This window comes from Pomacea canaliculata, linkage group LG1 (genome assembly GCF_003073045.1).
Source record: "Pomacea canaliculata isolate SZHN2017 linkage group LG1, ASM307304v1, whole genome shotgun sequence".
Lineage (NCBI taxonomy): Eukaryota > Metazoa > Mollusca > Gastropoda > Architaenioglossa > Ampullariidae > Pomacea > Pomacea canaliculata.
Window position 1 is genome coordinate 38,079,946 of NC_037590.1, and position 53,988 is coordinate 38,133,933.

The 53,988-nt window shown below is 41.4% G+C and overlaps 1 protein-coding gene across 4 annotated transcripts; it reads right to left on the reverse strand.

Annotated features, from left to right (window-relative positions):
• Positions 1-46,347: 46,347 nt before the first annotated feature.
• LOC112566603 (cyclic AMP-dependent transcription factor ATF-3-like) lies at positions 46,348-53,665 on the reverse strand. Of its 4 annotated transcripts, none has more exons than XR_003099670.1 (6): positions 53,517-53,665; positions 51,798-51,982; positions 50,988-51,116; positions 50,364-50,471; positions 49,285-49,912; positions 46,348-48,871 (listed from the first exon to the last, which is right to left on the reverse strand). XR_003099670.1 is itself a non-coding variant. In XM_025242875.1 (6 exons), the coding sequence occupies exons 3-6, from the start codon at positions 51,870-51,872 to the stop codon at positions 49,778-49,780; spliced, it is 447 nt and encodes a 148-aa protein (XP_025098660.1). In that variant the 5' UTR covers positions 51,873-51,982; positions 53,224-53,255; positions 53,517-53,637; the 3' UTR covers positions 46,348-49,777. The 4 variants fall into 4 exon arrangements, 3 of the variants coding, with proteins under 3 accessions (XP_025098660.1, XP_025098650.1, XP_025098664.1); XM_025242875.1 differs by adding an exon at positions 53,224-53,255 and having other exon boundaries at positions 46,348-49,912; positions 53,517-53,637; XM_025242865.1 differs by having other exon boundaries at positions 46,348-49,912.
• Positions 53,666-53,988: the final 323 nt, after the last annotated feature.

Genomic DNA, 53,988 nt, shown 5'->3' on the forward strand with positions numbered 1-53,988 from the left:
GCGTTTATTATCTCACAAATTACTAGAAGATTTACAGATCGGAAAACATCAAAGAGTTCAACCGTGATCAAGAAACTTCAGGCTCATTTCTCTCGGTATTGATTACCATGTGTAGTAATAATAGACAAAGGCACACAGTTCACCTTGTGAAACTTCGAGAACCTCGCACTCTCCTTGGACTTCGAACACAGAAAGTCAAGAACAGATAACATCTGATAAAATTCAAATATTTACTCCTAGTTTGAGAATAAAGTTGGTTCACGACTTACCCATCACCTGGACATGACTGCTGAGGTCTGTGGTGTCAAGTTTACAAGTACAGTGAACACATGGTGAGTTCACGGTAATATTTCTCTTCTTGGTATTATGCACGTGCGCTGTTTGAGTTCAAGTGAACTGACTACTTTGATGGTGAATGATGGAGAGAGGCTTAGACCATGGGAAATAATACATAATGTCTGACTCGCAGGTACAGCTGCAACTTTATTTACTCACATGCACGGAGTTACAATAAAAGGTGGATGGATGATGATACGCCGTGAGCTCAAGTTACTAGAGACAATTTCAGCCCCAAACATGTACACAGAAATAGTCTTGTATCTGAAGGACTGTTACAGAACTAATTATCATTGTAGAAATGATTATTTATCAACAGTATTTCCCCGTGTAGAGGAGAACAAAAGATCATAAACGAACCGACAGTCGAGTGTACAACAAGAAAAACTAAGTTCATCGATAAAGAATGGAGGAGTTAGGGTGAGAGGAAAATTACTTTTGATGGAGTAAGATGAGTTTTGATGCCGGGTTTAAAGGCTTCAAATGTACACACAGTTCAACAAGAAAGTACACAGAGAGGAGGGGAACACAAGCAGACAAAGAGACCGACTCGGGTGGCATGGGGTCAGTAGTTCAGACAGGGTGGGGCAAGGCCTTGCCGACAATGATACACAGTGCTGGCATGTTGTAATCAATGTGAGCTCGGACTGACTAGTGGAGGAGGAGTGTAGCATGGTCCACTTTCCACCCAATGAAGACAACACAGGAGAGGCTATTTTAAGCTCTTTGAAGTTTGTCTCGCAGACAGAAAGAAAAATAGAGAATTGAGCTAATCTAGTCCGGACAGCACAAAAGCAGGCAGGAGCTTGTTTGGTGGCAAACAACTGATATGAGCTATTGATGTGATGTGACTGATCATGTGAAGCTCAAGGAAGATGAAATTACAGCCGACAGAGCATAATGTTGATTGAGGACGGTCTGGAAAAGAGAGAAATTCAAACACCAACGAAAGTAAAGGTAGTAGATAATGACTTACTTTCAAATTTATTTGTAGAGTCTGTTGACTCAGTTTTGTGTTCATTTGTGAAAGATTTGTATTTGTTCCAAAACGTGAATTACCTTTATGTGCGAAACTTTTTTGTAAAATATTCTTTGATGTACGCTCACGATTGTTAAAAAACAGTTCATACTTTTTTTTCTAATGATGTGCTGAGCACATTAAAACTTACTCGTACTCAGCACGATCGCTGGAAACATTAACATAAAACATGTAATTTCTGTAGACACTAACAAGATGACGACCTCTACTTGGGGTTCTCACCACCTGCTGTGTGGAAATCGTGTGATGTCGCAAAATCAATGTTCTCAAGATTGTAGCATTCTGGACTTGATATGAGAGAGTTCAGTGATGAGAATCGTCAAGAGCAGCTTCGGTTATCGATCGATGAAACACGTGGTCGATCGGAAATGAGGTATTAATATCAGGATGTGTATGAGTTTGTGTCGATGAGGTGTAATGTTGTATGATGTCTTGCGATTTGGTGTGATTTGCATATTATAATGTTATGTGATGTAATATCTATGTGTTACTGTTTTCTATGTTTGTTGAATTTCAGAAGTCTTCTGGAAGGTATTGTCAAAGAAGAGTTTATTAAGTGTTTGTTACATGCCTTTAAGTTTACAATCGCTCATGTAGTAGCATCTTTTGGCATGCCACTTCTCTACATCTCTCGCCTCCTTTTGCCCCCAGATGTGCACCTTTCCCACTCCAACCACCAAGGACACCTGAACGACAAGTCCCGGTGACCGGCACCATAAAACCGTTAGCTGGTGGGCAAGCACTCCACGGTGGTCCTCCAGTCCGCCAACCTGTGTGCCACCTAAAGGAGCCGACCCCGAGTAATCTCTCTTTGTCGACACTCGACCACACAGGCTAACACTCCATACCTTTGCTACCAGCTGCGTCTGAGGGCCGTGGCTCCCATCACAGGTTGGTGCTTTATGAGGCTGTATGTAAAGAAAAGAAAAAAACCCAAAGTTCTTGACCCATTGACAGTTGGTGCATTACCAAGGTGAGTAATCGCCCCTAGTTAACTCTTTTTGCTTTGTTAACTTTTCGTTCTCGCGTCTATGCTTATCAGACGATTTTGCAAGTGCGACCATGACCTGTAGGTGTGTGTGTGAGAGAGAGAGAGCGTGTGTGCGTGTGATTGGATGCCAGGATTAGTGGGTACAGTTGTTTTATGTGTGAAGCGACCACGCATGCAACCAGAAAGTTCATCACGTGCGAGCATGCGCAGTGATTCAAGCAGCCATATATTCCTCGCACGCCCACTGACTGGCTGATTTACAGGCTAAACAATCTCAGGGGACAGTACAAATCAAGATCAACAAAATTAGAGGTTCTGATATTCAGTTTCCTATCAGCTGCAGTGAATGTCTAAATTTAAAAGCGCAAGAAGATAAGGTGAAGCGTCACGTGGTCCAAAAACAAATGTTGATTGTTTACAAAAACTACTTGGTGAATGCTTAGCTATATACTCTATAAGGTTGCAGGATTAAATAGAAACATATAAGCATGTCTATATACAATGCTGACGTCAGTGCTGTTGACCTTTCTGCGTGGTAACCTTTGTAGATGTGCATCTTGAGAACGGAAGTAGGTGGGTATTCATAGAGATGAAGGTAATAGTATCTTGCACTAAGCAACAACCAATTATTTGAAAAAAGAATTGCACTGCAGACGTCCTCTAAAAATATTTGTTGTTCAGTGAAATATCATTGATTAGTTATAACACGAACAGAGTGCTCCCGTCACTCCATCTCTGCATTCATAAGACTCGCAGTTATTTTGAAACAATCGATGGATGCAGGGCTTCAGCAGGAGTTTGTCAATAAAAAGCAATGAAACAATGGCCTCCAGCTCCAGGTTAATGGGAGCTCTCTAGTCTAAAAAGAACTGAATTTATGGACCGTACGCTGTAACAGGCACGAACTCATGACTCTAGCTGCTCACGCATGCGCGCACGTGCACACGTAGGTCAGAACTGGAAAAGAGATGGAAGAAAAAAACCTCAACATTTCATTACGATTATTTTCCACGACATGAGTTTAAAATGTCATTTCAGAGCTCATCTCCAGAAACAAAAGCCTCATCAAGTTCAAAAGTTTGTTTGTTTGTTTGTTTGTTTGTTTTGTTGTTTGTTTGTTTTTTGTTGTTGTTGTTTTTTGTTTTTTTGTTTTTTTAAGGCTGCTACTGAAAGATCAGACTTTTACTTGTCCGACCTGCATGCTCCACTCAGGTAACTCACCTGTTCTTTCCGTTCTTAAGTCCGGTAAGAAAGACTGCATATACTACTTTTCAGTTTTTATATTGTTAAATGTTTATATATACATAATGTTTATGACAATGGCTCGTTTTCCTCAGAAAATAACTCTGGACATAAAAATAAATTATTTTCTATAAACTATTTTTCTATCAATTTATTCTTCACGAATTTGCTTCGACATTTTTTCCTTCCTTACTCCAAAGAAAAAGGAAGTGACTTTTTCCTTTTATATCTTTACTTAAGTGATTTTAAAGCTAGATTTAGACTACTGTTTTATTCCGGGATTTTTATAAACATTTTGTTCAAGGATGTTAAGAAAAGAAGTGCGCGTGCGAAGTATTATTGAATGGTGTGGATGTGAATTGTCACACTCAGTGCGCGTGAGAGTTATTGCCGAGTGGTGGTGGCTGATTAAATTGATCATTTTGTTAGACACATAACCAGAAATAAAACACATTAGCCATCAGTTCTCATTAGCAATAAATAATTCAGTAATTCTAATTTTAAAGGTCGGTAAATGACAATTGACCGCCATGCAACAAGTCCTCTCAGCTGTGAGATTTCATCAAACGCTTTGACTGGCAGACGACAATTTTTCCAACAGACGTCTGGCACTTGACCCCTTAGAGTCGCACAAACCTCGCCCAAGAGCAAAACATGCAATTTTGGAGACATGCACCTGGGTACAGACGTTGACTCCATGTCTCCACATCATCGCTACTCCATGTCTCCACATCATCGCTACTCCATGTCTCCACATCATCGCTACTCCATGCTTCCACATCAGTACTTCTCCATGCCTCTACAATCTACATCATTGGCACTCCATGTCTCCACATCATAGGCCTCTACATCATTGCTACATAAGAGTACAAACGACCGATCGAGCAGACGACAAAAACTACAGAGGACTCAGCTCTACAGATGACCCCCGGGACCCCAACATACAGAGAGCAATCTGTCAGGACCGGAGACAGAGCTAAAGGTCAAGAAAAATAAAGAGTCGAGGGTAGGAGAGCAGTGTCAAGTGAAGTGCACTTGGTCAAAACAAGCCAATCAACCCATTTTACTCGATAGTTTATTAGCCAAGCCAGAAATGTGGCCGAGGTCAACGGGTGCAATCTGGATCTTATGTACCAGAGTTTTATTTTCTCCTGACCAGTTTTAGACATTTATAAATAATAAATGCGGAATGGCACGCAAGCTCTATAGACTCATATAACCACGAGAAAAGGAAATAACTTGTTTTATTGTAAATTTATTTCTGTCTATACGTTTGTTTGCGTGCGTCAGCATACGATACCGACAAAAATCGACTGTTATAATTATTAGAAACGCTCCTTATCACAATTTTGTGATCCCGCCCCTTATGACAATTATTTGAAATGCTTTTTATTGTAATTCTACCAAATGTTTATAGTCTTTTTTGTACAATTTTTGTTCGCGGTTAGAATTGGAGAAAGCAAGTTCTGGTGATTTAGATGATTGTTTCCAATGTCATCGATTTGATGAACTACTGTCCTTTTTTTTTTGTTTAATTTCACAAAACTGTTTTCTAAAACTAAACACTTAAGTTTGCTCAAAACATTATCAGACATCTTCAGGACAGTCGGACATGATCACTCACTCAGTCACTTGTTCTAACTAAGCTTATGAAAGATTTAATTTGCTTACACAGTCCACACATACCACTGATGATAGCTGTGGCGGGTGCATAGTCACCCAATAAGCCTAGGACTACTAAAACATTCCAGCTGCGTTATCGTGCATCCGACCCCTGGTAAACACTAGTGTGTAGGAATTAATTTAGAAATTAAGGTAAGATACGATGTTATTTATCCCAGAGGGCAAGCAGCTCAACATCACTTATCAACAACACCATCCCACATTCATACCATCCTATACAATCACAATTCACATATGATTTCAGTTTATTTTCACACATCAATACAGGAGAGCACGCACCAGACGGGGTGAAGTGGAAACTAGGAGACACTGATGATGAAGGGTTGATGGCGGAACGTATAGACAAATCGACTTAACGAACAAAGCAGACAAAAAAGTAGAGAAAAATGTTGTATGACTGAAAAAATTGTACAATCAATGTGTATTTATAGCACTGCCACACTCCCCGAAATGTACAGCTGGGGTTGTATACGATCAGGGTCAGAGAAGACGAGTGCTACCTTACTGATCCATGTTGTGGATGTATGAGACCTTGTTTTATAATGAAACATATATTATTTATATGAATTTATTGAAGTATTCAACGTCACAATACTGACATTATTTCCCAATGAAATCCTGTTACCATACTAATCGTTTTATTGCTATGTACTTCGTACATCAATAAATTTCCACACCTCACGTCCATCTTGCGGTACATCTGTATCACCCAGTGCTGTTCCTGTCTGTAGAATATTCTACTCCTGTTCACTGTTTTAAAACGATGTTACCATGTCGATCAATGAGAGATAGAAAGACGATCTGCATGACAACACTGGTTTATTTCTGTAAGAAAGTTTTTGTGTGAATTGTATTGATTGCAGTTACAGAAGCAGAAGATATTCATTCCATTAGTGAGCAAGCCAGCGGTGGTGGAGTGTCATTGATGTCCTGTCTCCTCCACACCTGCCAGTTCCAGCAGCAGACTGGCTGAGTCATGAGCTGGCATTTCGAGACAGAATTGTAAATATTTGTTTCTCTTCCCTCCGTCAACTATTTGCAGAAACGTCGCTCACTCGTTCGGTAAACAGATTTCAGACATTTTTTAATGTCGCCGTGGACTTGCAATGTGAATGAGACTCAGCGACAAAGACTATTTCGGTGAAGTTGTATCGACTTTAAATACAAGCATACAAATTTTTAAAACATTGCAGATTAAATTAAGTTTAAATTACATTAAGGCTTCTTAACCAAAGTGACCTTAGAAGGACCTCTCATTTTATAATTGTGAAGTATGGATATGAAATTTGAATGTTAACGTTTTATGTAATATTAGTATAACAAGAATATTACGCTTTGTTTACAATGATTATTTAAGATTATTTTTCATCTATTGTTTTTCTTACCTACAATATTTCTTTATTTTTCTAACCTATTTCCTGACAGTCGCTAGTCATTAGAGTTGTGGCGCATGATTGCAGTCTCGATTGTCACTTTAATTCTCGAATTTCCTGGGATTTCGAAAGCTAAGAGCGCTGATATCCTCAAGACAATTTTATTTGCTGGCAGTTTTCAGCTTCGACCTGAACATAAACATTAAGCTCATCATCATCGTCATCGTCGTCGTCGTCTTGATACAACGCATTTCCCTGCACGAAGGGGGGCTAAATGTGGCTTTGCAAGATGTAAAGGGCAGTAAGCAGTGATGCCGTATGACAGTAGTGCACCACAAGAAGACAAACATCCAAACACGCACAGTGAACATTGCTAGGAACATGAAAGAACACAGAAAGGAGAAGGTGAAGAAAAGAATAACATCATCATTCTCATCATCATCACAACCAGCAGCAGCACCAAAAACAAGAACATCAACTTTCGTCCGCACTTTTTACTCCACGGCATCTTTGATTCCCTTGAAGAGTGTGTGTGTGTAGGGGAAGGGTGAGGAAGGCGTGAAATGCGATCGAACAGCAAAAACCTGGGAAGGAGTGAGAAAAAGAATGGATAAGAAAAATGCAGGGACGGTCTCAGAGAAAGATGGGATTGCAGCTCCAATGTAATCATGGGGCTAGAAGCTTGCGAGTGAAGTTTTGCAGCATTTACGATTACATTCACTGCTAATAAGGACAACTGATAATGATGACGATGATGAAAGGCCAGTGTTACTACTCAACATGGATGCCATTAATACGATGCATAAATGATGATTACATTCTGTCAAAGCTGAGCACTACCAGCATATCGATGAATAACATTTCTGGTGGTACCTTTATTCTAGTGATTCTGCAAGAAGTCATGGAAAACTCAGAACAATGGACGAGTCCAATACCAGTGTTTACAACATGAAACAGAATAATGACTTACCCTGTCCTATGGAATGCTTGTGAAACGGGTGCAACGACTCGTCGCCTGTTGTCATGGCTACGTCAGACCTGTCGATGGATTCCTGCACAGTCCGACGATTTCTGCCACTAGGTGCTCGAGTTAAGGAAGTTGGTCAGTCCTTGCTGGACACGTGGAGAGGTCTTGAAGTCCTGTGGTGTGGTGCAAGTGTCCTGCAGTGCCTCTTTCTGACTGCGGTGAAGAATCCAGTTCCAGTCCACACAAAACGCAGGCTTTCACAAATTTATCAACAAAGGGCGCTTGCCAAGTAATCTGGAACAAGTGTGTACCGTCAAATTAATGTCAAATCGAAGAGCCAGGGCTGCCAGGCTACAGCATCAACTCGTAAAAGTCACAATGGTGTATATCAATCTATATTCCACAAACCCAAACACTTCACTCATTCTTGACCTTCTTTCCAGGAAATACGAGTCGCTTGCAAAGGTTTCTGCAAGAACTAGAATGTAGAAATGGGAGAAAGAAGATTGAAGCTCAAATCCATAAAAAAAGCTAACGAGAAACGAGAAAAAAGAAGCAAACAAACACAAGAAAAGGGAGGAACAAAACAAAGAAGTAAAAAAACTCCACGGAATTCCAGGATGATGTGAGCTAAGCTAATTTGTCAAAGGGATGAAAGAACACGCTGATGTCAAATTTATTTAAGAAAAGGAAACAATGAAAAAAAATTTTTTAAGCAAAATCAAAATCAAGGTTAGAAAACAGAGAATAATAAAAGGAAGAAAAGCATGAATTTTCCTACAAGAATACGTGTCTTTCATGCAGATGACCATAGCGATGATAGTTTTTCTTCGCGAGCGTTCGGTCCTTTGACAAAGACGACAAGAAATTATTGAGCAGCCCTCGTGGGTGAAAGATCGTGGTACCCTCACAAATCACCATCGTTCAAGATGAAGATGCGATGAAAAGCCTGGACACAGGGTGAAGAAGGGTGCCTGGAATATCCTGGAATATCCTGGAAAGTAATTCCACCCATCCACGGCCTCGCTCTGAGCTCAAAGCCTGTCAGCAGCCAGGAGACCAAGACAACACTCGTCATCGCCGGCAGACAAAGAAGTGAAGAGAGGATAAAAGCTGCAATCTTGTACAAAGCGCTCCTTTCTGTAGATAGGAACTTGCTTTTATTTCTTATCCTGCTGGGAGCCATGCTGGAGGATCTGACTCCATCGGAGATACTTTCAATTGTTCTGGAGGGCTTAGAGGGGAGAAGGAGGAGTCTCGTTACAGGCTTGGAGTAATCCCTTTTGTCTTGCTGAGACTGACCTCTGCTAAAAGCACTATACTGGAGAAAGTCGGTGAAAAGCCATTTCCCAAATAGCTACTTGCAGAAAATCACGTGTGGGTGTGAGTGTGCGAAAGATATAAAGAGAACAAAAAAAAAAAACCAAATACCTTACAAGCCGAAACCCAATCAGACAACAAATTATTCAATGAATTCAACGAATCATTCAAAGAATTAATAAAATATTCATTACCTTTTAACATGTAGCTAAATGTCAATGGAATTTGTACATTTGTGTTATTTGTTGGTGTTTGTATTTTGATTTCGGTTCCAGTAAACAGCAGAACACGCCGACCAGAGCTTATTTGCTTTTCACAGCTGAAAGAGCCATGGACAGGCTAACCAATCGTCCCACAGTCCTTTTCGACTAATTCTGTGTTTGTTTGTTTGTTTGTTTGTTTGTTTGTTTGCTTGTTTGTTTGTTTCTTTGTGTGTGAGAGCGCATTAGTGAAAGAAAACGCAAAAGAAGATCTGGACTAAAATGTTAAGAAAGAAAGAGTCAGTCTGTGAAGGACAATGTAACAGGTGACAGTGACAAAGAGAAGGGAAATGAGCTAGAAAAAGCAGATCATATTTCTGTAATTTAGAGCGAGTGCGAAGAGAGAGGGAGCTGTTAGTGATTGTGTATGCAAATAATAAATGTGAAAGGCAAAAATAAGAATACCCAGAAAGAAAGAAACAGCGAGGGCCCAGTGTTATCCAGACACGTCTCCCACAACTACAACAAAGTAAATAAACAGACGCCTACACAGTTCCTCCTGCTTTAAATCTGTAAACAACGCTGTTTCCTGTTAGGTCCTTATTGTAAAATATCACCTCACCGATACAGCTCATGAACTCTGGAATCAATAAGTCATTTTTTTAAACATATTCAGCGTGGGAGAATACAACAAAGTATACATGTTCCATAGTTCCCGAGTCTTTGTGTATACACCCTGAACTGCTGGTGACATTACCCAGGAGTCAAGTTCACCTCGTGAAGAACCATAAACAACCTTGTCTACTTTTTTCCAAAAACATTATCCATCAAACACGATTACACACCGTGTAACCATCACCATGGCTACGGCTCACAATGTCCAGTTACTTCTCAGCTTCAGCTTTTTAGCGAACAATTAAAAATTATGATGCGTTGAGCCAATCATATGGAGATCAACCCTTCAGTGACAAAAACGACGGCGTCAACGGTTGCAGCGGTCCTGGTGGTGGACAACATGTTTCCCATCGGCCCCGGCGCTGAGCGTGACGGCCCCTGATGGATGCTGCTGCTAATCTGTTGTAGCGAAACCAGTTTATCAGACCTCACCTCGTGACCTGTCTGACCTGTCTGCCAGCTCCTGCCGCAGGCCTGAAGGATGCGGGGCCACAGTTCCGTCTCTGCGCCCTCTGCAGCGCCACTCGGTTTCGAGTAAAGAGAGATGCCCCCTTTCAGTCAGATGCAAATCGTAAAGATTTTGCTTGGAAAGACAGTAAAATATGATGTCTGATGTTTGATTCATTGGATTCCTGGTGCCCGGGGGTCAGACCAAGAAAATTGTCGGAGACAACATCGTCTTGTATTTCGACAGCAAAGCTTTTAAACTTTGCTCCTTTTTATTTCGAATCGCTGTTAAGAAGAGAGTGGTAGACGAATGTAAATTGTTGAGAGAGGAAAGTATAAAGATATATGTAGCTAGATGTAGATTAAACACATAGAGAAGAAAGAGATGAAAATTGTATATTTTGTTTCTGCTGAGATACTTTGGAGTATTTTTAAATTTCAGAGCAAAGCGGGCTCAAGTAGACTTACTGTCAGGAAATGTTTCACAAATATTTACTCAACATTGCCCAGTGTCTCAGAAAATACAGGCCTTCACTGGTCTTTAAATCAGACTTTACATTCCTGAAGATAATTTGTGCAAGTGGATCAGTAAGAGAAAGTAACCTGCTGAGTGCAAGTTGGTATTAGAGCCCATGACAGCTTCCCAAGTAAGACAACACCTCGCCAAGGTCCACTTGTTGGTTTAGTAAGGTTTCCTCAGAACCAAAGCCATAAAAACAAGATTTTTTTTTCTCCCCAGACTGCGCCTTGGCTACCGACAATCAGAAGAACAAACAGCTCGAGAACACTACCATAGATGCTAAAAATAAAAACAGGAAAATTGACCAATCGTCTCTCTTTCTGAAAAATGACTCCAAAATGAAAGCTAACTCGCCAGAAGGGAAAATCGTTTCCCTCTTAAACAAGTGGAGGCCTGTTATTTACTCCAGGGGCTGATTATTAGGAAGTCGTCTCGGGGCCATTGCACATTTTCTTGATCCTGCGCTGAAAACCATCAGCGGTTGAGCGAGGGTTATTAGGGGAGAAGGCGTGAGGAGCTCGGACATACAGGGCTAACTGGGTTTACCTAAATAACGGGTCCTGAGGCCATCTTTGATGCCCACTTCACCCAGACTATCAACTCTGTCCGTAGCGCCGCCACACTTAGAGGGGCGACTAAATGTGTGGAAAATATGTGTGTGTGAATGTTTGCTGTTGCTGAATGCTCCAAACATCTATTCATTACAATGTGAGTAGAGCGAACACTACAAAAAGGACATGATCGTGTGGCACAGCAACCAGATTAAACTTAAAACTCTTAATTTATTTATTTACCTATCCCATCACTCCCAACCATCACGCTTCCACATTGTTCGCGAATATTGACCCAGGGTGTTGGACTTGTCTGGTTGTCTGGATCAGTCTCTCCAACAGCTGAGGTCAGCAGAAGGGTGTGCCTGTCACAAGCACTGACCTACGATCCTATTCATTTCCATCAGTCCCCCCGCCAGCTGCGGCCTGCAGCAGTGCATGCCTGTCGGGTCTCGCCGCGTGATGAAGTGGTCTTGGCGTCTGGCCGCCACCTTGCGAGAAGCCATCCCAAGGGGGATGCCAACAAAATCAGCGATGCGGACCTAAAGACAGACTGAGAAGGGAAGATGGCTGCTGGCACGATCCCAAGTGACCGAACCATAATGACTGGTTTCCCTGGTGACTAAGGGCTCTCAGGCGTGGTTCTTCTAGACTGGACTACCCCATTCTCCAGAACCATCTTTTCCTCGTTTCGACCAATAGAAACGTTTCGTAAGCTCTGAACATGCATCTTGGACTGTCCCCAAAGCCGCAGGAATGCTATCAAGCTCTGCTCTTGCTGACCTCGTTGTCAGAATACCAAGCCTTTTTAACAGAAAATTGACAGATTAACCTTGGCGTATTCCTCCATTTGCGATATTGTGTTAAAAAGTTACAGATATTCTCGAAAAATGATTTTGTGAATCAGAGGCGGACCGGTTCGATACCCCTGTGGCGCAACGAACTTCTACCAGCCGGAAACAAACACCTGACTTCACAGAGGGTTGGCAAGACAGCGAAAAAAGAAGAAGAAGAAAGGGCATTGCCCTCACCAAAATCTCGCCCCAAGAAAAATAAGGCCTATTGCTGCACTCCTCAAAGACCTATAATTAAGGAATAAAGGAATAAACCAAAAGCTATTACAATTTTTCCATTACTGAGCGGATGTCATATCAACTGGCTGACATGTCAGGAAATTTCCTGCAGACGGTTGCACGAGTCAGCATAATGTATTGCAGCTGTTTGCCAGGCGTCAGCGAGACTGAATGCAGCTGCAGCTGGTTGAGAAACAGCTGCAAGAGTTTTGCTAATCTTATTGCAGTGTGCTGACAGGACTAATCGAATTCTGTGCAGCTAGTTTATGTTAGTGTCTGCGCTTAACTGTTTGAAAACTGAGAGAGGCAGGTGCAATGTGAAAAACAAAAATTAAACAAACGGAAAAACCACGTTTCGGAGGGTAAAATATAAAAACTAAATGACAAACGGGGCATTCAATCGTTCAGACAGCCTCCTAAAGCACTTCGAATTGTTTTGTCAATAGAAACAGCTCGGCTTCCTAAAAAATACAGAACAATTTTATTTTTGCTCATTCGTATGAGCTGTCAGCTTTTATTAATGTCGACATTTACACATGTCTTTTTTTTTAGGAGTTTTTCTATTTACTTTTGCTTTATTATTTAGTAACGGTAATTTTTTATTTTCTCTCGAAGCAAAACATTTCCGCTGGTGACAGTGAATATTTGCTTCAGTGGTCTGACACTGTTTGTCGTGAATAATAGTTTCGAAAGACTGAAGAGTGCAACTGCAGCAATAAATCCGTTCTGTCGAAAAAAAATTGAAAACCCACAATTTATCAGCAAGAAAATTCAGACAGCAAAGATTGCGAGGTTTAAGTGAAGTAGGCAACTATTAATTTCCTGACATCAGATCATCACCCTCACCTGAAAACCAACCCTGACATTCCAGGTGTGCTTAGGATAATATTCCCCGACCTTCTCAGAATGAGAAATGAAATAAGCTTGTCTGTCTCTAACACTACTCTTGAAATCATGACATACGGTGGTTTGTCGGTTATTCTTCGTCAACCATTGTCCAGTTTGTTAGTAAAGAGAGAAGGGTAGAGATGTGTGGGTAGGAAATATTTTGTGACCGAGATAACTAGTTGTCAGTTAGCTCAACTGGATCTCTGAACATAGCACACACTAATTCACTAATACTGAGCCACCTCATCACAAAGATTAAAAAGACTAACGGTTATTAATTGCATCCTGACTTTTTTATCGTTGCTCTTTTCGAGGATTATTCAAAAAAATTAAGTGAAACAATTTTTTGTGTCAAAAATAGGAAAAAATAGGAAAGTAATATATCTTTTCCGCTTTTCTCTCTTTCTCGCGCTCCGAAGAAGTCGATAAAAGTGTGGATCTTCTCAGCTGAAGTAATACCTTGTTCAGTGGAAGGTCATTTGATACCCGATGACAGCTTTGGGAAATTAATTTGAGTGGAAATAGCTAGCGCAGTGCATGCGCGTGTGCAAAATTAACTTTATACTAGGGTATCCATGCTGCATCTAAGCAGACCTTTCCAGATAAATGCTGCACATCCTTCGCCTTCAAATTGTAACAAATTTAAAGATGAACCCCAGTGCAAAAGTATTTTCAATTGGAGTGTCCTCAGATCGTTACAAAATACAAATTTAAAAAATCAGACAAAAATTTTGCTCCGCTCACGAAATTTAAGCCTTTGAACAACGACATTCTCACCTGACTTTTGGAAAGAGGTCAGTCGGCAAGTTTTTCTCAATAAATAAATCGTTGTGCCAGAACCTAACGACAGTGTAGCACGTGTTAATCGTTTACACTTTCCCCGCTTGAGATAGGTTTAGTGTGTAATGGAGGGACAAACGCTTGTGAATGCAGCTCACTACCAATATTGGGTTAATGAGTAATGAGTTTAGCTTTTGACAGGTGTAAACAACCTTAATATGTACAATCCTCCCTAACATTTCTGGACTACATAGTGACTACACAGAGGATCCGTGGGAGTTGCTACATGAAGCTGAGATGGGTGAGCACGCTGCAGATACCCGACCGCCCTCCAGATACCCGACGCACGAAATGTCTGCACGTGCGGAGGATTAGGCAAAGTCCTGTCAACTAATTCTGTAACCAATCGAGTGCTGATCGAGGATTTTACTGAAAATTCAGTCTGCAGCCGAGGTTTGTCTGTGGCTTCCTTAATGAAGTAGTTCCTCTCACACCTGTCCTTCTTCCTCCGCACACAAAACTTCTGATCACCGACAGTAGTCCGACAGAGAGAAAGGGGAACAGACTAACAGACAGACAAAAATCACAGTGACACTGAATAGACTGTTACCACACGTGCAATAGAAGCTAATGTTCAGACTTTCTTTTAGCTTACATTGTTGTTTTTTTATGGAAAAAAGTTAAGGTGTTCCTTTTAAAAAAAAAAAAAAATGTGTCCAGAGAGACAAAACTTTGATGGAAAAAAAACTGAGAAAGAGAGGTAGATCTTAGCAAGGTGAAGAGTCGAATATTTAGGGGATGCACTGACAAAGAAAAACACAGACAAGAAGACATAAAAGGAGTTAAGTGGGCAAGAAAGAGAGACGCAGAGACACAAGAAAAATGAAGAAACCACTTTACATGGCGGCAGGTTTGACACGTTTCCCAGTGGAATGATCAAGCCAGAATACGGTTTGAGCGGAAAAAAACTACCAGCATGGAGGCCCTGGAGTTCTTTCCAAGTGTGTCTGTTTTATTTCATTTTCTGGAATTTTTTAACCCCCCAACGGCTTCGAACCAAGCCAGGCGATGTGAATAATGTTAAATAATCACACAAAGTGGCCTCGATGTGAACAAACACACGGCGCGAGGCTGAGACAGAGGTTCATCACCAAAACCAATGGAAAATAGCTTACAAGGAGAATCTTTGTCCCAGGAAAAATTCCAGATATCATTATCTTATGAATCCAGTAAACAATTAGACTAATAAATACCGGGTTTCCTAAATAATTTTTTTTTTACCAAAATGAGCTGTCAGTGCTGTAATCATTGTTTATTTCTAATTAAGACCAATTAAATCACACATTCGCATGAACGAGTGAGACAAAGGACTAGACTGTTTATCCCTTTCAGAAATAAAAGAGATGAACAACAATTTGAAAGAAAAGAGAGCAGGATGAGGAGTTGACCTCTGCTCTGATTGCACGACGCTGTTTTTCCACCTGTCCAAGCCGTTGCCAGGTGACATGTTGGTCTTCTGCTTACGTCAGAGCGACCTTATTCTGGTGACCCTGCATTGCCCTCTCTCATGCCGCACGCGATGTCACTCCGAGGCACGACCCCGCGGGAGCCTCGCTTTCCTGCGTGACGTCACTCGAACTCTCGACCCACAGGTCACTAAGCGAGACATACTTTAGTGCTCTTCATCGATGCCACGTGACCCAGTTTCACATTCCACTTACGTCTGCGGAAAATTCGAGCGGGTGTCCTAGTTACCTGCGTCTACTAAATGTTGCTTGCTTACAATTTTACAGAAATCGCTGGACTCTTGAAATGGAGACAGACCTAAAGATGGAGTTAATTACTTAATAGCTTTGATTCACCTCTTTGAAACTCGGACTTGTGTCGTTGTTCGTGACACTACCCTCCTAAAAGAACAACAGGAAAAACAACCACAACAACAACAACGCTGGAGGCAAGCTCAAGGTAATGTGTACTTGTACTCGGCTGGTCTTACTTACACAAAGCCTCTTACCTGTTATCTATGTCATGATGTCCTGGCCAGGGATCGAGTAGTCCATTATCTTTTATTTCCTTCGTTCTCACGCATGCCTTCAATTGTTTTGGCAACCCATCTGAAGTCGATCGTATTCTAGTTTATTCGTTCCCAAATGTAAATGTGATAGATAATGCAAGCAGCCACCCCACAGCCTCTCCCCCTCCATACACACAGACTTGTGCCCCTCCTGTTAAAGATAATCTCGCAACATAATTTACTTATTTGCACTTGCTCACGATCTCAGAGGCAGGATTGATGTTTACCGTGTCTCGCATTTTATTGTTATTGCTGTCTGATTACACCTGCTGGGTTGCTAATAGCCTGATGGGGATTCTGATTTTTAAAAATCATAGGAAGGGGCTACATCCATAATAATGGTAATAGAAGTGAAAGATGCTGCGCTATTCTCTGAAGTACAGATACTTATTGACGAAGTCAGTGAAGGTTGCTGTAAAAAGAAACCAGAGCCAAAGGAACCAAAACCCAGCAGACGGGCAGCTAACTGGATTATGTTCAGACAAACAATCGCAACATCCTTGAGAGACAGGAGCGAAAAACATGGGAGGACAAGACTTTCAGTTCTCCTTTTCATACATTGAAATGTCCATGATGATTGTGTAGATACTTTGATGGGAGAGGAGAAAAAAAGACTGATGTAACCAGGCCTATGGTAAGATCTTCTCACTCAGTAAATGTCTTGTCGCTGAAATAACAGAATCCTCTCATTCATCCAAGAATGGTAGAAAAAATAAGGATATAAAAAATGCAGGTCCTGCACGTGAGTCCTGAGCAACCCTGGCTGGAGAAGAACCTGTAACTCAGGTGTTAAGATTGAAGGCACGATAAATTACACTCGACTTTCAAGTTGAAGAATGACTTTAGAAGTTTTTTTTTCTAAATTGATTTATAGAATTGAAAAAGCTGGCTCACTAAGGATCACGATGGATCTCACATACATTATTGTAAAAGACAAAGTTTTCTTCCTGTTTGAATTCTTTGAACTACTTCTTGAGTCCTGTTTCATTATCGTTCATCTGGAAAAAAGGTGGAGCTATCATCGCCATCAGAGAAGGCTAACATGAGATAAAGAACCACATCTGAGCATGAAACTGCAGAGATGAAAGGCCCTCGTTGTCAGCTCCACTCTAGAACTTGTAAGGAGGACGTTTAAATATAGATTATCAATAGTGTTTTTTCGTATTGAATTATTATAACATGAAAATTAGTTGGGTTGACAGTAGATGGCAAATACTACGATTAATTCAGGTCCCACTTTATATACTTTTGGATATATTTCTTCCCTTTATTCATCTGTATCATTTTTCTTTTACAAAGAAACAAACAGGACGCACAGATGTAAAACAGACAATAATAAGAATAATAATCATCATATAAAAACTTTCTATGATCAGCAGGACAGGGCAGGTAAGGTAGCATGGATAAGACAAATTTAGTTGCACTCGGTGACCGGATTACTAAGGTGGCCCAGACGCATTCTAACAATAGGAAGGAATGATAGGGGTGAAACCAGCGGGTCTAAGAGTTTCAACAGAACCATTGATTCACAATAGCCAATACTTTTCATCCTCACAAAGAATCCAGAACAGGAGCTTGGCATTCTCCAGGGGATAAGCATTAGCCCTATAATCACCTTCCTCCTGCTGCCACGACATTACAAAACAGCATCAACAAGGCAAAGATAAGTTCACATCCAGGGTCAAAAATGTCCAGCGACCATTATCTTGTCAGTGAGCCTGAAGTAAACCTGAAGACGAAACACCACTCAAAAAAAAACCTCCGAACTTGCTTTGACTTCAACAAGTTGCTAGATGCAGATGTTGCTGAACTCTTGAACCCCTGTTCATTCATTTCACATCATTCTTCTCTTGAATTTACTAGTTCTAATGCATCCTTACTGCGGAGTACAGTCTGTACAAGTCCTCCATCGCTCAAACAGGGGAAAGTTTCGGTTCTTGTCGTCTGCCTCGTCTACCCAGTGTTCCCCTTAATGACAGATACTAGTCAAAGGGATGAATGACTGACTGAATGAACTATACAAGTCTATAAACGGTTATAGACCGTCCGTCCTGCTCAAATGGAAATACCAAGATGTTGTGGTCAATTCCTTGTGGGTCTGGAAGGTAGTCATCAACATTAAGTCTGTGGTTCTTTGCAAAAATATAGCAGTCTTAGCTAATCCATAGTAAATACAAGCTTACAAAAAATCAAGCATAAAATATTTAATAATATTTTAACATTTTTTTCCAATTGAATACTATCTTCGATACATAGAGAAACAGATGAATAAGCAAAACCCAACATTGTCAAGCCCCTCAGAACTCGTGTAGCTTGCGGCACTAATGCACACGAATGACTATCAGATGAGTGTTGTTAGAAGTGTGATGGAGAATCGAACCTCTTCATCCACCGAGGGCAGGTTTATGCGGACATTTCAGTGCGCGTGTTAGCAGCGGTTGTGCTGCTGGCCTGTAATTAGTGCGCCATTGATTGCCACGGAAGTCGATGGAAAATTTGCGAACCCACAAGATGAAAGCGTGACTTGCAGGCAGCGCAGACATCCTCCTCCATCCTCCGCCTTTGAAGTTTTCCTTTCCCCATTCCAGAAAATATGAGGATGAAATTATTCTAACCTGGCGTTGCAAGTCGGTACGCCAACCTGAATGGTATCAATGTTCTGCGCATGCGTCGCGGCAGGAAATTTGATGGCTTCATCGGTCGTTAACGAAAATGACATTTTCGTGTGAAGGTTGCCGTGGCAAGGTTTTGTGTGTGAAAACCTACGATTTGTGTGAGAGCAAAAAAATAAATAAATAAAGAAAAAACACCTGCATGCATGTGTGATTTTCATCCATTTGCGAGTACTTGCGTGTTTACACATTTCAGTGTGAGCATAGCGAGCACACGTGTGTGTATGTGTGTTTAAGGAATACCCGATCGAACAAACATGCAAATACATTTTTAAAAAACCGTGTTGCACAAACTTTTATGGAAATACAGTGTAAGTTGACACACTCCACCCTCACTGCACATAAAGTGTGAGTAAAAAACTCTTTGCTCTGCAGTTACACAGACGCACGTGCCCTCGCCTACATGCCATTGCCCCGGGTTAATGTCATCGAGCTAACTTCATGGCTCGCTTTATCTGCGAAGACATAAATTCTGTGCCCCCGGTGGGCGAGAATGCAGCAGAGCACACAAACACACCGCCAACAGTGATGTATGGACTGCCCACATCAGCATCTCTCACAACCCTAGTTGGCTGTGTTGGCCTCGCATCCCTGTCCCTTGGCCACCAGCCACCAGCCACCAGCAAGTCTTCCTTTCCTGGCAAAAACTCAACTTCTCGCGACTCTCCCTTTCTGTGCGGAAATGATAATTGAATCAGTGTCTGGCGATATTGTTTTAAGAGTTGATTTTATTCGCCTTCATCCCGAAGTTTCACATAATTTAAGTTGATTTTTTTCTTTTCAGGCACATGAAGTATCCCTAGTTCCTTTTGGTTTTGTTAACTATTAAACTTCCTTTTTTTCTACGATTTTTCTTTCTTTCGGATTGGTTTGACTATATCATTGGTTAGTTTGTTAGTTGTACAAGATATTTGTTATGAACAAAATGGTTACTTAGAAATCGACAGTAATGTTTATTGAGTCCCTTCGATAATTTATGGCTTTTTGCCGAACATAATGGTGTCGGTTTACAATAACAATGGCCGTGCACTAGCTGTTGGTAATATTCTCTTCTAAAATATTTATAGGACGTCAACACTAAACTCAATCGTTGACAGATGGACACGTTTGACAGCTAAAAATAACAAACTCCTATTTGCAGTTTAGTTCATGAGCTTGAAAATGGAATTGCACAGTGTGAAGTAAGCAAACAAAGTCAGACCGGCGTCAGCAGCTAGTTGACGCCCCGCCACGCGTTTCAGCTTCTTGACGCCGGCGTCAGGTTCTACAGGGGCGGCAACTATGCTGTCGCCGGGAACACGCTGAGCTCTATTGGTGTCTTCATTTTGAGCGATGTTTAGGCTTGAACCCATTGGAGAATCATGTCATGTCAAACCTGAAGGAGATCATCCCACGAATATCTATTTTGTTCTGGGGAAAGATCCATTCTTCCGAAATAATGATTTTACCGACTTTGATGAGTCAGCACAGTGAGTAGTCAAGTAATCATAATTTCGTTTGAGTTGGCAGAAGAATGGAGGGTGGGGAGAAAAGGAGGAGGATCACGTGACAAGAGGACTCGGGTAGCGGTCTCTTGTGTGCGAAACACGATGCTCAAACCTGACGCCGACACCTGATGCCAGTATTTACCTCCAACCCTCAGGTACGATTATTAATGATTACTCACTCAGCAAATGAAAATCAGCATCAGACTGGAATTTTAAAATTAAAAGATACATCATGCACACATACATCACGAAAGTAATAACAAGGAATGCTGAACAATAACAAACTGCTTCTTCCATAACCGCTCACTTTCAGCAAGTACATTTGGTTGCTAAGCATCGAAAAGTATACAAACCTAGCAACAAAAGTGTCTGGATTTTTTTCCTGATATAGTAGAGACGGAAATTGCTCCATTTAACCACTCGCCAGGGTTGATGTTGGTGAACCTGCTTATCCAAGGGACTGCTGGCAAAAAGGGAAATTTCTGAGCAAACGTCAGCAAAGCTCTGGGTGCGAGGGCTGATAACAGAGAACTCTGACCCTCGCCACGACTCTCAGATACGTAGCAACGATTTGCAGGCAGACTGGCGCTGGTCACTGGCCAATCACAAAGAACAGAAATTGAATCAACACTCTCTCGAGTGGCGGGACTGCCCACTGATAGGAAAGATATTGCTAGAAAATAGCCTTTGATGGACAGACTAGGACACAGACAGACAGATGAATAGATAGACTGGTTGATTGTCCATGATTGAGTTGCGTATATGTGTGCATGTGTGGGAGAGATATAGAGAGAACGAGTGTCAATAATAAAGGAAAAAATGACATAAAATGACGATTGCACTTAAATAGTGAGAGAGGAAGACAGGTAAGAGAAGTAGACAGGCAAGACAGAGAGGCAGAATAAACGACCAGGTACTAAAATATTTAGGGAGGATAGAGAGACGGGCAGATGGATTGATAAATAAATAATCAATATGAAGGTTAGATATACACGCAGGCATGACAGACAGACAGACAAGCAGGCAGAGATAGACTATAAGGTCAGCAGGATAGATAGAAAGATACACTCAAAATAATGCACAAAGAATCAAAGTAAAATAAATAAATGGGTTTTTTTAATCTAAAAAAAGAAACTTCATTATTTCGTTTCCTATTCATTCCCTATAAAATTTGTTTTCTTCATCTCCCACCCGTGTGCACAGCGCAGTCTGACGTGCATACTGAGATCAATCAGAACGTGGCGCTTCCTCAGACCGGAAACAGGGGGCCATCAGACCTCGTGACTCTCCGCAGCTAGTGACACACCTCGGTAATACAGACAGGCATTACAGACTCACACCTAGCCAGGCTCATCTCCGGGCCAAGTGACAAAAAAGTGAAAAGTGACAAAAATAAAGAAAGAAAGAAAAATGGAAAGAAATTGAAAAAAGTCCTCTATTACCTAAATGATCACATGTAAAAAAATAATTCATGATGACTTCTAAAATATGAGTAAATCAGAATAAACAAGAATTCCTAAAATATGAAATCTTCAAAATCTCACCTAAACTAATTTAACTCTGCTGACAATCAAATCAAAACAAAAATCCAAAACAAATAAACAAACCTGAAAGTTAGGCGCGCGCTTCCGTCGATGGTGGATTATCGCCCGATGAGCAGACTTCCACGCTTTTCCGCTTACAGGTCTACGACTGCTTCCACAATCAACGCCGTGCTAACAGTATTCACATTTAACATCAAACACCAACTGTGGTGATGAGGACTTGCAGTACATTACAGAAACTTGCGCATCAATCTGTCAAAATCAAATCCCACCGGAACCGTGGGTCCCAACTCAAGAAATTCGCTGCAACAACAACAAAAAAAAGTTGACGCAGCTCGCGACCGACAGCAGACGACTGCAGCCAGTGGCGGCGTATTGACAACTACGACGATGATGTCGGCGTGCCACGCGCAGCTGGCGGAATGGATGTCTGCCACACCAACAGCACCACCAGCAGGAGATGCAGCGACAATAACAGCGGTGATGGTGCGGTGTTAACCAGCGCGGGCGGTCATCTAGCCGGCGATGTATTTAAATGTTGACCAAGCGGGATGTCATTTAGCCGGCGATGTTTTGAAATATCTCTATCTTTTTTGTTGATTTTCTCTTTTCTCATTTTTCTTTTTTTTTTCTTCTATTTCTCTCTTTTTTCTTTTTCCTTGTTTTCTTTCCTATTTCTCCCTTTTTTCTCTTTTTTTTATATAGTTTTCTGATTTTTCCTTGTTGTCTTTCTTCCTTTATTCTTTTTTCTTGTTCCCATTATAAAGGAATTTTTATTTCATTTTTTCCACTCATTATTCTTCATTATCTCTCTTTTATACGTCTTGTCTCCCTTTTGCGTGGGAACTTTCTCACAAATAACGCACAGCACGGAACGAGAGACAACAGAGACAGTAGTTAAGGAGAAAAAAGATAACAGAGAAAAAAAAAGGAGATTTAACATCGATTAAAGAGTTACGGAACATTGCAACTGCCTCAGTAAATGTTGTCGCCAAAGCTGGTGGCGCGAGTAAATAGATTGCACACACGTAGCCTGACATTTCACGCAGACTGAATAGATCAAGTGGAGGTAACTCGATGTCTCTTCTTGTCTCCCCTAGTCTGAGCGAGTTCTCTTCTTTCCTCTCTGGCTGGCATCAGGAACGAACCCCACGAGCTGAATGGGAAGTAGAGGCGATCAACGAGTGCATCATAACTCAGAGATGCTCTACAGGCGCCATTTGTCTTCCCTCGCCTTGACATGGATGTTCGTGACCGACATCAGCCACCTCTTTTATCTCAACATTTTCTTTCCCATTTTTTAACAAACCTTTGGGTTCCTGCTCCAAACATCGTAACCGATCTTCATTCTTGCATTGAAGATATGTCTGCTTTTTTATTTTTAAATACGCTGGGACTTTAATTATTTCAAAACATTTCAAGCTACTTGAAGCTAGCAAATAAAAAAACTTCAACAATGTCTCAGAAGAAAGACTTTGAAAGACAATATCACGGAAGCTCACATCAGTGGACCATTAAAAACTGGATCTTAAGCTGAATTTCTCGTCTGACTCAGCAAGACAGTGGTGAGACTAGAAATGTGTTACTCCTTTAGTATAACTGGGTACATCGCTTATCTCGGTGGTAAATTCGGTGAAAGTAGAGAACTGCGCTCCGTCTTTCATAGATACAATGAATCATTTACAGTTCGCCCTCCATGGCCTCGAGACTAAGGATCTTCTTTCCTCTCTGATGAGTATTATGCAAAGAAATGTCTGTGTATATAGAAAAACCACAAAGAAACTTGAAATATGAAGCCGATGCATTACGGTAGTTGAATTATGTATTCGGTCCATCAGTCTGGTCCCAAAGACAACATAAATAAAGCCTCACACGCTACTTCACTACATAAGGCGCCAACCTCCGGACCATGAGAGTCTGTCTTGAGAACAGGACAGATAGATTGTATCACCTATCCCTGGTACCCGATAAACATTGAACACAATCTTCTGGTCGGTCTGGAATTATTTTGTTTTCTTCCCTCCTTCACGTTTTCAATCTGTTGGGGCAAGATTATGTCCAGTGACATGTTTTACAGTTTTATTTCTCCATGATCGACTTTTCGTATTATCGCAGGTTTCTTGACATTTTTGTCAGCAATGGTATCACCTGCAATTATTATTATTATTATTATTATTATTATTATTATTATTATTATTATTATTATTATATATGTAGCCGACATTTTATTGTTTACTAATCACCTGAATCTTCTCCAGTGCCGATAACCATCATTTCCATGTCCACTACATACGTGTAACTCACGTGTGGTATTCACTACACACCTGTAGGTAAAGAAGTCATCAACAAAACAGCCATCATGTCCGACTTTTCTCTCTACCTGTATGGTCCCATGCACACCTGTAGGTATAGTCCCGTGCTCACTATACATGTGTACACTCCACTGTTCGATGTGCCCCGGGTATAAACGCAGCATCATGATGGCTGTCTGCCGATAAAAACATTGTATTTTTCTGACACCTGAGGCCAGGAGTGCGCCGCACAGCTGCATACAGCTGCATCTGGGTGTGGGATCCCGAGAGGAAACGTAACAGGAGCGGAAACGATGTGAGTGAGAGCTGATGGAGCGATAGACAGACGGACAGCACGCGCCCGTGATACAGATGGGGATACAGGGGAGGAGGCCGCTTCATGTTCTCGCATCCTGGGGAAACTCTAACCCGCTGGCCTTCACCTCGGACCGGGGACGAGTAAAGACTGTTGGCTGACGTGGGAGGCGGTGTTGACATGTTGACAACAGCTCATCTGTCCTACTTCCTCCTCCCCAGTGAAGCAGCCCCGAGCATCATGTCGCCTCCTACACGTCATCGGGGCCGGAAGTTGAATGACGTCAGTCAGGAAAGCAACGGTGTATGTGGTGTGGGTGACTGGTGGTGGTGAAGCGCTTATTAGGAGAGGGGTAGTCAGATTCAAGATATGCTGACTATTGGACTATTGTCAATTTTCTATTTGTCGTTCTCTCATTTTGTCCCAAGGTTTTCCATTTGTCGTTCAGCGTTTTCATCTTTCTCATTCCGTCTCATGTTTACTTCTGTTCTTTCGTTGTTTTTCATTTGTTTGAAAGGTGTTTCTGACTCATAATTTCACACTGAGTGAGACGTAAGACAACGACGAAGAACGAGCCAGAGTACTTCGAGAAATCCCTAATGGTCAGCTTTGTGAACAGGTTCATTTCCCGAAAAAAAAATACGTATGCCCGAGACGAGATCCGAACCTGTGATCACACACTCCTCACTGAAGTGGTGATAAGCAAAGTTCTTTATCGATTATATACAGACTCTTTGTCTGTATGACCATGTACCGCCGAGAGACCAGGTCTGAGCTGGGTCAGAGGAAGGGACCTGTCCCAGGACACTCAGGTGCCAAGATCAGATGACTCATCACGTCCAGCTCCTCTGTCGGCCAGTTCAAGGCAAGCTTCCAGGCTAGAGCTGGAACACACTTCACTCTTTAACCGACAAGCCGATACTGAACGTCCCACATGGAGATCAATATGTATAAGCCCTCGTCAAGCGGGGCTACTCGCAAACACATCCATTTTCTGGCATTAGTTGCCAGCCCCGCCGCTCGTTGCCCACTTCGCATCACGGTACATCGCAACAAGCGCATTTCAAAGATATAATTAAGATAAATGGAGCTAAATCTGTTTGCCCGGTCTGTCATTCGGTTCAGCCAATCGATGATACGAGGTCGGAAATGGAAGTGGGACACACCTGCAAGTCTTGTTTAGCTCCGTTATTTAGCTCTGGCTGCTGATGCACTCATTCGCAAGTTTGATTTACAGTTTGTGTACGGACTGACGGCAACACAGAGCTGGCTGCGAGATAAATAATAACAAAATAAACTGAGATTTCTTCTATTAAAACATGAGGCAAGAAAAGAGCTATTTTTCACTTCTCTGAGTTACAGACCTGACAGAGTTTTTTGTTAATTTTTGCTGGACGTATCTCGGAAATGCGCTCTTGTACTAAATGTTTGCTTTCGTGTTACTGATAGGATACCCTTCTATATTATTCAATAATCCCTGGAACACGATCCCCAAAATCATTACTGGAATAATAGACAGATGTATTATATATGTAACACGTGTGCAAGCGGCTGTTGTTGGAGTTTCGCTGACTGAATGAGGATGCAGCTTTTGTCTGATGTGATGGCACGACAGATGGACAAAGTACAATCGTAACATTCCTCTTTTTTGTTGTCATGATTACTATGGCGGGAGAGACGATGACAGAAGCCAGAATCGACCTCCCCTGGACGTTCAAATCCAGGATCAACAAGGCCAGAAGGAGGACATAGCCAACACGCTCGGCGATTGACTTTGTATTAACGAGTGTTGTGAAGCTCAGGATGAAACGCTTCTCAAACCCCACTTCCAGAACTTGTGTGATGTGGAAAGCTGCAAGACCCAACTGTTGCTGAACTCTTCAAGATCAAAGTTGAAGGTGAATTCTCTACACTGATTTATTGGACAGTGATGTAAAACCCTCGCTGGAAACATCAAAGTGGTTCTTCGGTCAACAGCCAAATAGTGTCAGGACATCAGAAGATGAAAAAAACAAACTCGGTCGGGTCATGAATGACATCATAGATGCATGTGTCCAAAGTAAGCCCTTTCAGAGAGAAAGAAAATTCCAACACGAAGCAGCTTCTACAAAGAATTAAATTGTGTCATCAGGAAAGGGATGAAGGAAGCTACGGAGAAGGAAAATGAGGGTCAGTGCCGGATCATAGAGGAGATAATGACAGAAAATAGGCTTTTCAGCTACTGGAGACCGTCACTTAGGTCAACACAAGACGTCAGACATCGAAGACAGGAATGTCTGCCTTCTCACTGAAAGTACTGCTGTACTTAGCCGATGGACTGAACATTGTAAAGACTACTACTTTCAGTTTAACAGACACTCATATCCTTCAAAACAATCAGACTGGAACCAGAGAATCTGCATACCAACCAGGCCCATGGGAAGAGGTCAAAGAGCAGTAAGCAGTATAAAAAGGAAAAATATCACCTTGCGCTGACATCGTCATCCCATTTGAGATGCTCAAGGAGGGTGAGTATGAAAGGCTCACACTGCTCTTGGCCAAAGAGTCTGGGAAAAGCTAAGAATGGGCCAGACAATGGACGGAAGTCACTAGTCGTATCGCTTTCCAAAGAATAGGGAAATAAGAAACATTATTACAACTACATATCAAATAAACCTAATTAGACACCTAAAGAAAGTCATGCTGTAAATTATCCAGAATTACATCATCATCTAAAAAACTTCTAACAGAAGAACACGCTAGCTTTACACCAGTTAGGAACATGTTGAGCAGAGCTTCATCTGTCCCATACTGATACAGTTGCATCTCTTCAGCATTAGCGGGACCTCTGTATCCCAGCTTCTTACACTTTAAAAAGCTGTTGACAAGTCTAACATGGAGGAGGGGGACGATGGCATGTGATGCAAAAATTCAACTTCTCGTCCAAGTCACTGAAGCTGTAAAAGACTTCAACGAGCGCAGTCCTGCTGGGTAACCAGATGGAAGTTTCCCGTCGCCTGTGCTGCTCAACAATTTTTCTCTGAAGAACATCGTGATTTAAACCAAGACCACCACACTTCCATGTTTATGGGATGAAGGCCAATTCACAGCCTAAGACGACATCGATCTGACAGCGATACCTTACCTACAGACTGCCAGAGAGATGGAAGGCATGAGGAATGGAGACCAGCACCGACAAGACAACAGTCATGGCCATTGGCGACCACAAAAAAGACATTTACATGAACGGAGTAGACTGGATAGGGTCTGGGGAAGACATAACTTCAGGTTTACTACAAATACAAACTGTACAAGTCCCTCGTGGTACAGATACTGTTTCACAGATGTGAAATCTGCAAGCTTCTCAGTCTCTTGTGAGAAAACACAGAACCAATGACTTTGTACGAAACTCTCGTCGTAAAACTCTTTAGACACCAGGAACCTCTATGTGTAATGTCAGTGATGTTACATAGAAAATGTCTACAAATACATTTAACATTAAGACTTGTCACAGAACAGTTACTGTATGAAAGCTTTAGCTGTGCTTGTTCGATGTTGTTTCATGTGGGATGTAGTTCCCGCCATCAGCAGCGCACCAGCAGCCATCCTGAAGGCAGCCAGACGTGAGACAGGTGACCTCCGTTGACCTGCCAGCGTGCGCCACCTATTATACTAAAAGCAGGGGCGGCAATCCATGGGGAAAGATGGGTGAGATAGGCAGAAGGCCTTCCCTCCTCCCTTCTTCGTTGCTTAAAGACAACACAGTAGTCAACATCAGCTGTACTGTTGTCGTCGTTGCCATCCTGGTCACGTGATCTGCTACAGCGATAAATCTTGTTCAATCTCTATTAATGTATTCTCTTACCTTGCCACCTTCGTCATAAAACTATTAATTGAAGTAATAGCCATTTGTTTTATCTGCTTTTGATGTGCCTCCAGGGCCGTAGCTATGAAATAAGTCGTTGCTATGGGATAACACGAGGAGTTGAAGGACAAACGTCTTGTCTCCGTAGTTACAAAGCGGTGTTCAGACCTCAGAGGTAGCTTTATAAAGCAGTGATAAAGATGCCCTGGGGTAAAGAAATGCAATACTTTGTGAGGTCTCCACACCGATTCGCCGCTGTTGCAGTTTATGTTACACGTGGCACCTTTGGTAGCATGTAGCCCCTAGCAACAGGACTGAGGTAGCCAGAGTTGATGGAAATGAAAAATGACAGAACCGACTGGCCAGGACACATCACCACATAGGTCTAGAAGCTGTTTGTTGTCTTAATCTGAACTCTTGTTATGGACCATCAGTCTCTTCCCAAACTTTTGTCTCTCACACACTCATTCTCTCTCTCCACCGCTACAAGCTAATGCAGTCTTGTTTACACTGGTAATGCAGAATCTTTGACTTCGCCAGGTTCAGTTATTTTTGTTGCCCATCCTGTCCTCGTGTCTGCTGCCCTCGATGTAAGCGAAGAGGATTTTGTTGGTCCAGTTCTAAACTCGGGTTGGCGAGCGAGAGGTTCCTTTCAGATGACAAGGCAATCTCGGAGGCTCGGAAACTCGCAGACGACAGAAGACCTTCAAGCCAGAAAGATGCTCACAGGCTTGAATCCGCCACAGAACTTCATTTGTCATGCGCCTTATATACGGTCTGTCATGTCAGATGTCGCGATCTGTCACAGATGTTCTTGCACTTTTTACTTATTCTCTCCTAGTTTGAAACTTTGTCCGATGATGTGAGTGCTTCACAAAGATGTCTAGTCTGTAGAAACTTACAACCTCTGTGAAGGCACTGGTATACGTTTTGGGTGAGACTCAATTAATGTAACTAATTAATGCATTCATAAATACCTACTGACCCAAACTTTCAACATCTCTACATACATACAAGTGGAAGGGCTTTCAATTATGAAGACGATAGTGATGATGAATCATCAATGATATAAATATTTAACGGTACAGAGATAACGAGAAAAGTGTGCCAAAAACATTAAAAAAATAATAGAGGAGACAATACGAGGAGTGAACAACAGGAGACAGGAACAGGAAAGTGAACATGCTAGACAGCAACTACTCTAAATCACGTGACGTAGTTTGAGGGAGTTTTGAACAAAAAGACTCGCGGTCTTTTCTGAATTACTCAGAAATAAAATTGAAGCGAGATGACGAAAGGAGAAGAAAGGAGAGAAAGTAATAACACAGAGAGAAGCAGGGCAACTAGGTGCACCGTCTGGAAGCTTTTTGTACAAGAAGACATGTTTTGTCCCAAGAGCCACTCATCGCTTCGATTTCTGACGTCGCTCAGGCAAGTATAAAGAAATTTACAGACAACTTGAGGAAAATAGACAGCAACGAAAATCGAATTTTGAAAAATCTTACAACTACGGTGAAACGACGAAACTGCGCATGAAGCTTGCATCTTGGGACGCGTCGATGATTGTAGGACACTCAAGCCTCGTTTTGGTATGTTCCCTTCTCTAGAATCAAAGAATTCCAAAGTTAATAGCTATATTTCTTATATATATCTCAGATTAATATTATATTACTATTTGTATATTCATTTAAACAGACACACTTTAAACTGAAGGTCCAAGGAATGTTTGTTGGTATTCAGGCCACCCTGAGTATTGTCTATAAGCTGCGTGGAAATAAATAATACAGAAAATGTGAATTAGCATGTGCAATTGTATATACAGCAAAAATACAAGAACACTTTTTCTGTATTTCTATTTCTCCTGCTTTTCTCTTTCTACCTCTGATCGTGTCTCTGTGTTTCTCTCATTTCTCTTTTTTCCCTGCAATGACCTCCCAGATGAAGTCGTAGTGGAGTTTTGTTTGGCAAACAGCAACCTCGGCGTGTGGCCAGCTTTTTTGTGTCGCCAAGTATTTCCGAGAAATCATGAGACTTTTGTCTGCAGCTCTGCCAAGACTTCCTGGCCAAAATGATGTCTGTTAAGCACGAGAGCGAAATAAAGGTCCACCCCCAGCATCTCCCACACTCCCCCTTCCTACGGCACTGGCACACCCAGAAATCTCAGTAACTGCCCCACAGCAACACAATCTCCGAGAAAATGTTGTTTCTCCATGTTATTGCGCAGCTTGATTCTAATGTTTAGGAAAACTACCTCCAGCTAATGAAAATGAGCCGCCGATGATGTTGCAATAGAATTTTTTAATAATAAAAAAATGGTCAAGCTGGAAGTCTTGGAGGAGGCAGACATTCATGACATTGTGAAGAGCTGATTAATATGCAAAGTTGACTAGGTCCTTGACTAATTCTCTTCCCTCCAACTTGCGGACTTGTCATCTGCGCAGCTTCTGGGAAAAGCTGTTTGTGTCAAAAAGAGAGATACCTCTGTCCATCCCTCGCAAAATACACACACACACAAACACACAATTTCTTTATCCAGATCAAGATTACTTTCACGTGCAATGTTTTTCCCACCGTAATCCTTTTCCAAAATATTAGGTCGATAGCAGTGAGATTGCGTTTCCAGCAACTTTTTCCCAAAATAAAAAAAAACAAGTTCGAAAAAATGTTATGCTATTCGTGAATAAATATGCGTTCTGTCCTTGCGTTTGTTTGTGACACTAAGCCTGGGGCCACATTGAAAATGTGATTTCTACTGGATGCAAGAGACGGGAGAGTGCAATCAGGGGAGACTACCTCACTTCATGAAACATTTTCAACAAGAGAAGCAACATTATCTGACATCTCTCAAAGGTAAAGTTCGTAAACTTTGACAGCACCCTAAATTTCATACGAATTATATTTTAATTAAAATTTTAAATTGCATCATTGTCATTGCAAGGTGTTTACTATCACCATCATCAGTGTCAATGCTTGGAAGACAAGAATCTAGACAATGGGTAGGACGGTGATGAAAATAAAAAATGATTTAATATGCACGTGAATGTGTTAATGCATTAATGTGTGCTTGCTTAGCATGAAATAACACATGTTAGAAATAACACATGTGTCCATCCACGTATGCAGAGGTGGAGGAAAATGGAGTATATGGAAAAGACCTGTGAAGAGATCTTTTGTCCTCATCTCTCTCATACCAAACCTTTGCAGGTGCGAAGCTAATCACGTGACCAAGCCCGATCATAATCTCGCGGTCCATCCCTTGACATCCTCATCCATCTGTTGGTGCAAAAAGCCTATGGTTTATGATTGTTTTTACGACCTTCACGACACATGCATCATTCTCCAGCGATAAGCTTGGATTTCAGATGTGACCTTTACCTCTGATCCACAGGTAGGTGCGAAGTTCAGTAATAACGTGTTTACTGTTAGCTTCCTTTCTGTTCGTATGACTTCTTCTGTCAGGGTTCAAATCTCGATTTCGGAACACGTCAGGGCTAGTGGCAATTAATACATATTCATGTTTTTATTGGACTAACTTGTATGGACTTATATCCCAGTAACTGACTGTAAATCATTTAACCATTATCTCTTTTTTTTAAAGGAAAATAAATGAATAAAGGAAATAACTTGATTTATTAACTGAATCATCTTACAATAAATGACTCATCTGTTTGTGACTGAAAAAGTGAACTTGACATGAAATTTCATCCTTTTTTCAGCATCAGCATTGTTTTTCCGCATGGTGTATCATCCAACTACTTCAGCTTTTAATCATCACAATCCATGTGCACTATTTTTAGTACTCCCACATCTCCAGCAAAAACAATGCATCGGTAGGTAAATAATGAGTGGACGAACAAACACTGTGTACTTTAAAGAGCTTGTGAAATAAACAGATCAATAAATAAATAACAACAGGGATGGGGTTCATGGCGGTCCCTACACCTACATCCAGACGTTGTTAAGACGCAGCCCGGCGTCTGCTCAGCCTCTGATGTCACTGTGGTAATCGATGAGTACAGCCAGCCGTTATCTCCCCACAAGATTTAAACATGATTTGCTCTTGACGGGCCTGCTTTTGAAACGAGGTTACCCTAGCTGGCATTTCCGCCTCGACAGCTGCACTATATCACAGTAATGAGCGCCACTCACTTCATACATGTCCAGATCCAGTGTCACAATCCAGTCCATCGCCCCAATATTTTCCAAAAAAATGTTAAAAGAAAACTCATGATATTTGACAGGCTGAAAAGTACAAAATATTTAGGAAGTTGTTGTGGGTTCTGAGATTAATTGAATGTGAAATCGAGACATTGTCCTTTTTTTTTTCTTTAAAAGTTTGGTGTAGAGGGAAGCTACTTCTTCGTTTAAATATCAGGTGCAATTATTACCTGCCATTTGTCTTTTCTCCATGCACAATCCTGCTGACGACTTACTGAAAGCCAACATTTCAAGAGGAAAGGTCATAGGTCGTGTCGTCAGTCAGGTGATTCTGGAAAGGATAATGATCTATAGTCTATACCAGTGATGCCCAACCTTTTTCAGCTTGCGTGCCATATCCATTTGGGACAACCGTGTCGCGGGCCACTTCACCGCAAAAATACAAAAAAGAAAAAAAATAGAGCAGATACCATTTTTTATTAGAAACAAGTTGTACTTACCATTAATTATGTAGTAATTAGTGGGATATTTGAAGTTGTTTTCCAGAAACCAACTTCTGAATGTCCGGCTGCATCGTAGAGACACCGTCAGAGCACTGACTCGAAATGTTCGTCCATCGAAAAAAAGATTGAGAGACGCCCCTACGTGGGGATAAATACTTCTTCTTCCCTTTTTTCGTTTTTTTTCGGGTTTTTTTTTTTATTACTAACATGCCGATTTCCTGCACTGTGGGCAGAAGTTTCGCGGGCCGGATGGGACCGCGTCGTGGGCCGGATATGGCCCGCGGGCCGTAGGTTGGGCATCCCTGGTCTATACCGTGTAAATATTCGGGAAAATGTTTTTAAAATTCTTTGCTGCTGACCCTCACTCACATCCCACTTTGTCCTACAACCAAACAAAAAATCCTGCTTGGCACGAACTAGCGAGGGACGGTTCAACGCTTTCTTCTCGTGCGTGTGGCCAATCGTCACGAGATTTGGCCGCTAACGGCGCTCAGTGATTGCATTTAAATGAACAGCTGTTCATGCTTAACAACCTCCGCCATCCGCTCACGCCCACGCGCCAGGCGTCCACATACACGCCATCCTTCACAGATGATCTTGTGTCACGTGACTGCTGGTGGTAGCAGCAACTCCATGTCGTGGAGCCTGTTCTGTCGGATGTTAAAGTGGATATAAATGGCGTTTTCAACCTTTTTGTCCATTTCCACGTCCTCCACTTCCGCCAAATTTAAGCGGCTGATAATTTGCATTTTAAGCGTCGGATAATTTGCATATTTTAAAGTTGGATGACTGTCGCTTTTTCGAGCAATGTGAGGAATATTCATACAAATGAAAACCAGGAAAATCCACAATTCCTAGGAGTAATGGGTTGTGGCAAACACTTTGCTACAGATTTGAGGTTTAACTAGAGTCTGCAGGACGTAGTCATTGTCGCCATTGTGACCGTTATAATTATTTTTGCTGCTCTCTTATTTGATTAGAAGAAATATTTTTTTTTAAAGTCATCTCTGCGTCTTGTAAAGTACAACGGATATCTGATATTAATATTTTCGTTGATTGTTTCTTGTAAAATTGCATATGAAGTCGGAATAAATGGTTTTAGGGGGTACATTATTAATCCAGTGACATCGGTAGTCTACAATTAAGAATCCAGCGTGTAAACAATTGGAAGCAATAATACTGTGGGAATAAAAATATAATAACAATAACATAGGTGCATAAATAGTAGGGTTGAGCTTATGAAAGCACCACTTGAGGTCAATAAAATTACATGACACTTTAGTGTCACCAGTGTCATTAGGTTGTGGTTAGAGTGTCGTATGGCTCAACACCTCCGTCTTCAACACTCCAGGTTATTTCTTCAGCACATTCTAGTCACACAAAAGTTATTTCAAAACAAACAGAGCTGCCACGGTGTTCTTCACTTTGCCCCTGTGGGTGTCTTGAAGCGTGCTAATTATTAGTCAGCTTTTAATTTCAACCGACGCAGTCAAGCTGATTAATTGCTTCGTTCCTCAAGGCTATCGAGGCTACAAGATGTCTGGACACGAAGTTTTGAGAGTGTCTGGCCATTCCTAGCCTAACCGTCAGCCATATATCGGGTTTACGTCCACTCGTAGGTGGCGACGTCAGGTCACGTGACCCGCAGATCGATGGCGCGATATCCGACAAGAGCGCCTCTTCACCAGCCTTTTCCGGTTCCGGGTGCGCCACGAAGCTCTTCAGGACAGACGGGAGCCTTAGGACTCTGCCAGCAGCATTGCAGGGTCAGATGGGGGGAGGGGAGGAGAAGTTAGAGAGAGGGGGGTTAAGTGCTGACTCTCAACAAAATGTTCAGCACGAGCAAATAAAGCCACCGTCTGTCAAGACAGATTTATCGCTGGAAGAGAACTGCTTTGTTTTGGACTCAGGTGTGATGTGAGGCCGCCTTCCCAATCTGGTGAGACCTTTGGCGAACTCTTGCAATCTTCACATCCCTTCTTTTTTCATTCTGTGTGTGTGTCGGTGTCAGAGAGAGAACATGAACTCTTTATTGACATCTGGCCATCTATACATGTTTGGATAGACGGTCTATGTTTATCAGCGTCAGTCGGAGACAAAGTTTATATGTTTTTTATCCAGAAGTCAACCAAGAGGGGTAGAGCCATATCTGATGATATGCTGGTTGAAACTTTGTACAAGCGAAGAGGTGTACTTTTTCAACTGAGCAGTCATCTTGTAAAATCTCTCACAATTCAGCTGCAGCTAAAACCCAGGTTAGTCAATGGAGTCAATTTAAGGAAGGTTTGTCTTTATGTTATCAATCCTTTTCAATGATTTTACTATATCCACTGTAACTTTCTTCCCTTTAATTGCTAGGAAATGAAAGCCAAGCAATAATGAATTCGAAACGGACCAATATATACTCACCAAACCAATTAGGAAGCTATCCCACCCCCAAACCTATCCCCTCCAAAAATAAAATCGAAGAAAGAATAATCCCAGCTGTAAATAAAGAGCACGGTCCCCACGCATTTTGTTGTTTACCACCAAACTCACGATCCTCAGCTGACATCATTGTTATCTTTCTTTCCCCTTTTAACCTAAGAAACTAATTCCATCCCAAAACTTCGGAAAGTTTATTCCAGCGAGAGCCAGCGACAGTGTGAGCTACTGAACATTTAGAAATGCATCAGTGAATCACAGAACACAAGAACAGGTGCGGGAGGAATGTCAAACCCTCCCTAATTCAATTTAACAGCTCTCAGGTGTCTTTGCGCTCGAGAACCGATCTTCTGTGTAATTTAATTCTGGGTCGCAAAGACTTGCCGGTTCCTGGGATTCGAATGCGGACCTAATCGATTATTGAACAGCGTGTCGGAGACATTTTCCGAGACGAAGGAGAGAGTATATAAGCAAAAATGACAAAGATTTATGTCTGGACGGACCCGAAGCGCAAGGTTGAGATATATGAGGGGCTGATGATCAGTACAGTAGAGAGTTTTTTTGAATTCTAAGCAGAAAATATTGGGTTGTGTTTTGCGATATGTGACAATAGATCATTGTCAAGTTTCGCCAATATACAGCTCCCTGGATGAAAATTTAGCGCGCATTGATTGGTGTTTAGGGAAAAAGATCACTTCTTCGTCGTTTTTATAAATCGTTAGGAGGTGAGGTGTCAGAGACATAACTTCTCTTTGAGCCAGTTTTTGATGATGATGAGGAGGAGGAGGAGTAGGAGGATATAGAGGAGGAGGACCAGGAGGAGGAGGAGGATCCCTATCTCCTCTCCCTCATATCTTCTCTCTCTTCCAGACATGACCATGAGCTCTAGTCACTTGAGGGGACTGAAACATTCGTTATTACAGTTCTTTGACTTCAGTTCTATATTTTCGTGCCTGTCCTGCACATAACATCACAGAGGAAGAAACAGAATCGATGAGGTTAAGACCAAGACGATCTTGGCTGCCAAGCCTGGGATCTGCGTTGACAGCCGGGCAGCAAAGAAGATGTGGTAATCTGCTCGCACCATGTGTGGCAAAAGAGTTGCCGGTCTTGTGTGGCATTACTCCGGATGAAGACGGTCTACTTCACCATATGGTATGATAGAAAGCTACGGTGTGCGAACATCTGAAGCATGCTCAAGTCTACTGTCCTAACCTTCAGTTAGGAAATGTTAAGATAGAATCGTCTGTGAGCTTGAGTAACCAGTCTCACCGTCACATCGGACAGTAAATGGTGCGACCCCCTGGCCACAGTCGTCTCCCTCAGTGCTAATGAATATTTATCGTCCCTATGGACGAAGAATGATATGTTTGTCTCGTTCATGAAGATACACAGTTGTGGAATATCCAGAAAGCACTGTAAAGTAATAAGAAAGACTATTTCTAAAAGTCAGTTATGTATGACGCATAATATTCTCTTCACTTGAAGGAAAGAATAAATGAAAATACCGACGACAGAAGTACGATTTTAGTGAACATTTAGAAAGCTGAGGTAGTGAATGACGGATTTGCACGGAGGGAGACTTGCGAAGTTGAAGTTCGGAAGGAGAGACCGGATGATAAACATGACAAGGGCGTTGTGTTTGTTCGCGATGAAGAAGCTTTGCATCAGATGGCGAGAGCAGGATGAGAGAGACTGTGTGTGAGGAAGTGTGGAAGAGATTAGTATGTATATATATTTATGACAGATGGGCAACACTGCAAAGATTATTTCCCCAGGGTTTCGACTGGAAGACCCGGATGCTTTTATTTCCCGAATAATAAAATTATGTTTTTCTCTATTTTCTGCGTTGTTTTCTTTGCACAATATTATTTTCCTAATGGAATTTGTTTCTGGGATATCATATAAAGTTGTGTGGTATCACTAGAATACTGTCAGTACTTTAGCTAACATTGCTAGATATTGTTTTTTTAGGAAGACATGGTCTTTTGATTTGCAGACAAATCTGTATCACCTTCTTATTTCACTGAGGTAAACTTTGGCCTACGTGTGGGTTTTAATTCAATGGCTCAAGAGAAGAAGAAAATGCTTGCAGCCTCCATACAGATACGACAAAATATTCAATATCGTTACATAGTTACACTTACTTGTGAATGACTTCTGTGATGTGCTTGGGCTGGAAAAGGTTAGAAAGATCAGAAGGAGAATAAATGAGAAAGGGATCGATGAAAGGAACAAGTAAATAAGGGAAAGGCAGGGAGAGAGAGCGAGGGAAAGGAGGAGTGTTCCAGTGATAATTTTTTGGGGATTTGACACTTACTTATGATGTTTGTTTGCAATTTGACACTTACTGATAATGATGAGGAGGAGGACGATGATTACAATGATGAGAAAAGGTGCTTCAAAGAGCTTGTTGATAACTATATCCGACTTCTACAACTGTAGGCTGCATACACGCGCGCGTGCACACACACACACACAGGCAGGCACACATACACATTTGAAATTTTAAATAAATATTCATATAGAGAGAGTTGTTTTCGTTTTCCTCTTTTTATAGTTTCCTTTCAGTCTGCTTCCACTCTTCTACCGTCATTTTGTCTCTCTCTCTCTCCTCAGACCTTATTTTCACTTTTTATTCTTTCTTTTTTCTCTCTTTTTTGCTCGTTGGCTCACTCAGTCCACAAGAGCGAACGGGACAAAGTTCAAGGGTGCACGGTCTGTTGATTCCAAGGTGTCAGCTACGCCAACAAGTGAGTGAATCGGATTTGTTCGTGACACAGGCGCCAACGCATGCACGCACGAGCAAACGCACTTGTATGTCATTAGACGCCTGTTGCCTCCCGTGTGCGCGCTTCCTGTGCACGACATGCAATTACATTTCTCCTCACCTCAGTCGTGTGCGCCAGAACGTCCGCACGTGAGGGTTGGTGGCTTCTTCATCTTTCATTTGTCACCACCGGCGTGACGACCACCGCCTGCTTGCTTTCCATCTCGCGGCGAAATGAGCAGCGAGCTCTCCGGGAAAGGAGAACAGAAAGGGCTTTTCCGACCGGCAGCATATCCGATTGAATAATCACGGAAGCGGTTTACACTTTGTCGTGTGCGTGCCTCTCCTCCTCCTCCTCCTCCTCCTGCCCGTCCTCTCACTCACTCACTCCCACGAACTCACGTACGTACGGTGCTAACAACACCATCCCCCATGCACTCCTCCACACACACACAGATCTTCTGGTCATATGACATCAGCTCACAGGGTGATCTTCACAAATTTTATAGAAAATGCTTCCTGGGAACTGCGTCTGTGATAGTCAGAATGAAGTGCTCCAATGTCCTGACAGACAGACGAGACCGTGTGTCATGGCGCCGTTCCCAACCACATCCTCCTCCCCCCCATGACGTCTCTCCTCGTTGCCAGGCTGCAAGAACGAGTAACGATGCCAGAAACATTGTGAAACGTGTTAACAGCATCGTAAAATGGAAATCTTCCGGCTTGTTAATCTCAAATTTTCGTTGTAAGACCATCAATCATCTCCATCAGGAAAATATTCTCTTGATAATTGTTGAGAATATGGGCTGACGTGCACGCAAGCACTCTGCGAAATCCAGGAAGAGTGGAGGGAAAGAGAGAGAGAAGGGTTCACGTGTAAGAGAGAGGTGAAGTCTGAGGTGAATGACAGACCCACACATGCTGAAATAACTTACAGACTGACATAAAACAGACAAAAAGAAGAAAGCAGAGAATAATGGATCACGGGGTAGTGTTTTAGTGATAGAGTGACCCCGCGATGACTGGTTGGTTAGCGGAAGGAAGGGCGAGCACTCCGAGAGTGACATCCGGTCATGCAGATAATAAAAAAGAGGAAACACGTGGTTCGCTCTCAGAAGCGGATGTCTGCATTTAACTGGTGTAATACAATTAATGAAATATTCTTTTATGTTATAAATTATGCCTGTGTTTTATTTATCCGTTGTTGCCTTCGCTCTGTCCTACGTAATAACAGGAGATGTCGGGTTAGATTCCAGTTAATTCTTTTCTTATTCTCTCTCTCTCCTATTCTGTAGCGGGGTGCGTTCTCCCGGGACGACAGGCCTAACCCAGTCCCGCGGAGAGTTCTCCCCGTCATTAGGGAGAAAGAAAAATAGTGATGGAAAGACCAAGAGAGAAATTCAGGGACGCTTAAAGTCAGAACAAAAAAGAGCAGAAAGAAAAAAATAACTGGACCCCATACGTAGACAAAATAACTAAATCTGCCAAACCCAACCACAGACTTTGACCTTATGAAATACAACAAAGAATCAGCAAACCCAAATCATTACAGAAACAAAGCTCAAAGTAAGCACCATCTTCAAAAGCTATACGCAGATACTGGCGGATCTCATGAACTAACAAATCATCTATCATAATTGACATTTTCTGTGAGATACTGTCTCATAAATAAGATTAACAAATAACATGGAGATATTAGATTCTTCTGGGTCCCCTCCCATGTTGGAATTAAAGGGATTGATGTAGCTGATAAACTAGCTAGAATGTAAATAATGTAGAATGTAGGGGAACTTAATAAATAGAGTAAAAGCCGAAACCCTTAAAAAGAAAAAAAATAAGCGAAATAGTTGAGAATGTAGCAAACTGTACAAATATCATATTTAAACATACTAAAATCACATTTAAAATACTAAAACAAATTGAAGGTTCTTACAACAGTTTTACCTTAAACTAAATAGAAATCCAAAATAGGGCAACATAAGGGATTTGGAGGGTGTCCGGTCACTTAATCCCCAGACACTTCATCCCCGACACTTCATCCCCGAGACTTTTAATCCCCAGACACTTCATCCCCAGACACTTCATCCCCGACACTTCATCCCCGACACTCAAGAACAATTTTCATATCATATTGTTGAAGAACATTAAATTTACTAGCTTATATGAACTTTAACTAATGTTGTAGATGTTCAAATGACGTTGAAGTTAATAGCGTGATTTTAATTTGAATTTCAATTAAATTTTTCGCTGACTTCATAATTTTTATAGTTAAGGATATAGTTTAGGGATTAAGTGTCTGGGGATGAAGTGTCTGGGGATTAAAAGTCTAGGGGATGAAGTGTCGGGGATGAAGTGTCGGGGATGAAGTGTCTGGGGATTAAGTGACTGGGAACCGATTTGGAGACCAGATGACAACAGGCCACCTGGACACCAAGAGCAAAGGACAACAACAAGAAAGAGGGCACCAACAACAGTAAATAACACCTGTTACGTCACTGAGCAGCGACCCTTCCTCCGCACCTCCAAAATTATCCTCAGTACGTGACATCGTCAACGTATTTTTACCGTTATGTGAAGTTGTCAACGGATTCTGGACGTGAAACCACGCGCATTATTGATAAGTGTAAAGTCTTACGCACGAATGAGCAGACGTTAAGCATTGTTGTGTACGACTTTGACCTTTTCCCTCTCACGTACGTTGAACCCTCAAAGAACTGCCTCAAGATCCACACATAACAATCTCTGGCCTTCGGCAACTGCCGGCAAAGTGGCAGACGACTGACTAAACGGTTCTGCTAAGCCTGCCTGCACTCATTAGGCGCCGTTGTGAATCATGTCTGCTTTAATCAACGACCTCGCCATCACCGCATCTCCCTCCACTCACTCTACAGAACCTGAGAGTTTCCTCGACTTACGAGCATAGTGCGACCAAGAAAAGTTGCTTGCTCTCCTTCTACTTGTGGTACTATTTGAGCTTCTGTCCAACTGCTATTCCACGATGTTGCCTGCATCAGTCACTGCTTGTGTTGTCCTGCATAAATTCTAAATAATCTGGACTCTGTGTGCGTGAGTGCGTATGTGTCAAACCACTCATTGCCCACATGTTTCAGTGTCTGAGCAATTTTTCTAGAAGACATAGCTCGTTCAATGGTGTATAGTCTTAGAACGAGACGCTGGACGGTAAAAAAAAAATTTTTAAGTTTGAGTCCAGGCTGGACTACATTGCCTGTTCAATCAGCAGCTGGTCGGAAAAATATGTCCCTAGTTTATGAGGGGAGGTTATGAGTAACTGAATTATTGGGGAAGTGTGGATAGCGCAAGGACAAGGTTAGGTTCCGTTTTTCACGTTTCCTGCCTAGAAACAGTGGGCCACTTACATTCATTGGCCAGTACGGGTAGCAACACTCGTGGAGGAGGTGGAAGAGAATTTCCTTTTCTGCAATATTACGGGTGTGCAGCTTCTGCGTGCGTCCTGGGCGAGTTTGTGGCTTACCTACCCCTCATGCCGCCTGCCTTTAACAGGAATCGGAGTTCTCCTCCATGCACGAAAGCCCTTCCTCCCCCTAGTGCACGTGACTAGACAGAAGCTTGTATCGCGCGTAAACAGCACGTTTATCACTCGTAAACACCAGGTTTATCACGTAACTAGAGCCAGATGATTATTACCGGCACTCACACTCGTCAAAGTTGTTTTCACGGCGAAACCATGTCTTCTCGTAGTCATAGCAACGTTTGCCGTGGAGCTTTAAGTGTGGACCTCTAGTGCACAGCACCAAATCACTTTCTCATCTCAAATGCAAATGAAAAGACATTTTATTGTCATCGCTTAATGATGTTTCACTCTCATCACTTAATGAAACTTTACACTCATCCCGTGATGACATTTTAGTCTGATCACGTGATAACATCTAACCTCCAACACGTAAAGGACGTTTTACACTAGTCGACCAACCACCAACCTCGCAGGCCACACACACTTCAAGTGCTCAGTCCTCATATTCTACATCAAAGCTTTCCATCTGTGAGCATTTCCGTTATCTCTTACGTGTCGGAATGTGTTTTACAGTGTTGAAATATGTCCTTGTGATGTCGTAATATGACCTAATTCAAATATTTTCACATCTACGCACATCTATTCAAATCTGGTCCACTATGGGTGTCTATGTGTCTATATTTCAACACCCTAGAGCACATTTGGCACGTAGAAGGTTGTGTTGTTTTAAAAGCAGAAACATTGTCCATGGCCGTCTCTCTCCAGGCATACAGCTCCACCCCTTCTACCCACGCAATTTGTTTTGGTTTTCTGTATTCTAAACATGGTGGTAGTAACAGCTGTAATGTTGGTAGCAGTAATTGAATCAGGAGGACACTAGCTGTGGTTGTCGTGGTTGTGGTGTCGTAAACCACGATGACAAAAGAAACTAATTACAGGTTTTGTTGATGAACGTGTGGGTGGCCAGTGATGTGAAATGCTCTGCCTTTTATTTCCGATGAATGAAAACCAAAGGCTTTCTTTATGCGCCTCCACTTCCGGTCTGTATAAAGCGCGTATGCACGCACGTGCACGCTGGCACACAAGGACCCACAAATCCGCACACGCCATGGGGCATAACTCCTACACACGACCATAATCTTTTGTCTGAGAGGAACATCATGACACAGAGAACAGTCCTTAGAGGCACGTGTGTGCGCGTTTGTCTGAGAGAAAGAGAGGGACTCCCATATCATAAATGAACTTGGAGCTTCCATCGTCATCATCTTCATCATGACATTAATAGAATGTATTTTCTCGTATTGAGGCGAGCTCAGTGTATTGTTACAAAATCAAACAAGAAAAAACGAACAGGCAAACCTAACAGACAGCCAGACGAAGTAAAAATTACAACAACAGTATGGTGACGACAGCGACAATAAACAAAGTGCATGGACGAAGCAGGGGACATTATCGTGAGAGTCGAAGAGTTCGCTGGATTATGATAGGAATTTGCCAAAGAGATGGGTTTTAAGGCCATACTTCAAACCATCGAGTCACAGTTCGAAGTAAGAGAATTTCAGCCAGTGGGGTGAGAAAAGAAAAGTATGGCTGCCAAATTTCTCTCGTCTGATGCGTGGCACCGAGAGGAAATCAGTATAAGCAGGTCGAAGAGACCGACTCTGGCATATTGTATCAGTAACTAGGAGTGGTGCGCTGGGCAAGTCCTTGAAGACATGGACAGTATCAAACAGAAATCATGCCAACTGGAAATATCAGCTATATGGCATTATACTAAGTCCTCAGAAGTTTGTCGAGTAGGTGGTGATGTATGGTTATTACAATCCAGCCAACCCAACTGTAGACACGACCTTTGGTGAATGTCACTGATCTTTCCATCCTTTAGGAAGATCGACTTAAAGTATTGACGAGATATTCATGAAACAATGCTGGCTCCATGGAATTACCGAAATAATTTTGTTAAATGTTAAATAACTTTGTTAATTAAATGTGCAATTTTTTTCTTGAGAATATCATAGAGACTTGCTACAAAGACTGATCTTATTATTTTCTCTTTTTTGATCAATGGCTTTTGAGACATCGCATCACTATACATACTGTTATTATTAATTCAGTATGTAAACACTCACTGTTACTATAAACAAACATTCTTAAAAAATATATTACTATCTGGTCGATCAATCTGTGAACATTACTTATTTCTAAATCCCTATGTAGATTCTTGAAGCATCTTATGTCTTTAAAAAAAAAAACTCGCGAAAACAAACTAATTCAGAAAAAAATTAAGTAGTTAGTTCCAATCATTTATTATTGACCCTTTCACCAATAGGTCAATCAATGTGTGTTGTGCAATGAGGCAGAGACGGCTACACTGTGTACCACAACAAAAATATTCAGACCCACGCTGCTAACGATTTTCAGTCACGTGCTTTGCGGACGCCTCCTCCAGAGATTTCGTCATTGTGACGTCAATAACGGAATCATTACAGACCGTTAGTTACTCCTGAGTGTCGAGGTTGAACGCTTCTCGTTCCACACTGGGGAGATTAGGACTGTGCCTCATCAACAGAAAGGTCACGGTGTTAACCACACGACTTTGCCATTTCAAACATCGTCTGCAAACGACCGGCAGCTTAAAGTGGAGCCTGAGCCCCAAGGCCGCTAGAAAAAAAGCGAAAGAGAAAAATAAAAATAATAGAAATATCTTTGCAGAGTTCTGGTGATGTAGCAAGTCGTTACCCTCTCACCCCACCCTCAGAAAAACAACAACAGACAAGAAGAAAAAAGAAAAAAGAAAAAAATACACGAAGCAAGCAAACAAAAAGACGTGCTGAAGAAAAAGTTATATAAATTAATACTTGTAACTATTTTCGTCGATTCTTGTTGTTTCGGTAAATTTATTAACGAATCAACCAATCGATTGGCCGACAGATCAGTAAATAGACAAAGTTTTCCGTTCACTGAACCGTAGCGGCTTTCTGCTCATACTCGATTAACAAAACCGCAGTGTGTGGTCTAATTCATCCCCCATCTCTCCACATACACACAGAGACCTCTCCTCCAAGTAAAATATTCTCAGTTGTTGAAAACCATGAGGAATCAAGGACGCGACGAAACATAACTCTCTGCAATTTTTTTATCATTTGAGCTTCAGAAGTTATTGGCTATTGTAACCCTTCGTCATAAAGATTTATTTACAAATATTTAAAAGGTTGATTGTAATGGTTCCTTGCATAAAAGCTACATTTGCGCAGCAAAGAAAGAAAAAAATCCACACAAAATGTAGTGTCTGGCTACTTTCAGGAGAAGGTTCTTGCAAAGAGTCGGACACTTCTGAGGAAAGGGTGGAGCAGGTGGAAGACGTGGAGGTTTTCAATGATAAACAAGCTTAGAGACCGACATTGAGTTCTGTAGTCTGTATTTTGTGAACCTTCCCATAATACTGTTGTAAGCAAAGTGAGGGACTCCGTGAATGCTTTAAGTCCTTGTGTTTGTCTGCTTGTAATTCTTGCTTCGATAGCCATTTCTTTGTTGCTAATTCCCGGGGTTTTATGTCCTTGGGCGTAGGCAACTCACAAAGAAAAAGAAATAATAAAAAAAACAGGGTCTTTGAAAACAGATCAGGACAAGTCGATGAACAGGTCTGATATTGAGCAGAAACCTCGTGTTTCATAGCAGCCAAAGAAACTTTGGGAACCAGAACGGCTGGCCCTTGCGCCATCAGTCATTTGGGAATTGATCAGTTCTTCAGACCGCCTCATATTTCTCCGGCTCTCTGGGATGTGAAGAACATTTGGCGGCGAGAGGATGAGAATGCGAGCAGTTCAGCCAGGGGTTATCGCCATTGGGAGCACTTGCCAACATCCCCGAAGCCCCCACGCATCTGCCGCAGAGCGCATGCGCGCTTAGTTTACGTCTCATTGTTGTCTGGGGGAGCAGTGAAAAGTCCGTGAGACTGACAATCACCACCGGCTACATCATAAAGAGGATTGTATACAATAAGTATTACACGAACGTTAACCGAGTTCTAAACAAAATGAATAAGCGCAATAAATTTCTTTAAGAAGTGAATCTTTTGGCACTCCCCTTAAACCCCATTTTTCCGAAAATAACACCTAAAAATAAGCCTTAGGATGATTTTTCAGGATGTTCGTGACATAAGCCCTAGTTAAGATCGTCAACCAGACGGACGGATTTCGTTCGTCCCTGAAACACACGACGGATGTATTGAATTATAAGGACATTAATATATACATAAATAGCATTATGAGTTTTTACGATGCTCCAGATGACATAACTGTATTAGAATAAATGTAGGTTTTTGTACTTAAATTACTGCAAAAAAAGAAAATTCCTGAAAATAAGCCCTAATCCTTATTTTGCAGTAAACATTAATATAAGACCCGGTCTTATTATCGGGAAGCACGGTATTTGTACCATCTGTAAAAATATCTAACCCAGTCAGCAGTTAGTATAGCAACCCTCTCGTGCTTCCATCACCTAGGTAATTATCTCCCTAATCCATTACCAAATCTCTTTGCTGGACTGAGGGTAACAGTTTCCTAAAGATAGAAAAGGCAATAAGACTGTTGTGTAACTGCTGGATTTATGACAAATACTTCATTGATTTTCGATCCATCATTCATTCATTGCAGGCGACAAAACAGAAAAACTTAGGAAAGAAAATTAGTTTTTTTGAAAGTGTCATCTTTACTAGGACAAGGCAAAATGCAGTTTATGTTACAAGGAGAGACAATTTTCATTTACACATTAAATGTCATTGTAAGATACATTCAAAACCCATTACATTCCATCGCCAAAGTAAACATTAAGTAGAGTTGTAAAAAATGATTAGAAAAATTCATGAAATGTTGATTACATATACAAAAACAACGTAGTTATACTTTATGAGATAATCTTGACACAGGTATGACAAAATGACATTACATATAATCTGATATACAGACAAATATATATGATATACATACAAATCATAAATATTATTTTTGTAAAAAAAAAAATCAAGATTTAATTTTGACCATGTCACAGGAAAATGAGGACGTGGAGCTAACAGTCATTTCTTATATTTCTAGGTGTTCATAGGGATAGAAGATCTCAATTTCTCACAAAACTCGACAAGTTAATGATTGATGCAAAAGTTTTCTTGAAGAGTAGCAGCTTCGTCATAAACTAAGCTTTAATCTGAAAGAGCATCAAATGTATCTTCCATCTTTCTTCTTGATACTACGCATCACTAGACCGCTTCAACCCAGCCTATCTCCTTCTATAATCCTAGAACCGATTCCCAGAAAGAATTTGTAATAAAATTAACCTCGCTTGAAAGCAAAATATCATGTTTCTTTTTCAAGAACATAAATCTTGTGCTTGGAGCCCCAGGAAGTGAGCGACGGACCTATCGGCTTAAGCCCGAAAATGAGCAGCCTTTTCAGGGTACTCATCCGGAAGCCAACGTGGTCCGCCACCCGAGCTTCCTAAGGTGTGGACTGCCTACTGGTCTCCCTCACGATGTAGTGTCTGATGCTGTTTTAATCGGTGCTGACTTCGTCCACTGCGGGCGAACTCTCGTAAGACCATCGTGAACAGCAAAGCCAACACCGACGAATGTGGCAAAAGTGCATACTCGTTGAAAGTGTGTATGAAGCTAGGACTAGTCTCGACCGCATAGGTTTAAGACTAGGGAAGCACGATCATCTCATTTATCCATCTTCTTCCAAAAATAAAAAAAAATTAATACTTCAGATCAAACCCCTTAACAACAAAATGTTAAAGCCTAGCATGTGACGAAGCTGAGACCCAGACATTCTCTAAGAAAACAAAACGTTGCATTTACCATTGTCTCATCTTTAAAAAAAAATGTCGATCCAGCAATTGCTCTACATTCCAAAGACTGAAATAAAGGCTACGAGCAGAGGAAAATGTTAACTGACTCTTTTAGAAGAACTTGTATAGACCTTGAGGCAAGGAACAATGAAAACTGTGTTAAGCACATCAATTAGTCTGAGGACAGCTTCCTGCAGCACTTTGTCTCCCAGGTGTCAAGTCACGCGCGAGGTTGTTGCGACTGCTGCATGCTGTGTCTGGTCGTTGGACACGTCAGCGCGTGCAGCAGGGTAGGGGATGCATCTGCCGTGCAGTGAGGAACACTCTCGTGGACACGGCTGCTGTAAGCAGCTCACTGACGTCATCAGCATCCCTTGGCAACAGAGGCTAAAAACGCGACCCAGAGACCTCTCACGGAGACAATGTGTGGAAGAGAAGATGAAGACGGGAAGAAAAAAGAATGCCAAAGAAGGACAGGATTCGACTCACTGCTGCTAAACTATCTCACGACATACCTGGTTTACGGCATCTATAATGTACTCTTAGGCAAAAATTAAGAACCTTAGAAGTAGTGCATAAAAATATTCTTTGTCAGTTTTATCTCAGTCTGATGCAAGTCTAACAGCCGTTTAAGTGTGGCACGATTGCTTAGAGAGCGCGGAGAGCGATTAATGGGATGTAACCCTCATTATTCCGTCTTTCCAAGACTTTTACACAAGGTTATTTGGAGCAGTTTATCTCAGGCAGCAAGGTATCAAGAGGCTTGACTTTTCTACTGTCTGTTAATCATTCCTAAACAACTTTATCATGGTAAAGTATTTAAAATAAATGCCAACGTTACTAAAATAAAAAAGGAATCAAAGAAAAGTTGTGGTAAGGTACGCAGTCGTGTACCTTTATCTAGATGACAGTACCTCCCTACCTTCTATGAACCACACGGTCACGAGTTTCTCAGATGTGATGGTGACATTCTGTGACAAACATAATAGGTCGAAAAACCAGTGAAGTATGATCCACAACAAATGTCCTATACCAACGAGTCCTAAGTATACAATCGTCTGCTCTTCACCGAGAGGCACTCTCGTGAACTCCCGTGTGAGATGAGCATATCGCAGCCGTGATCAGCTTCACTGTTGAACAAGAAACGTGGACGAGAAAATAAAATTTAAAAAAATCAAATACGCAGTTCCAAGACGACAAAAAGCAATGCTGAATATTTGGGGAGAAGATAGAGTCCCAGAATTTGATATAACATCGAGAAACATCGATATGTTATGAAAAAAAGCTACGGACTTAAAAAACAAACACATAAAAATGTAAATCCTTCTGATTTGCCTGGAAGCCAACTGGACTGGTGACTGGAATGTTACTGTAGAGAAAAATAAATCGTTTTAGAACGTTATAAGCACAGTTTTTATATCTTGGTTTGTCACAGAACACTAACAGCTGATAAACTTAAACCTACTACGCACTAAATTGGTAAACAGAAATGATCTATGTAACAATTAATTTTAGTTGTGAAGTTCTTCTCGGTGACACAGTTCATTAAATTAACTCCATGCACATCATCCCCACTATCCTTCGGTATAATGTAACGAGGTCTAATAGTGAGAAACTACAGAATATGACTACTTTCGAGGTCTGCACCTGTATGCATCTGAAGATTGCCTCCAGTTTACAACCTGGCACATTTCTTGACCTTCGGCCAGTGAAGACCATAACTTTACTTCAAGAATACTATCACAGCGCTGTTGAATACTATGACCATCGTGTTGAACTCACCATCAGTACTCTGACTGGCAGTCCCGCTGCATGCTATTGATATCAATGTCGGCGAAAATCTTCAGGGACTCATAGGAAAAACTTGGACTTGGGGAGCTGCATGGCGAGCTGTCCACGCTGGACATTCGGACCTTTCCTGAAATGGGTCGAAAAGAGTGGCTGGTCGAGTAAGGTGAATATCTTTGCGCTGCTTTTGACTTGGTGGAGGAGAAAGCGGGGTTGCAGCTAACACTCTTGTGTGGCAGGAGGTGATTATCTACAGCTGTATTTGTCATCTCGTTCTGAGCAGTGTGGTTCCCCAGTTGCAACAACTCATTCAAAAAATAAGTGGCAATCTTGAGGTTAGAAACCTCGCCTGTCTCCTCTGATATATAATTGCCGCATGCACTGCGTTGGTCAGGAACTTGCTGTACAAGGTCAGGACCTTTCATGAGAAGGACCCCCTCACCGCTGAGAGCTGTAGCCTGGCGACCCATCGTGAAGGGTGCGACACTTAGTTGTGACAGAGGCGCATGCTGCACACCCGCCGGGTGGCTAAGGCCGCTTTCTGCAGAGACCTCAACGTCTTGCGAAGTTTCTCCACGTCTGTGCGGAGACTCGTGTTCTCATTGTTGAGCTCCTTGTGTTTCTGCAAAGACACCTTGTCATCAATTTGATATCAAACGTAGTCTTTGCAGTGCCAACAAACAACAACCAAAACTGATGTAAAACAGCAAGAGGAAGTTGCAGCTGTCAGTTGCAGTTCATTCAAAGAAATGATGGACTTAAAATATGGAACAAGGGGACAGGAGAGAATAGAGAGAGGGAATTAGAGGACATGGTGAAAGAGAGAGAAGGTTGCAGATTAATGACCGTAGAAAAAAGGGGGGGGGGGTGTAGAAAATTTTAAAAAAAACAACTCTAGTCTCTCAAGACTTAAAACTTGCTAAAGTTACTTGTGCTGATTATTCCTTTGTTGTACATACATCTATCTGCCTTTCTGACTGAGACTAAACATTACAAAGAATTCAAAAGTAGCATTGTTTCCTGCCTCATTCTTTCACACATACAAGAGAGAGAGAGACTGACAATAAACATACGTGTTCGACTTGCTGCTGGTGCTTCTTTCTCTTATTGCGACTGTTTTTGGCTGCTACCCTGTTTCTTTCCTTTCGTCTCTCCTGCTTCGCCTTCTCTTCTTCCGACAGCTGCACATCAAAATCAGACAGCTGCCTTGAAATTTTTTTTCTAATTACAATCACTAGTATCAACAATGTTGAGGATATAAATCTTGCAATATGATCTACGCTATGCGTATAGGAATGCCAGAGAGAAATTGGGAAAGAAATAATAATAACAACAATAATAATATTTTTACAGTTGATTTCTATATCACTCTACACCACCATCAAAGGCAGGCTCAAAGTGCTTTACCAAAAAATGAAATAAAAAAAATAATGTGAATTAAATTTTCTGAAATTAATTTGTATTTCGTTTAAAACTTGTTTTTCTGTGTAATTTATTCTAATTACACATACATACTGTGTATCTTAATAAATACTAACTATTCAAATGCAGACAAACCTAGTTGCACTACAACCAGACACATCTTTCTTGCTGACACAGAACAAAGCGATACGCTCATTGACTAAGACACCAAATTAACAAAACGAGGCAGTAAGTAGGAACTTCCCCGACTACATCAGTCTACAGACGGTGCTCACCTCGTACTGTCTAGGTTCATCAAACGTGACCTCCATCTCCGGCTTGCCCTGCTGGAGGCGCTTCAGCTGAATCTTCAGGCGCAACTCCTCCTTCAGGACCATGCGGCTGTCGCCTGTCTGCTCCGCCAGCTGCCACGTTACAAAACTTAATCAGTGAACAGGCTTTAATGTTGCGAGAGGAAACAGTTTAGGGGATTTGATGGGGGTTTTCCCCTCTCTTTTTATGAGTACGTGGGTGAGTGTGGGTGGCGGTGTGTGGGCGGTTTTTTTAATTAGTCAGAACATGAACTCAAAACTCTGTGCTGAAACTGTGCAGCTTTCTAAATTCATCAGCCAATCGTATTACAAATATAAATATCTATTTGGTAAGACACTGAGAACATCTGAAAAAGTTAGAATGCATTATAATTAATAAAATGTATTAATACATGAACAGTTAGGATGAAGAGCATATAACGGTATTTCCTTCTTTTTTGTTAATTTCTTTATCATATTTTTAACTGCGGACTGGTCAGATTACAGGAAATTCTTCCTTGTACAACCCGAGGAGAGACAGAAAAGCAACTTCCTGCTCGCCGAAATTTTTTTTTTTTACTGATTTAGAGTTCCTTCCCTCTTCCTATGTGCATGACTGATTTCAATAAACTGTGACCAATAGAAAATATCAATGATGTTTATAATTAGCAAATCAGGATTCTTCTCGAGACTGCGGCAATGTCAGCCAAACAGCAGGAACAGCACTTGAAACTCTCAAGGACAGGTTACAAACTGAGGACAACAACAACAACAACAAAAAAGCGCTCACTGTACCTGCAGCTTGTCGTTGCTGTCGCAGCTGATGTTCTCCTGGTCGTGATAGTCAGTCACACTATAATTCACTGGCATCTTGGGCTGTTACTGAAGATTGGTAACGGAATTCAGTGCGTGCCTTCCAATGTAGTCCAACTCAATCACATCAAGATCAGTGTTGGTAAGAAAACGAGAAAGCCAGTTTGCTGGAAGAAAACCAAAGTCAGTCATAAGTCAAGATGTGTTTGTCGGAAATAATATCAGATGATAAGGTAAGCTATTGTGCCCATGGCAATAAACAGAAGGAAACACCCACTCGTACAGACAGCTACGTGACCCCATGCTCCAAAGTATTTCCAGTTCAAGGGAGATAACAACATAGTCTGCTGTTGTCTGTAGTATTGAATCACTTTCGGAAATTTCCGCAATGAGCTATAAAAAAATTGAGTATGCTATTTTTGTTTATGGGTTTTCCAGTCTGATTTTTGACTGGGTTTTTACAAAGATTATTATACAGAGTCCTTGGATTTTACTCTATCGTCATAATCTCCTCCATCTTTGTCTTCTGTTTTTGGTTTACGATAGAGACAATAAATGTGTGGTTTAAAGGATTTAATGTGGAGAAAAAGGGAAGAAAAACAAAAGACTATAACTGCGCTATTCGCTGACAAGGGTAATCGAGATGTTTATTTGGCAATTATCTTCCACCGTTAATGAGCTGGCGTATGAAAGAATATCTTAAAGGGTTATGTGATTCTAGTCACATTCTTGTTAAACTGACATCTCTATGCTCTCAATCCTTCAAGTCATGTGAGATACGATTGGCAAGTCAGGGGAAAAAAAGATGACGAACACCACGTGACATGATGTTCTGGCATCACCGCAGTGCAGCTAAACTCTACTCTTATATATATACTCTAATATATCTTCTTTCGCTAAAACTCGGTGCAATCAAACTGTGATTTTCCAGTGAGAGGAAAACGAAAACAGAACTGAAGGCTTGTTTCAACAGTCACATCGGGTGCTTTTGACAGAATCGCGTTATAATCATAATTAACATGCTGCCTTCAAAACCTAGTAATATTTAACTGATTTTTTCTGTCGCTTTACTTACGCTTTTTAATTACATTGGAAACTGCTGTTTTAACAATGGTGATCAAGGCTTCAAAGTTTTGTCCCTGTAAGATAAGTCTTTAAACAACTAACCAAAGAAAGAAAAAAGACTGTTAACAGCCTTCTGTCGACATTATGGTAATTGCAAAGGTTGTGTTATTTTACATGCGCTGGATTCAATTTATTTTCATTTTGGGGAGCATTCGATACGCAGAAAGTAAAAAATATTGTTGACACCAAGGCAACAGACTTTATATGTAAACAAGTAATAAACTGGAAGAAGGATGGCATACCCTGTACCTACATCATAACAGAATGATTTGTATAAACCTACCATTAAACATTTCATTTGCTTCTCATTAAGACCTGTAAACGAAGAAAAATTAATAAATTAATATCGGAACTTCAGAAATCCGCTTACATTATGTTGCATATAGTTTAGAGATTCAGCAACAGGTGGCGATGTGTTAGCCGTTGATACATACCTAACTATGAGGTTTCCGACAATACGATAGAAGTTTGACAAACTCAGAGGAAGTAAATTCGACAGTTAAATCCTTTCTATGATCAGTAACTGGGAGAGAACAGAAGTACAATGATCTCTCTTGTAAATTTTTTTTCACTTACCTTTCTTTGCCGACTGTTTCCAGCTCGGTCCCTTCCTCTCAACTGAGAACCTGGTTGGCAAGCCCTGGTATAGATAGTGTGTTAGGTAAAAAAAAAATAGGAAACGGAAATTCCCACAATCAGAATGAAGGGATTTCCCGAAATGCGAAATTACTTCGGTCGAAGCAGCATCAATCTTGTTTCATTTTCGGAGCCACAACTTGTTAATCATTATAATGTGCAATTTACGGTATCCCCGTCTTGAGCTAGGGCTTATATGATATGTTAAAAGGATTTTACCACAATAATTAGCTAAGACTAGCTACTCATAAATCATAATGTATTATATGGATGAAAAGAAACAGGGCATCCAAACAGGGGAATTCCCCAGGTTAGTAGAGAATGAATAGAACAAATTATACTGGTTCAGACTGGTTTTGTAATCAGCGGTAATGAGTTGTAAAACCCTGCTTACTGAGGTCGTGTGAAAGAA

Coding starts and splice junctions, on each gene's coding strand:
- LOC112566603 (XM_025242865.1), bottom strand. CDS start 51,872: ATGCCAGTGAATTATAGTGTGACTGACTATCACGACCAGGAGAACATC. Junction 50,472..50,987: donor ATGAACCTAGACAGTACGAG/GTGAGCACCGTC, acceptor TTTGATGTGCAG/CTGTCGGAAGAAGAGAAGGC. Junction 49,913..50,363: donor ACCAGCAGCAAGTCGAACAC/GTATGTTTATTG, acceptor GTGTCTTTGCAG/AAACACAAGGAGCTCAACAA.